This window comes from Neopelma chrysocephalum, unplaced genomic scaffold, assembly GCF_003984885.1.
Source record: "Neopelma chrysocephalum unplaced genomic scaffold, ASM398488v2 Primary Assembly neopelma1_96833, whole genome shotgun sequence".
Classification (NCBI taxonomy): domain Eukaryota; kingdom Metazoa; phylum Chordata; class Aves; order Passeriformes; family Pipridae; genus Neopelma; species Neopelma chrysocephalum.
The window spans coordinates 118987-190917 of NW_020925476.1; the positions used below are offsets into that span (position 1 = coordinate 118987).

At 43.7% G+C, this 71931-nt stretch overlaps 1 protein-coding gene, 1 long non-coding RNA gene and 2 other non-coding genes across 4 annotated transcripts; 3 read left to right on the forward strand and 1 right to left on the reverse strand.

Moving 5' to 3' along the window:
• Window positions 1–17926: 17926 nt before the first annotated feature.
• Window positions 17927–24857, reverse strand: LOC113960671. The gene is made up of 3 exons (XR_003532073.1): window positions 24793–24857; window positions 21263–21268; window positions 17927–17963 (listed from the first exon to the last, which is right to left on the reverse strand). It is a non-coding gene; the product is annotated as an uncharacterized LOC113960671 (long non-coding RNA).
• Window positions 24858–32825: 7968 nt separating this feature from the next.
• Window positions 32826–49028, forward strand: LOC113960667 (AN1-type zinc finger protein 5-like). Its single transcript, XM_027670335.1, has 5 exons — window positions 32826–32979; window positions 33387–33498; window positions 34321–34418; window positions 48477–48602; window positions 48880–49028. The coding sequence occupies exons 1-5, from the start codon at window positions 32829–32831 to the stop codon at window positions 49026–49028; spliced, it is 636 nt and encodes a 211-aa protein (XP_027526136.1). The 5' UTR covers window positions 32826–32828.
• Window positions 49029–58943: 9915 nt separating this feature from the next.
• TRNAM-CAU lies at window positions 58944–59017 on the forward strand. The gene has a single exon. It is a non-coding gene; the product is annotated as a tRNA-Met (tRNA).
• Window positions 59018–70696: 11679 nt separating this feature from the next.
• TRNAE-CUC lies at window positions 70697–70768 on the forward strand. Its single transcript has one exon. It is a non-coding gene; the product is annotated as a tRNA-Glu (tRNA).
• Window positions 70769–71931: the final 1163 nt, after the last annotated feature.

Genomic DNA, 71931 nt, shown 5'->3' on the forward strand with positions numbered 1-71931 from the left:
CTGTACTTCACCTGTACTTCATAGACTTCGGTTTGAGAGGGGAAGGACCCCAGTGTCTTTTCATAAAATGAGACAAAGTGAAAATATCTTGTGGAGAGAGAAAGTGGTTTGTCTCCAAAGAAAGTTATTTTTAAAAAATTGTTCCTTGTTAACTGCATATATGTTCACTTATCTTTTCAGAAGAATGAAGAAATAGATATTCCATTTGGAATTTAGGTATCTATCAGAAAGCTCTCAGTTATGAGCAATAGATTTTTTAATTAAAATATATAATAGCAGCAATATATGTTGCTAATATTATTTCTTCCTTTGCAGATATTTATAAACAACAAGTGGCATGATTCAGTGAGCGGTAAAAAAATTCAAATCTTTAACCCTGCAAACAAAGGGGAAAAATGTCAGATTGAAGAAGGTGATAAGGTAGGGTTTTCTTTCTTGCTTTTAACCTTAGCTTTGAATTTAATTCTGTATCTTAAAAGCAGGAAGACAAACAACATTCTGTGTTGATGTAAAATAGTACCTCAGACGTATCTACTTCTTTATATATACATTCTGCAGACCTACTGCTTAGCTTTTTTTAATAAACCCTAGTGTTATGCATAAAATGGCACAGGAAAACTATACTTAAGACCTTACTCATCCAAGGTTATGAGGAAATAATTTTTGTCATATTTGTTAATTATATTTTTTGTCTGCAATCATTGATTAGTGGCATCTAGTAGCTTTACTGCTTTTTTAGCTAGCTTTTCCTGTCTTTTCCTCACATAGTGATGCAATCTGTTCATAACACATATTACATAAGGTCTTTCACTACAGATAGCATAATAAAGCGGACAAACACTCAGCTCTATTGGTATTTTCCCATGATAGGCAAAATGAGAAAATGTTAAGGGAATTATGACCACCCACATTTACAGCTGTGAATTTCTCAGTACTGTGCTCTTCCACAATTTGGTTTTCCAAAAACTATGTTGGAACATAGTCCTAAAAAGACTCTGAAGCTGAAAGTCACCTATCAAATAGAGATTAATTCCACTAAAACTGATTTCTTTCCTGCATGTTGATGTGACTGATGCCTTAAGCCCCTAATGGTTTTTTATTTTTCTAATATTTGTAAGCCTTGTAAGTTTTATAAGTAGTAGAAGTAGATTTTAAAAGCAGCAGCCCTTGTCCCTCTACCCTGTAGCACCCTTTAGTTTACAAATTCCTTAACCCTCTTACCCCATTCCATGTACCCTATATCAGTCCTACCCCCAAATCCAGTAGAAATGTTTAGTCTCTTGTCAAGGCAAGGCCTGTCCTGTTTGGGGAACGCTTGTATCTTGGCCTAAACCGCAGAACAGAGTCAAGAACTAGGTGACACTGTACCCTTTGTGCTCTGAAGATGGTGATGGTGATGAAGAGAGGGTCTCGAAATGCACCCCAGACTCAATTCTAAGGGGTGGACCAGGGGGTGGACCAGAGCAAAAGTTACGGGGTGGAAACACTTGGGATTGGACAAATATTGTTATAAAATGTAACATCTCAGGCACAACCTGCGCGCGCCGTATAACATCTTTTGCCTTGGCACAATTAAACCCTTTCCTTATCTCACCCCTAATTAACTGCTTCTGAGTTATTTTTCTTAGCACCAGTTGAGCAGGCATCATGATCAATTTAAGCAGAGGACTAAAGAAGTTCTTGACAAACATAAACAAACATTCCTTTTGAATGAATATGCCACTTTGACATGCACAATCTATGTGGCCAGATGGGGCCCACACAAGGGTACTGAGGGAGCTGGTGGATGAGCTCTCCATAGAATAGAATCATCAAGGTTGGAAGAGACCTTTAAGATCATCAAGTCCAACCATCAACCCAGCACTACCATTGTAACCCCTAAACCACTAAACCACATCACCCAGCGCCAGATCCAGACGCCTCTTAAACGCCTCATGGGATGGTGACTCCACCACCTCCCTGGGCAGCCTATTGCAATGCCTGACCACTCCAACAGTGGAGATTTTTCTTATATCTAATCTGAATCTCCCCTGCCTCAGCTTAAGGCCATTTCCTCTGGTTCTCTCACTGTAGGCATGGTAGAAGAGACCAGTCCCCACCTCACTACAGCCTCCTTTCAGGTAGTTGTAGTGATGAGGTCCTCCCTGAGCCTCCTCTTCTCAAGACTAAGCAAACTCTGCTCTCTCAGCCATTTCTCATAGGACATGTTTTCTAAACCTTTCACAAGCCTTGTTGCCCTTTGCTGTGGCAGTAAATCTGCATTATATGAGAAACTGTTGTTTAAACATGTCTCAAAATGGCTTTTTGTATTCTCTTTGCTAACTCATGCTTTCTTCTTCCCAAGACCCCCCATGGCAACTGTTATCTCTGTCTCAGGAATGTCCTGAGAAGATATCAAGAAGTCTTCTCATTGGACCTTTTTAACCCCTTCCTATTGGTTGTTAACCCCTTCCTGCGATTGGGTGTTCCTGTAAGCCCCTTGAGACCTGTAATTGGTTAATCTGTGAATCCTCCAAGACCTATAAATGTAACACCTCCAACAATAAACTCTCTCTCTCTCACCTCCTCTCCACGCCCGGTGTGCTGTCTCTGTGGCTGCCATGGGACCTCATGGTGGGGGGAGGGGGGAGCAGCTCTCCCCTCCAGCGTCCAGGACCTGAAGAAACCCCTGGTGCTGGAGTTCCCCGCTCCCTATCCACCTTAAACCATCGGAAATGGCACCCCACAATGGGAGGAGAGCCAGAAATGGTACCCCAGATGGGAGAGCCAGACTTTGCTGGACACGCTCCAGCACCGCAATGTCCTTTTTAAAGTGAGGGGCACAAAACTGAATACAATATTCAAGATGCAGCCTCACCAATGCCAAGTACAGCAGGATGATCACTTCTCTAGTCCTGCTGGCTACACTATTCTTGATATAGACCAAGATGCCATTGGCCTTCTTGGACACCTGGGCACACTTCTGGCTCATATTGAGCTGGCTGTTCACCAGCACTCCCAAGTCCCTTTCTGCCGAACAGCTCTTGAGCCACTCCTCCCCCAGCCTGTATTGTTGCATGGGGTTGCTGCCACCCAAGTGCAGGACCCGGCACTTTGCCTTATTGAACCTCGTGCAGTTGTCCTTAGCCCACTGATCTAGTCTGTCGAGGTCTCTCTGTAGAGTCTTCCTACCCTCAAGCAGATCAACACTCCCACCCAACTTAGTCATCTGCAAATTTACTGAGGGTGCACTTGATCCCTGTCACTGTTAAAGTCGGAACGGCCAGAGCAACACAGAAATCAGACGTAGTCCAGGTGATCAGGGACAGGCAACTTTATTGCTTTCCAGTGCTTCTTTTTATACTCTTTGCACACCATCATGCCACAACACAATTGGTCAAAGGTCCCCAGCACAAGACACTGTACAAACTTTTATTGGAGACACAGAAGACACTGTGCTTATTGTCATTGGTGACCTGAGGACACTGTGCACACTGTCATTGGTGATATTATGCACATTTTGATTGGTGACCTTTGGTCTGGGTTGCATTACGTTTGTTCCATCCGGCATTACAGTAAATATTTCCTTAGAGTTGTTTACATTCCTCGTCACTAATTGCCAGGCTGCTGACAGGTTCTCTGTCAACCCTGACAGATCCCCACATCCAGATTATCAATAAAGATGTTAAACAGGACCGACCCCAAAACTGAGCCCTGGGGAACACCATTAGCAACCGGCCACCACCTGGATTTAGCTCCATTCACCCCAACTCTCTGGGCCTGGTCATTCATCCAGTTTTTTACCCATCAAAGAGTCCACCCATCCAAGCCGAACTGCTGCATCTGCCCTGACTGATGTGCTTCCACTGTTTGTTCACTCTGTTCGCTGTGCTCCTGGTTGCTCGTGCTCCCTAGAGTCATTTAAATCTCCCATGCTGCTCCCTGCTCTGCCCCCTCCTTGCCTGATTGGCTGTTGTGAACTTTCGGGTACGGACATGGCTCTAGGCTGTTGCGAACTTTCGGGTACGGACATGGCTCTAGGCTGTTGCTCGGGAGTCACTGAACACAGGAACCCCTCTGTACAGCCTGATCTAAAATTCACCCTTAAAACTTACCTCAGTCATCGCTGCTGTCACTGCTGTTGCTTTGCTTACTGACCCCTCCAATCATTTACTAGCAGTCTTGGCTAACTGGGGAGGTCCCAGTTGACTGGAAGTTAGCAAATGTGATGCCCATCTACAAGAAGGACTGGAAGGAGGACCTGGGGAACTGCCAACCTGACCTTGGTGCCATGGAAGGTCATAGAGCAGATCATTCTGAGTGCCATTATGGAGCACGTGCAGGACAACCAGGGGATCAGGCCCAGTCAGCATGGGTTTATGAAAAGCAGGTCGTGCTTGACCAACCTGATCTCCTTATTTAACAAGGTGACCCGCTTAGTGGATGAGGGAAAAACTGTAGATGTTGTCTGCCTAGACTTTAGTAAAGCCTTTGATACTGCTTCCCACAGCATTCTTCTGGAGAAATTGGCTGCTCACGACTGGATAAAAAACTGGCTGGATGGTGAGACCCAGAGAGTGCTGGCCAGTCACAAGTGGGGTTCCCCAGGGCTCAGTATTGGGGCCAATTCTGTGTCCAAACAAGAGGAATGAAACTGGTAAAGGATCTAGAGAATGTCTTATGAAGAGCGGTTGAGGGAGCTGGGATTGTTTAGCCTGGAATAAAGGAGGCTCGGGGAGACCTTATCGTCTTCTACAACTACCTGAAAGGAGGTTGTAGTGATGTGGGTGTTGGTCTCTTCTCCCAAGTAGCAAGTGATAGGAAGAGAGGAAACGGCCTCACATTGTGTCAGGGTAGGTTTAGATTGGATATTAAGAAATATTTTTTCACTGAAAGGGTTATCACGTATTGGAACGGGCTGCCCAGGGAAGTGGTTGAGTCACCATCCCTGGAGGTATTTAAAAGACATGCAGATGTGGCACTTGGGGACATGGTTTAGTGGTGGACTTGATAGCGTTAGGTTTACAGTTGGACCTGATGGCCTTAAAGGTCTTTTCCAACATAAATGAATCTATGATTCTATGCTTCTATGAAAACTGGCAACCAAATAAATATTTGGATGAACTCTGAGAATGTAAGTCTGAGAAGTGAATGTTCTATTTCTAGTTGACAGCTAGAATGATAACTGGGTGTCATGGTTTAACCCCAACCAGCAGCCAAGCCCCACACAGCCACTCGCTCACTCCCCCACCAGTGGGACCAGAGAGAGAATTGGAAGGGTAAAAGCTAGAAAAGTCATGGGTTGAGATAAAGACAATTTAATAGGGAAAGCAAAAGCTGCATATGCAAGCAAAGAAAACAAGGAATGTATTCACTGCTTCCCATGGGCAGGCAGGTGTTCAGCCACCTCCAGGAAAGCAGGACCCCATCACACATAATGATTACTTGAGAAGACAAACGCCATCACTTCAAATGCCCCCTTTCCTCCTTTCCCCCCCCACTTTATATATTGAGCATGATGCCATATGATATGGAATATGCCTTTGGTCACTTTGGGTCACCTGTCCCAGCCATGTCTCCTCCCAACCTCCCATGTACCCCCAGCTTCCTTGCTAGCGTGGCAGTACAAAAAGCAGAAGAGGCCTTGGCTCTGTGTAAGCCTGCCCAGCAATAACAAAAACATCTCTGTTACCAACCCTGTGTTCACCACAAATCCAAAACACAGCCCCATACCAGCCACTGTGAAGAAAATGAACTCTACCCCAGCCAAAACCAGCACACTGGTCTTGAAAATAATATAGGTTTTATAATTAATGCTTTGGTTTGTGCAAATATTTATCTGCTTTTCTACACTTTCCCTTCCAGAGCGAATTCTGCGAGGAGCAAGGAAAGCGTGACAATGACTCGAGCTGGGCTGGTGTCAGTGCCCAATGATCAATTGTGTTGCTTCTCCTGTCCTGAGTACCCATCCTGATGGAATGGAGCTCAAGGTCTGGAGGAGTGGAAGAAGGCCATAAAATGGGATCTGTGAAAGTGTATGAGATAGTCAGATATGGGATTCCAGTATGATGCAAATGGTATGGAATAAGGAGTGGAGATTATATTGGGTCTGGCTGAGATGGTGTTCATTTCCCCATAGAAGCCCTCACAGTGCTGTGCTTTGCATTGGGAGCTAGAAAGGTGTGATAACACACCAGTGTTTTGGCTACTGCTGAGCACAGCATCAGCACTATAACATTCCTTCGTCAGTTGTCGTAGTTTGAGACCCCTAAAATCCAATTCCCGAGTCCAAGCCCCCCTCCCACAATTCACCCCAGTGTGATAGGGGTTTTCCAGACACCACACAAGACTCAATATGGGGGGAAGGGAATTATATTACAATCACTACACAAATAAATATTATAATACATCATATATACAATCCTAACTATCTTTCCTATGATAAAGCAGTATTTACAATGGATCAAATCTCTTCTCCCTCCAATAAAGGTCCAGAAGGGAAGAAGGAAAAGATCCTTTACACTTTCAGAGCAGCAGTGTCTCTCTTCTTCCATGCAGCAGCTGTAACTGGATTGTTGTAGCTGGATCTCTTTCCAATACACACAAGGGGGATCTCCTCTCACCCCTCTCAGCCCTTCGACTCCAAGTGAAGATCTCTCTCTCCCATGGACTGCAATAGCAGGGACAAGCTTGCTTCACCACGTCATATCACGAAGTGCAGGGGTCTTCGTGACAGTCCCTTTCCTCAGGGGATTCAAGTTCCCTTGAGTCAGAACATTAGGGCAGCTTTCAGTTGAAAGTCTTTGCCTCAAGCATTCCATCAGAGCTCCTGTGCTCTGTCTCAGGCTGCCAGCCGGGCAGCAGCAGGGGGGGCCGGGCCACTTCCCCCGCATTCCTTCTGGCCATCCCGGCCCAGCTTCAGGACGTCTCTGAGCTTCTCAGCTCCTCTCTCCAGTACTGCTGCATTCCAAGACTCCCCTCAAGTGGGAGTCCACCACCCCTCCTCTCTAGGAGGTCTCAGAGGGGTTTTGGGGAATTCAATTCAGTTCTTACCCCCAAAACTGTTTTTGTTGAGCTTAGTCTGTCTCTCTCTCTCTGTCTCCATTAGACATCTCTGTGTCTTCTTGCTTGGCTGCATGCCGGCTTTGCTGCTCCTTATCTCCTTCTGGCTCTCTGTCACTGTTCTCGGTCCACTGCTGCTCTGCTGCCACTTTCAGTATCTCCTGCTGCTGCTCACAATGCAGAAACTTACCCCAGTTCTCAGCTACAGAACTCGGCCCAGTTTAACACTGTTCCAAGTTTCTGCAACTCCATCTGGGGGGCTGGGGGGCTGTGGCCCCCCAGCGGGGCTCCTGCCCCTTCTCCTTGTGGCTTCATAACATGGTCACTCTCTTCCAACTACTACCTCATCATCCTTCTTTTCCGGTCTGGTGTGAAATGTTTAAATTTTGCAGGAGCGCTGATTGGGTCAACACCAAGAGAGACACCACCCCCTTGGGGGCTACCATTTTTTTAACTCCAGGGGGAAAAAACACTTTTTTTCCCCACCACATCAATCAAGGGCAAGATCCTGGGAGGGGACACAACCAGGCCAGCTTACCCAAACTAACCAGAGGGATATTCCATACCATATGACATCAGCTCAGATATAAAAGCTAAGGAAAGGAGAAGGAAGAGGGGGCATTTGTGGTTTACAATGGTTTCCTGCTGAGAAACTGTTATGCATACTGAAGCCCTGCTTCCCAGGAAGTGGTTGGACATCACTTGCTAATGGGAAGTAGAAAATAAACCTTGTTATTTTCCACTTCATTCGTGTGCATGCAAACTTTCACTTTTGCTTTAGAAAACTGCCTTGTCTCAACCTACAAGTCATTTTCCATCTTATTCTCTCTCCTCTGTCTGGCTGGGAAGGGGAGTGATAGAGTGGCTTGGTGGGCACCTGATATCCAGCCAAGGTCAACCCACTACAGTCTTTTTTGCACTCGAACATGGGGCAAGACAAAGGCAGTTACATATATATATTGCATGCTATTGTAATAGTAGCTATTGAATAGCAAGCTCCTGTGCAGGACACAGTGTTTGTCAGCTGCACTGCTTATCTCTTTATTTTGCTGAGTTTGGGAACATACTAATATAAATAATGGCTCTGTGTTTGCCCTTACACCGACAGCAGTGTCATGCTGGGGGAGATATCATCTGGGGACAATAGAGGAATACACCCTCCCCTCCCTGCCCAAGATGGATATGAATGGCTTTATAATGGAGTCTCCCGTGGTCTTTGCTCATCCTTATGTAAGCTGTTTAATACTGTTAATATTACTAACTAATACTGTTGGCACGCTATGGAGTTCGTGGAATCTGGTGTTATCCAGGTGTAAGAGAAAACAAACTTTGAGTGAAGATATATTGAAATGTGCCCTGAGGTGTGCAATTCCTGGGTGGCAGGGTGTGTGGAGGGATTTGGGCAGGTTACTAGGGTGGTTGACACCTCCCATTACCTGGGATTTCACACCTGAACAGGTATTCAACTCTGGCAAACTGAAACGTCACCTGATGGAAGGGTGCCTTGCCTACCCCGATCAAAACCAGCAGCTTCTCACCCTATACTGAGGCCTGGTCCGTGCTTATCATAGAATCATAGAATCATAGAATCATAGAATCATAGAATCATAGAATAGGTAGGGTTGGAAGAGACCTCCAAGATCATCAAGTCCAACCCCTGATCCAACTCCAATTACTATATCATGGCACTAAGGGCCACGTCCAATCTCTTTTTAAAAACCTCCAGGGATGGTGAATCCACCACCTCTCTGGGTAGGCCGTTCCAATGCCTGATAACCCTCTCTGTAAAGAATTTCTTCCTAACATCTAACCTAAACCTCCCCTGGCAGAGCTTGAGCCCATGTCCCCTTGTCCTATTGTTGGTTGCCTGGGAGAAGAGACCAACTCCCGCCTGGCTATAACCTCCCTTCAGGTAGTTGAAGAGAGTGATGAGGTCACCTCTAAGCCTTCTCTTCTCCAGACTAAACAACCCCAGCTCCCTCAGCCTCTCCTCATAGGACTTGTGCTCAAGTCCCTTCACCAGCCTCGTTGCTCTTCTTATCGAGCCATAGTTCAGTACTCTCAGAGGACTGTAGTGGAGGCAGGAACCCAAACTGCATTGGAGGACACGATGGCTGAGATAGGCACTCAAACCACAAGAACTACAGTAATTGCCCCAGTAGTGAAAAGGAAAAAAGGGATAAGGCAAGCTACAGGTCCATATCATCAATTAGTAAGGGAGGAAGAAGAAGAAGTCCCTCCTGGACTTCCGCAGGGCAGATTTCGGCCTACTCAGAAGACTGGTTCAGAGGGTACCTTGGGAAACAGCCCTTGAAAACAAAGGGGTCCAGGAGGGATGGACATGCTTCAAGAAGCAAGACTTGAACACACAGGAGCAGGCTGCCTCAGTGTGCCAAAAGGCGAGCCGGTGGGGAAGACGGCCAGCCAGGATGAACAGGCAGATTTTAAAGGAAATTAGGGGAAAAAAGAGAGCTTACCAACTATGGAAAAAAAAGCTGGCTACTCATGAAGAGTTTAGGAATATAGTTAGGTCACGTAGAAAGAAAATTAGTGAGAAAAAGACACACTTTGAACTCAATCTAACCACTTCTGTTAGGGATAACAAGAAGTGCTTCTACAAATACATCAATAGCAAAAGGAAGGGCAAGGAAAACATCCGTTTTTTATTGGACATGGGGGGGAAAGTAGTCACCAAAGATGAGGAAAAGGCTGAGGTTCTTAACACCTTCTTTGCCTCAGCTTTCAACTGTAAGACAGGTTGTCCTCAGGACAACTGGCCTCTGGAGCTGGTAGACAAAGACAGGAAGCCGAATAGCCCCCCTGTAATCCAGGAGGGAACAGTTTGCGACCTGCTGAGCCACTTGGATCCTCACAAGTCTATAGGACCAGATGGGATCCATCCTAGGGATCACCAAGCTGCTCTCCATCATTTACCAACAGTCCTGGTTCACTGGGGAGGTCCCAGATGATTGGAAGTCGGCAAATGTCATGCCCATCCACAAAAAGGACTGCAAGGAGAACCCGGAAAACTACAGGCCTGTCAGCCTGACCTCAGTGCCTGGCAAGGTTATGGAGCAGATCATCCTCAGTGCAATCACACAGCACCTACAGGATGGACAAGGGATCAGACCCAGCCAACACAGGTTTAGGAAGGGCAGGTCCTGTCTGACCAACCTGATCTCCTTTTATGATCAGGTGATCTACCTGGTGGATGAGGGGAAGGCTGTGGATGTGGTCTATCTGGACTTCAGCAAAGCCTTTGACACTGTCTCCCATAGCATTCTCCTGAAAAAGTTGGCAGCTCACAGCTTGGACAGGGGCACTCTCTGCTGGGTTAAGAACTGGCTGGATGGTTGGTCCCAGAGAGTGGTGGTGAAAGGTGCTGAATCCAGTTGGCAGCCGGTCACTAGTGGTGTCCCCCAGGGATCAGTGTTGGGCCTGGTTCTATTTAATATCTTTATTGATGATCTGGATGAGGGGATTGAGTCCATCGTTAGCAAATTTGCAGATGACGCTAAGTTGAGGGGGAGTGTCAATCTGCCGGAAGGCAGGAGGGCTCTTCAGAGGGACCTGGACAAGCTGGAGAGATGGTCTGATTCCAACAGGATGAGGTTCAACAAGGCCAAGTGCCGGGTCCTTCACTTTGGCCACAACAACCCCATGCAGCGCTACAGGCTGGGCACAGAGTGGCTGGAGAGCAGCCAGGCAGAGAGGGACCTGGGAGTTTGGATTGACAGGAAGCTGAACATGAGCCAGCAGTGTGCCCAGGGGGCCAAGAAGGTCAATGGCATCCTGGTCTGTATCAGGAACAGTGTGGCCAGCAGGACCAGGGAAGTGATTCTTCCCCTGTACTCAGTGCTGGTGAGGCCACACCTGGAGTACTGTGTCCATTTCTGGGCCCCTCAGTTCAGGAAGGATATTGAGGTGCTGGAGCAGGTCCAGAGAAGAGCAACTAGGTTGGTGAAGGGACTCGAACACAAGTCTTATGAGGAGAGGCTGAGGGAGCTGGGGTTGTTTAGCCTGCAGAAGAGGAGGCTCAGGGGAGACCTCATCACTCTCTACAACTACCTGAAAGGAGGTTGTAGCCAGGTGGGGATTGGTCTCTTCTCCCAGGCAACTATCAGCAAGACAAGAGGGCATGGTCTTAAGCTGTGCCAGGGGAGGTTTAGGTTAGATATTAGGAAGAAATTTTTTACAGAAAAATTTTTACAGAAAAAATGCCAGTTTTCCAATTGGGCATTGGAATGGGCTGCCCAGGGAGGTGGTGGATTCACCACCCCTGGAGGTTTTTAAGATGAGACTGGATGTGGCACTTAGTGCCATGGTCTAGTAACCACAGCAGTGTTAGATCAAGGGTTGGATTTGATGATCTTGGAGGTCTTTTCCAACCCAGTTGATTTTATGATTCTATGTTTCTACCAATATGCTATAGAGCAAAGCACAAGATTTAGTCACAAAGTAGCATTTAGCACGCATAGAATAAGTTTCTTACCCAGTAAGCATCCCTATGGTGGTGGTGGGGGGGGAGGAGCAGTTTAGCCCATCAACTGTTCCCAGCAGTTTCAGTGCAGTCTTCCTTTAATTTTTCCTTATTTCTAACTTACTTTAATATCATTTCTTTAGGTTTAGGTGGAGCTTGAGTGACTCTAGTCACAAGCACTTAATTGGGTAGTAGTCCTTGGCATCTATCTCCCTTGGTGGACAGATACCGTATGGTCTTTGAACTACAAAGTATCACCATGTTCCTCTCCCTGCAGGATGTTTATGGAGGGAGGCCGTGGTGCATTCACGCTACTCCCCTCTTCCATTCCATCCCCTGTAGCAGGTGCTTATCATTGTTAAGGGAACCTTTGTGGGGCAGGTCGACAGTGTTCCATCTGGGGAGCAGCAGCTGCATTTTACCCTCTAATTCTTAGTCTCCTCTAATTTTTAACCCCATTCCATTATTCCACAGGGAGGGTGCTGGTCGCAGCCCACTGCAGGTCAGGAGAACTCAAAGGGTCTCACTTTGGACTGCTGTTTATAGGGCCACAAGAGAGTTGGCTTTAGTCATAGTAATTTTCCATTCTCTCTGATATGTGAAAGGAGAGAGATAATGCTTACAGAAATGCTACAGGGCCAGTGATAATAAAGCCTGAGAGCGAACAGGAGGTTTGCCTTTCCCCTGAGGCCCAGCGTTGTCTGTAGCACTGTGAGATTTTCGTAAGTTTTTAGTGTTCTGGCCTCTGAAATAAATCTTTTTTAATCCTTTCTACTGCCTTGGCATTTCTGGGGCAAGTACCTGTGTATATTTTACCTTACAATATTATTTTAATTAATAGAATATTAAGTATTAATAATTATATTAAATATTAATCAAAAGGAACACAAACATAGCCAAGTAAAACCCCTATAAGAAGACAGAGCAAAAGCAGTGAGTAAATCATGGCTGCCTTGCCATAAAACAGTACAGAACATAGGAATAAACTTAAGACACAAAAAATGGCAGTTCAGATACACAGTAAAACAAAAAGGAAGCCAGACAGATAAATGCTTGCTCTTAGCATATTCCACATCATAGGATATATTCACAGATAGTAGCTGGTACAGTGTTGTGGTTTGAATTCAGTATGAGAATAATGCTGATAACACACTGATGTTTTGGTTGTTGCTGAGCAGTGCTTACCCTGAGTCAAGGACTTTTCAGTGTCTCATGCTCTGCCAGTAAGCAGGTGCACAAGAAGCTGTGAGGGAGCATGGCCAGGACAGCTGACCCAAACTGGCCAAAGGGATATTCCATACCATAGAACATCATGCCGAGTATATTAACTGGGGGAAATTGGCCAGAAGGGGCCAATTGCTGCTTGGGAACCATCTAGGCATCAGTCAATGGAGTCAAAGGCAGCCCAGTGGTGCCACAATTGATATTGCCAATGCATTTTTCTCAGTCTCTTTGGCAGCAGAGTTCAGGCCAGTTTGTTTTCACTTGGAGGGGCGTCCAGTACACCTGGAATCAACTGCCCCAGGAGTGGAAACAAAGCACTACCATCTGCCATGGACTGATCCAGACTGCACTGAAACAGGGTGAAACTCTGGGACACCTGCAATACATTGATGATATCATTGTGTGGGGCAATACAGCAGAAGTAGTTTTTCAGAAAAGGAAGAAAATAGTCCAAATCCTTCTGAAAGCTGGTTTTGCCATAAAACAGAGGAAGGTAAGGGGGCCTGCACAGGAGATCCAGCTTTTAGGAATAAAATGGCAAGATGGATGTAATCAGATCCCAACAGACGTAATTAACAAAATAACATCAATGTCTCCATCAACTAACAAGAAAGAAACACAAGCCTTTTTAGGCATTGTGGAATTTTTGAGAATGCACATTCCAAATTACAGTCTGATTGTCAGCCCCCACTACCAAGTGACCCAGGATAATAATGATTTCAAATGGGGCCCTGAACAACAACAAGCCTTTCAACAAATTAAACAGGAAATAGTTCATGTTGTAGCTCTCAGGCCAATCCCGACAGGCCAAGATGTAAAAAATGTACTCTACACTACAGCTAAGGAGAATGGCCCGACCTGGAGCCTCTGGTAGAAAGCACAAGGGGAGACTCAAGGTCGACCCCTAGGCTTTTGGAGTCAGGGATACAGAGCATCTGAGGCCTGCTAAGCTCCAACTGAAAAAGAGATACTGGCAGCTTATGAAGGGGTTCAAGCTGCTTCAGAGGTGATTGGTATTGAAGCCCAGCTCCTCCTGGCACCTCAGTTACCCATGTTGGGTTGGATGTTCAAAGGGAGGGACCCCTCTACTCGTCATGCAACTGATGCTACATGGTGGGTCACACTGGTCATGCAACAAGCTCAAATGGGAAACCCCAGTCATCCAGGAATCTTGGAAGTGATCATGGACTGGACAGAAGGCAAAGATTTTGGAAAGTCACCAGAGAAGGATGTGACATGCTGAAGAGGCATGATTGTAAAAAAAAAAAAGTGAGAAGCAAAATGCCTTGTTTACTGATGGGTCCTGCCATATTGTAGGAAAGCATCAGACATGGAAGGCAGATGTATGGAGTCCACTACAACAAGTTATGGAAACTGCTGAAGGAGAATCATAGAATTATATAATCGTTTAGGTTGGAAAAGACCTTGTCTTGGTTTGAGACAATTTGGAGGGGCAGAGACCTCAGACAGAAGTCTCTTTCCTCGGATTCAATACCCCTGTTTTTCTCCAATTGATGCCTCAGAGGTTTTTGATTTTTTAATTTTTATAGATTTTAGAAGTAGATGTGTAGTGAATGTAGATTTTAATGTAGCTGACATTCTCTACCAGCATAATTAAGATGCAATCTTTTACTGTCTCACTGTATTATATCCCTCACCCTGTACCAGTATTTCCAGTAAAAGTAACTACAGCAGCATAATGTTTGCACATACCAAACCCCATCCCATATCAATCCCTCAAAATTCTGTTAGCTGTTTAGTCTTCTTTTCAAGGTAGAATTGCAGAAAAACACCTTAAGGCCTGCACCAGGAGATATAAATATAGGCACAGTGACCTTCAAGCCCAGAACTTTGGAGGAACTCCAAGGACTCAACGTGCTCTGAGGAAAATGAAAATGATGAAGAAGGGGTACCAAACTCCCCCAGACTCAATTCCCAAAGGGGTCTGCTGGGGGGCAGAACGGGGCAGAACCGGAGGGTGGACAAATTGGGATTGGATGGACTTTATTACAAAATCATAGAACCAGTGCACATGCAAGGGTATGTATTCCTGGGGCCTGAGGGCTCATTAAAGCTTCTGCTCTTCTTATCTTATCTCCTATACTAAATTGGCTTGGAGTCTTTTTTTCCACGGTCTTTTAGGCAGCACAATAAAGAGGAGACCAAATACACCCGGATGTAAGTGAAAAAATAACTCTTTACCAAGAAGAATGTTAATAACAATACTGATAAAACTGGGTTACGCTAACCAGTGAGGAGAAACTTCCCAAGCCCCCACCCACTGGACCAAAATGAAATGGTGGCCGGCCTCTCCCTACCTGGAAAAACTTGGCAGGAATGGTTGGAGAGTCAGCACTGGAGTGAGGCTGCAGTGCTGGTACAGGCAGTTGGAGTAGGGCTGCAGACCCCCCAGGCAACTGTAAGGACCCACAAGATACCTGTTGGATCCAGCAATGAGACTTGGTCATTGCAATTTCAATGTTTGTTGTTCAAAGTGGTGGTCACATTCCAGATCCGTTAAGGTGGTGGTAGAAGCCCCATATAGTGAGGGAAGAAGACCCCAGATGTTGAGTGAAGTCTGAGTGTGATCTTTTATTGGGCTCAGGGTAGGTGGGAATGCCTCCCCTTGGGCGGGGAGTTTTTCACTGGATGATGTAATACTAGATCATGGGACATTTCAGGAATCTTTGACACCTTCTAAGATGTTACAGCTGCCTGTTATGTCAGCACAGGTGGATCCATTATGGTCCATCAGCAGAGATGAACATCTTCAGGACATGTGTGTGAATTGTCCTGATGCTTCCCCCAAGGGGAGTTATCACAGATGAGTCATTTGTGTAAGGACAAAGAAACAACTCCCAGCTCATAGCCTGAGGTGGCAGGTGTGCACACCCTCAACACCTGGATTTTTTGAGTCGTCAGCATTCCAGTCTTTCACACTTGTGGATACATTCTTCTCCTAGGATAATAGTACCACCCTTATCTTAAATTCCCCGCCACAGTCTAAATTAGTAGGCATATTTGGGGAAAAGAGAAAAGAAAAGGTGGATACCAGAATCTCTGGGTAACCCAGGACAGACCTCTAAGATCATCGAGTCCAATCATTAACCTAGCACCTGCTGTGTTCACCACTGAACCATGTCCCCCAGTTCCACATCCACGCATTTTTGAACACTTCCAGGGATAGTGATTCCACCACTTCCCTGGGCAGCTTGTTTCAATGCCTGACCACCCTTTCAGTGAAGAAATTCTTCTTTGTATCCAATGTAAACCTCACCTGGCACAACTTGAGGCCATTTCCTCTTGTCCTGTCAGTTGTTACCTGGGAGAGGAGACAGACACTCATCTTGCTACAACCTCCTTTCAGGCAGTTGTAGAGACTAATAAGGTCCTCCTTTTCTCCAGACTAAACAACCCCAGTTCCCTCAGCTGCTCTTCATAAGATTTGTGCTCCAGACTCTTCACTGGCTTTGTTGTCCTTCTCTGGACAAGCTCCAGCACCTCAATATCTTTCTTGTAGTGAGAGGCCCAAAAATGAACGCAGGATTCAAGGTGCAGCCTCACCGGTGCCAAGTACATGCTATCCTGACAGTTCTAACAGTCCCCTTTTCACCCTTTGTAGCATATCCCTATCAGATGGTAAATTGGAATCCCATCCTGGCTCATTAGCTGGCGTAAATAGCTCAGCTTAATATTATCAAAAGAATCAGACTGTGGCCACTTTTGGTCTGCGTCACCAAAGGTAGTCACTTCTGACCAATTTTCCTGACATAGTTCTATAGCTTGGGCTTTTGACAACCCACCTGATCCATCAATAGATTCTCAGTGTTGCAACAATTCATTAATGAGTGATGACTTCATTATACTTTCTCCTCCTCCCATTATTATAAAAAAATCACCTTACCACCAAACAAGATCCACACTACATTACTCCTGCACCCGAGTATCTCGAGGTGAACTCACAGGCCAGGAGGGCAGATTGTTGGGATCCAGGCAGTAGTGAGATGTTGGATTGAGTGAGTTGGCTAAATCCCAACTGGGTTGCCAAACTGTCACAAAAATTTCACAACTGTCCCATGCTGACTGAGGAGAGAGGCTTGGACACAAATATAGAACTGCAAGAGTAATTCTGTATTCATGTACATGAGGTGTCCCATTCAAGTCAGGGCACCCTGAATGCGGTTTTACACGATTCTTAAAGTTTTCAAACATTCAGGTACAACACAATTTGGCCAATCACTACTTAACACACACACACACAACTATTTTGAAAAGCAACTATAATTCTATGTCGTCATCATCCACCTGCTTCTTTCTTGATCTAGGTATCCCTGGAGTTGGTCCTGCTACAGTTACTTGTCTGTGATGCAAGACAATGGGACGGTTTCACAGAGGTGTTTAGAGGGACTAGGATGCTGACATTATCTCAGTAGTCCAGGGATATCCTTTCTTCTTTGTGGATGGTTTTAAGTTTTTGAGAAACAAAAGGTCCTTATCTTCCACATGGGGGCTGTCCTTCTCCTTGCAGCGAGCTGGGGCCCTTTAGTTATGCTGACTAAACAATGTTTATGCAATATACAACGTAAAATATATATCTCTTAAAAAGCTAATACAATTTCATGCTATAAAGACAAATTGGTACAATTGTTAGGAAATACAATTTTCCTAACAAAGCTTCTCCTGTTGCTCTTGACATTTCTTGCAAGTCTCAACTCCAATAGAGTTTTAACTTTCTTGATACCATCCCTACATGCCTGGGCAATGTTTCTCAGTTTCTCCTCTGTAGCTTGTCTCTGCTTTCATCCTCTGCATGCTGCTTTTATGTATTGGAGTTTCATTATTAGTGCCTGTCCTAGTTAGAACAGCTGGGGCCAGTTCATCACTGTGTGGGTGTAACCCAAACTGTGTATTCTACACCCTCCATGTCATTTCCCAGAAACTGTTACCAATAGACCATTTGCAGCAGCTGCCCAGAGCACACCTGACCCCTCAGGCTATAAGCTGGGTGTTAAGAGGCCCGTGAGATAGGAGGATGTTCCTGTTCTCACACCCACGAGTCACAATCACCCATTGTGGAACTCCCCGCCCTGAGGGAGGTACTGGGCATTCCTGCCTGAACCTGAGGGTATATAACCTTGGGGTCTTGGGACTTCTGGTACCACTCGTGGGATCCAGAGGAGTACCAGAACCTCAACCAGACTGTGACTACCACTCTCAACTGGACTGCGACCACCACTCTCAACCGGACTGCGACCACCACTCTCACCAACAGGTTTTTCCTCTCCTTTTGCTTTTGGACTCAGGGGACCATGTGGGGCTCAGCACGGGGGCCAACGAACACCATTCTGTTCATGCCCCAGAGTGCCAGGTTATGCATCTGGGGTTTTGTGGGCTAAAACCAATTGTTCGTCTGTATAATTGTATTTATTGTATTATTTTTATTAAATTGTAACTCTGATTTATAATCTCTTTTGTGTTGGGTTCATTTCTCCTGCCAGTTTACCTTTAAACCAGCACAGTTTTGGCGCCCAACGTGGGCCACAAGAGAGAAGTCAGAATTACAATTTCATTTTAAGCATTTGTGTATTTGGATACAGAAACTCCCTGATCACCATGTTGCTTGATGTATTCACGTGGATGTTGTATCTGAACCTGTTCATATTTCCACAGATGGGGAACTATTTGCCTATTTTGATGCTCTCTTTAGGACCAGAGAGAAGTGATGCCCGCTCTGCTGGTGCTACGAAAAAAAATCTAGGAGCCGTTTAGCTGGGGTGAGATAAGAAAGGGTTTAATTATGCCAAGGCAAAAAGATGTTACACGGCGCGCGCCGGGCTGTGCCCAAGATGTTACATTTATAGCAATATCTGGCCAATCCCAAGTGTGTCCATCCTCTAACTTTTGGCCTGGTCCACCCCCTGGCCCGCCTCTCGGAATTGGGTCTGGGGTGCTTTTTGGGACCCCCTCTTCATCATCTTCATCATCTTCAGCGTACAGAGAGCAGGGTGACCCAGTTCTTTGACTCTGTCCTGCGGTTAGGCCAAGATACAAGCGTTCTCCAAACAAGACAGGCTTGCCTTGACTAAAAGACTAAACATTTTCTACTAGATATGGGGGTATGAAATGGGGTGAAAGGATTAAGGAATGTATAAACTAAGGGATTCTACGGGGAGGAGGGAGAAAGGGGTTTATTTCTAAAATCTACTTCTATTACCTATAAAACTTGTAAGGCTTACAAAATTAGAAAAATGAAAAAACATTAGGGGTTTAAGGCATCAGAAGGATCAAAATTGCTTTATTAATATACTATGTTTATGTCGTCATAACATCAGAAGCAGTGAGTTTCATTGTGAATGTGTATTCAGTCTTGTTTTCCTGTCCTGGTTTGGGTTACTACCTCTGGGGCTGCATTAAAAATCTCACCCAGCCTTTTGGGGGAACAGGAGGGAATGGTTCTTTCCAGCCTTTCACCTTCTTCTCCTCCTTCAGACCTGCTACAACAGTCTTTGAAAATACTGAGTTTCCTTTTGATGTTAAAGACAGCGTAGTGTTGTTGTTAGTGTTGCTTTGTCTGCTCTGTACTGCCTACACCATGCTTAGGGTCAGAACAGGGCCTTCTAGGGAGGTTGTCTGGAGGCCTGCCCTGGGAGTGGATAATGTTGAATGGCACGGGAAGTGTGTGCTGGTTTAAAGGTTAACCAGCAAGGGAAAATGAACTCAATTCAAAGAGAGATTTATAAGTCAGAATAACAATTTATTAAAATAATGCAATAAGTACAATTATACAGACAGACAATTGGTTTTAACCCACAAAACCCAAATGTATAAACCAGCACCCTGGGGTATGAACAAGAGTGGTGTACCTTGGCCCACCCCCGAGTCCAAAGCAAAGGGAGAGGGAATAAACCTGCTGGTGGGAGAGCTGCTGCAGTCTGGTCAGAAGTGGTGATTGCAGTCCAGTCAAGGGTGGTGGTCTCAGTCTGGTTGAACGCGGTGGTCTGCAATCTTCCTCTGGATCCCACGAGAGAGAGTCCAAGGCTCTGAAACTCCCAGTTATATACTCTCCAGTTCAGGCGGGAGTGCTCAGTCCCTCCCTCAGAGTAGGGAATTCCATAAAAGGGTACAGGAACATCTTCCCACCTTGCAGGCCTCTACTGACAGCAGTTTTTGGGAAATGGCATGGAGGCTATAGAATACACAGTTTTGGGTTACACCCATCCAGGGATGAATTGGTCCCAGCCGTTCTAACCAGGACAAAGTGGAAGGACATTGGCCAGTATTTGGAGAAGTTCTCTCCTCCAATGATCTGGAAATTCATCCCTGAACAACTGCAGGATTCTGTTACAGTGATAAGATTAGTGAAGGAAAAATGTTCTGGCAGCTCCAGAGATGGCCAGCCCACAGCAACCTGCTGGGCCCTGGCCACTGCCTACTGGACACTACTTGACATGGTACAGCACTGTCAGGGGGAGAAGAGAAGGAGCAAATCCACAGGCACCATGTCCACCCAAACCACGTCTGAGTCAGAGGGAAAAAGAAATAAATCAACCAGCACCGCATCCACACAAACCATCGAGGAGCCAGAAGGACAACCGAAACCAATAGCAGTCGCCCCTGTCCAGAAAAGGAAATCAAAGACTAAATCAGTTCGCATAGTGAATGATGACGAAGAGGCAGGGCCTTCACATCCTCCAGAGGAGACAGAGCCAGAAATAATCACTTGATCCCTATCCCTGGGTGAGCTATGTGAGTTCCGGAGAGAGTTCACGCGACAGGCGAATGAGTCCATTCTGACCTGACTGCTCTGAATCTGGGACGCTGCAGCTAATGATACAATTCTAGATGGGAATGAAGCAAGGCAACTGGGATCCCTGTCTTGAGATGTAGTCATTGATCAGGGGATTGGAAAGAGGCAGGAAACTCTCAGCCTCTGGCAACGACTGCTGTCCAGTGTGAGGGAGAGATATCTTTGCAAGGAGGACCTCCACGTACAGCAAGGACAGTGAAACATGATTGAACAAGGTATCCGGTGCTTAAGGGAATTAGCCATACTGGAGATAATCTTTTCAGAGGACGAAAGATCCCCTAAAAGTCCAGACGGTGTACAATGCACACCCCAGATGTGGTTAAAGTTTGCATGGCTCGGGCCAGAAATGTATTCCTGCTACTTAGCAACGTTGCAATTGAGAGAGGGAGAGGACAAGGTGGGTGCATTGGTTAGTAAAGTCAGGATTTATGAAGACACTGTCACCGCCCCATTACGAGCCCATGTCTCATCTGTGGAAACCAAACTGGTCGAACATGTCTGAAGCCTGGAAGAGAAGATTGAAGAGGGCCACCAGAAGCTAAGAGAGGAAATTAAGGAAGGGATCTTCCATATCTCGCCAGGACAAACAAGAGTCTCCGCTATCAGGAGCAGGCGTCCCCCAGCTAAGGAGAGAGGGTACACTCCATGTGGCAATCTATGGTTTTACCTCCATGAGCATGGAGAAGATATGAGGAAGTGGGATGGAAAACCCACCTCTTCCTTAGCAGCCCGGGTACGTGAATTGAAAAGAGGAACAAGTACCACAAGGAACTCTTTGAGGATAAATGCTGCTCTGGTCTCTTGTGGGCAAGACTCCAGACGGTACAGGAATGATGATATGTCTGATCCTCTTGAAGGGACCTTCAGGTCATACTTACAAAAAGAGCACAGTGAGTATCATGACCAGGACCAGGGGTGCCCTGCCTCTAGCCAAGTAGAGGAGAGGGACAATCAGGTCTATTGGACTGTGTGGATTTGGTGGCCTGGCACATCAGACCCACAAAGATACAAGGCTTCAGTGGACACTGGTGCACAATGTACTTTGATGCCATCAAGATATGTAGGGGCAGAATCCATCTCTATTTCTGGGGTGACAGGGGGATCCCAACAGCTGACTGTACTGGAAGCTGAAGTGAGCTTGACTGGGAAGGAATGGCATAGACACCCCATCATGTCTGGCCCAGAGGCCCCGTGTATCCTTGGCATAGATTACCTGAGGAGTGGGTATTTCAAAGACCCAAAAGGACTTCATTGGGCTTTTGGCATAGCTACTGTGTAGACAGGGGAAATTAGGCAGTTGAACACCTTGCCTGGTGTCTTGGTTCGAGTTGCCCCCCCCGGGAGCCGGGGGGCCTAGAAGCCTAGATGTGATTGGATCCCGGGACAGTCTCCCCTGAGGAACCAATCACAGCTCTTCTTGTTCGCTCCTGGAAAATTAGATATACACAACAACCGGAAACTGTTGGCAGTCTGTCTGTGTGTGTGAGAGTGTGAGAGAGAGAGAGAAGCCGAGGGGTGGCCAAAGCCCCCTCCCCGAACTCGGGTGGGGACCCTGGGCCCCACAGGCCTGGCTAAGCCAGGGCTGGAGACGGTTTGGAGTGTTGTGAGGGAGAGAGAGACTCACAACCGTTGAGGTAAGAGGGAGAGAGGCAAGCCCCTCATGAGGAGGCCAAGCCCTCTTCTCCCCCCTGCAGCCAGACTGCAGAGCTCGGGACAGCTCATAACTGGACCGAATTCCTGTAGCTGGCTAGGGGGCTTTTTCACCCCCACTGTAGGTGGGGGGTGGATGTAAGGCTTAGTATTTTAAGCTGAGCCAAAGAGGACGGGCTGAAAAGAAAGCTCGGTTGCCAGGAGAAACAGTTGCGACTCGTTGCAATTAGCTGGAAGAACTCCAGGCAGAAACTGGAGACGGGCCAAAGGGGCTCAGGAGTTGCCCCTGCAGTGATTTAAATGGGGGGCAGCTGAAAAACTGATGGAGGAGGAATGAATTCCAGGGCACGTGCACGTGATAAGCTGAGCTGAACTACAGCAGCTACAGAACAGAGGGAGAGAGAGTCACACAGCAGAGATGGCACTGAACCAAGGAGAAAGGACTCAGAGCTATCTTCTTGGACTTCATGATGAAGAGAAGACCCCAGAAAAAAGTTGGAGGGTGGGGGGGGGGGGTGATCAGAGAAACCCTTCTCCCTGATACCCCAAAGAGAGAAAGACTGTGCAACTATCAGCCTGAGGGCTTCTGAACTGATTGTGGGAGAGGCTCGAAGGGGTGGTATAAGTGTGTTAATATTGTGTATATATAGTTGCTTTTAGTTTGTACAGTATTTATTTTGTATAGGAATAAACTGTATATATTTCCCTTCCCCCATACAGAGGTGTGCCTGCCTGAAAATTTCTCTTCGGTGTTGAGGTAAATTGTGGGGAGGTGAGGGAAGCTTGGAGATTGGATTTTTGTGGGGCAAAACCTCCACACCTGGTCTCTCAGAGGACCCTTCTGCTGTGGGACTGCTGAAGGTTGAAGAACAATTGGTACCGATGGCCACAACAACAGTACACCATTGGCAATACCGCACTGACCGAGACTCCGTGACTCCTATACATAAGATGATCCGCGAACTGGAGACCCAGGGGGTGGTCAGCAAGACTCGCTCACCCTTTAATAGCCCTATACGGCCAGTGCATAAGTCCAGCAGAGAGTGGAGGCTGACAGTGGATTACCATGGACTCAATGAAGTCACACCACCCGAGTGCTGCTGTGCCGGATATGCTGGAGCTTCAGTACAAGCTGGAGTCCAAGGCAGCCAAGTGGTATGCCACCACTGACATTGCTAACATCTTTTTCTCCATTCCTTTGGCAGCAGAGTGCAGGCCACAATTTGCCTTCACTTGGAGGGGTGTTCAGTACACCTGGAATCGACTGCACCAGAGGTGGAAACACAGTCCCACCATTTGCCATGGACTGATCCAGACTGCATTGGAAAAGGGTGAGGCTCCAGAACATCTACAGTACATCGATGATATCATTGTATGGGGGAACACAGCGGGGGAAGTCTTTGAGAAAGGAGAGAAGATATTCCAACGGAAGTGATTAACAAAATAGCAGCCATGTCCCCATCAACCAGCAAGAAGGAAACACAGGCTTTCCTAGGTGCTGTGGGCTTTTGGAGGATGCATATCCCTGAGTACAGTCAGATTGTAAGCCCTCTCTACCTTGTGACACGGAAGAAAAATGATTTCCAGTGGGGCCCTGAACAACAATAAGCCTTTGAACAAATTAAACAGGAGATTGCCCATGCAGTAGCCCTTGGGCCAGTCAGGACAGGACAGGACATGAAGAACGTACTCTACACTGCAGCTGGGGAGAATGGCCCTTGCTGGAGCCTCCGGCAGAAAGTGCCTGGGGAGACCCGAGGACGACCGCTGGGATTCTGGAGTCGGGGATACAAAGGATCTGAAGCCAGCTATACCCCAACTGAGAAAGAGATCCTGGCTGCTTATGAAGGAGTTCGAGCTGCCTCAGAAGTGATCCTGGCACCCCGACTACCAGTGCTGGGCTGGACGTTCAAAGGAAAAGCTCCTTCTACACATCACGTCACCGATGCCACATGGAGTAAGTGGATCGCTCTGATCACACAGCAAACCCGGACAGGGAATCCTAATCGCCCTGGGATTCTGGAAATTATCACCAGTTGGCCCAAAGGTGAGAGTTTCGGACTATCCTCTGAAGAAGAGGAGCAGGTGACATGGGCTGAGGAGGGCCCACCATATAACCAGCTATCAGAAGACGAAAAGCAATATGCTCTCTTCACGAATGGCTCCTGTCGCATTGTAGGGACAAACCTGTGTTGGAGTTTCATTATTAGTGCCTGTCCTAGTTAGAACAGTTGGGACCAGTTCATCACTGTGTGGGTGTAACCCAAACTGTGTATTCTACACCCTCCATGTCATTTCCCAGAAACTGTTACCAATAGACCATTTGCAGCAGCTGCCCAGAGCACACCTGACCCCTCAGGCTATAAGCTGGGTGTAAAGAGGCCTGTGAGATAGGAGGATGTTCCTGTCCTCACACCCACGAGTCACAATCACCCATTGTGGAACTCCCCGCCCTGAGGGAGGTACTGGGCATTCCTGCCTGAACCTGAGGGTATATAATCTTGGGGTCTTGGGACTTCTGGTACCACTCGTGGGATCCAGAGGAGTACCAGAACCTCAACGAGACTGCGACCACCACTCTCAACTGGACTGCGACCACCACTCTCAACCGGACTGCGACCACCACTCTCAACCGGACTGTGACCATCACTCTCACCAACAGGTTTTTCCTCTCCTTTTGCTTTTGGACTCAGGGGGACCACGTGGGGCTCAGCACAGGGAGGGGGCCCCAATGAACAGCATTCTGTTCATGCCCCAGAGTGCTGGGTTATACATCTGGGGTTTTGTGGGCTAAAACCAATTGTTCGTCTGTATAATTGTATTTATTGTATTATTTTTATTAAATTGTAACTCTGATTTATAATCTCTTTTGAGTTGGGTTCATTTCTCCTGCCAGTTTACCTTTAAACCAGCACAGTGCCCTATACTTTTGCAGAGCTTGCTGTCTTTCAGCACAGTATAATTACATTTACCTGAAAATTTTATCTGTCTGATAGAGGCTGTTGGGTCTCAGGAGACATCCCTCTGACAAATAAGGAAAGAGATCAGCTCTAGAAGGCATGTCAGACAAAAAGGTTTTTTCTAATGATTTCAGTAAAGCCATACCTTCCAATTCTAGCTGTTTTTTTCAGATTAAATGGTTTAAAGAGGCCCAGAAATATATGCCCAAATATGTTGTAGTCTCAGAAAATCAATAAAATATGGTAGAAACTGCATTTAAGCAAAGTTGAATTATCCAGACCATTTATCTAAAGCAACTTTGAATTTTACAGATCTTCTATTCCTAAGATACATGTACTAATGTAAGCATGGTATGTTTATCTTCAATTTCCTAGAAATACTACCTTACAAACATTTTAATTGCCTTTAATTTACTTTGACAAAGTAATCACTCTCCTCTACCTACTGACAGTGGTTTGAAGCTATAAGCTACCCTGTGCTGCTCTCACAGTGAGGAAGAAGTCTGAAATAACAAGCTTTATTCTTTCCTTTGATTTCTTTTTCCTGTTCCCATGCTCTACAGGCTTACACACCCTTCAAACTCCTTCTCTCCACAGTGATGTAATCTTTTTGTCACTCTAGGTCAGTGTTACATCCTCTGAACATGTAATTTTATCAACATCCAATAGGCACAAAGTCTGATCTAAAGTTTGGCCATGCAAAAATATATAAATACTTAATCATGAGGTTCAGTGACCCACAAATTTGCAAATCTGAATGCAGATCAAGGTTTGGATTTCAAGTTTACCCTATGTTTATAGGTGGTCACAACCAATAAAATCTGTGAGAAAAACAACAAACCTTCAGGTAGACCATAGAACAAAGAGATTTTATCCCATATACAACAAATCCCTTCCTGTCCCAATTGTCTGGAAAACATGTTTCAATATGATATCTTTATATACTGTAGAGATTCCTTTGCTTTTAGCAAATACTGTTTATAAACATTCAAAATTTTAGAATTTTAAATCAATAAAACTCTCAAGAAATTCTTTATACTACAGTCTCACAGAAAAAAAACTCCACCATCAAGCACAGAATTACCCTATTTCTTTTAAAACTGAGTTATCACTGCAGATAATTCATTATCAGATAACCTTTTTTTTTTTTAAAGTAGACAAGTAGCCAACTAGTGCCTAATAGTTGTTTAGATATAAAAGTGTAAGTAGACAATAGAAAATGAATCCAGAAGACAGATAAAACAGGAGTGCAAGGTTAAAAAATACTAATGGCTGCTTGTGATGGATGTGAGTGAACAGTACTTTGGTTCAGGCATCACCAACAGCTCGGCCTCAGGGAAATCATCCTTAATGTGCAGACCTTGAGAATTGTGCTAGGTCATATCTTCTCAGGAACTAAGGAGTCTATCAGGAGCTAACAACACCAGCCTGAGCTGGGACTAGACAAAACTAAAACTGCTCCAACTGCACTCCTGCACATACACCAAAAGGGGGTTTGCCTACAAGTCAATCACTTTATACTATAAATATCTGTAGCCCCCTTAAACCCATTGAGCTCTCCTGTATGGCAGCAGGCTGTATGGCAATAATCTCCCCCTTGAGCAGGGATGCCTGTTAAGATTACTCCTCGCAGTTGAGAGACCCCTTACCCAGCATCTGATATCTATAATGGGGTAAGCAACATTTTACATTAGGCCTAAAAGCATACTGTATGCTAGCAACATTTATATATCCAGCTGTAGTTTACTTTTTAAAAGTGTAGTAAGTACTAGTGTTTGACTGCTATCAAAATCATCATCTAACCACTGTCTAAATTATTGTTTAAATCATTATTATTTAAATAGTTGTCAAATCATTCTCAAATTACCATTCAATTATTGCTTAATCATAATTTGATTTTTATTTAATTTTTATTCAATCATTAATTAACTATCATTTGATCTTCGTTTAATCATTAATAAAACCCTTTTAGTTAACCCCACAACGATGACTTCTCTTGATAATTCACCTATGACACCACTACAGGTTCAAGTTTAAATGGAAACGTTAATTAAAGGCGGAGGCGTCTGTTATTAGGGCAAGCGGAGGGGGAAAGGCTTTGTTTTCTCTGCGCGCAGCTCCATCTTACTTCCGTGGGCGGGGTGAAGCCGTGCGAGACGGTTGTCACTGCTCCTTCCGTTTCCCCACCACTGGGAGAGCAGATGACGTGCGGGGTCTCTGTCCATTCCTGTATAGTCCCTAGTCTCGGGGAGGGGGAGGTTCGTGACTCCGCAGGCAAATGCGGCGGTACTGTGAGCCGCCTCGCAAATATCTCGTCCTTTCTTTCCCCTCCCGTGGGAGCGCGCTGGCGTGTAGGCCTCAGCAACAGCCAGGAGGAGGCGGAGCTGACGCGAGCGGACCGGCGGGTTCAGGTCCCTCCTTCCTCCACCCTTCTTCCTCAATTCTTTCTTTTTCTTGCGCCTTCCTTTAGTCTTTCTCCTGTGCGTCGCGTGTTTCATTCCGCGCCGCTGCCGCAGAAAGGAAGCGGTGGTGGCACCACCAGCTTCGTGCCCCACGTCCTCTTGCCCTTCGCTCTCCTAGAAACAGTCTGAAGCCATCTGCAGCGTCTCGGACATCCGCCGTGGGGTTTCTCGCTCCACCCCCTGCCTGGAGCAGGTACACGGACACTGAAGGGTGACAGGGGGAGGATGTGGACTTGATTTCTGAGAGCTGTTAGCGCGGTGGCGGTGTGACCAGAGGAGCGGCGCGGGGGGTGCTTGGGCCTCCCCGAGGCGTTTTTGCTGCCTTTCGCGAGGCAAGAAGTGGCAGGGCGTCTATCGTTTTACCTGGCGGACTCTTTCCCTCTGACGTGACGGGTGCTGCGGTGGGAGGCCGCTGGCCAGGATGGCGTACATCTTACTCCCTCCTCAGTGGGGCAGACAGGGAGCGAGACAATAAGGCTTCCTTGGTCCTCGCTGAGAGAGGAGCTGGTTTTTTGTTTGTTTTACCTCCTTAGGCCGGCAACTTCCACGTCTTTTGTGTTTTGGTGTCCTGGGGGAGGGCGTGGGTCTGTGGAGGCAATGGCGACTAAAACGTACCACGCTTTGAGCACTTGGTGGTGCCTCCCTTTTTGTCTGGATTACTGAGCTGCATTTAATTGTCACTGGGAAATGCCTGGGTTTGATCCGCATTTATTTCTTCTTTTTGCTTCACCTAGAACACTGTTAGAGAGGCGTATACCTGGAATATCTTTGTTGTTTTTGTTTGGTTTGGGTTTGGTTTTTTTATGGTCCATTTTCTAGACAGGGATATTCAGATTAATAATTATTTATTTAACCAGCCAGTTTAGCCCCATCACTGACTCAATTCTAAAGTTTTATTATTGATTTAAAATTAGTATTTGTATTCCCTTTATTATATTAAGTAATTAATTTAATCGAGTACCTAAAGGGGGCCTCTGAGAAGGCTGGAGAGGGACTTTTTACAAGGGCATGGAGTGATAGGACAAGGAGGAATGGCTTTTAACTGAAAGAGGGTATGTTTAGATTAGATATTAGGAAGGAATTCTTGACTGTGAGGGTGGTGCGACACTGGAACAAGTTGCCCAGATAAGTTGTGGATGCCTCATCCCTGGAAGTGTTCAAGGCCAGGTTGGATGGGGCCCTGAGTAACCTGGTCTAGTGGGAGGTGTCCCTGGCCATGGCAGGGGGGTTGGAACTTAGGTGATCTTTAAGGTCCTTTCCAACCCAAACCATTCTATGAGTCTATGAAATATTAGGGTAACTTGAAGTGCTTTAATTATGCACTTTACATAGTTCCTAAGTTGTAGTTTCTTGAAAGTGCACTTGGTGTGCATGAAAGCTTAATTATATTTTCCACTCAAATAATCTAAATATCTGCTGTTATTAGAGTTGACTATGCCTCAGTTGTAATTTGGGACTAAAAAGATGTTTTAGTTATGAGACTGTTAACTTTAATAATAACAAAGTATTTATGTTCCACTTTTAGTTTGCCTGGGTAAACTTGCCAATAACTGTGAAGGTCAGTGGTGTAAATTACTGTTTGAGTTAACACGCTGAATAAAATAGTTCCTTTTTATATTGGGAGGTCAGGGTTAAACATGGACATCTCTGAGGGTTAAGACTTGCTCTTTTTGGGCCTAGGAGAGTTCATTATATTTTTTGCAAAGGTTTGGTTATAATCACTCAACTAAAAGGTTGGGGAATGTATTTGTAAGGTTGTGAGAGCGTAATAATGTTAGGTCTCTGATCATAGCCAGTTTTTTGTTCTTGCTGTGAAATAGAGATGAAAATGTCTGAGATAATGCAGCATCATGAGGCAGTTTTCTTGATTGAATTTAAGTATCTGCACTCCTTTTTCCTCTAGAAAAGAAGCTGTAGTCATGTTAATTGAATTTCATATTTTTCTCTTACAGTGGGTGCATGCTTGGCTGCTTCAGTTCTGTGGGTTGTTGGAGTTGGCAGCCTTCAGAGATATAAATAGGAGCTGATTTCTGAGGCCCCTGTTGACAAGGTTTTGTGTCTGAGCCTTTAGATTAGTCTGTCACACTGCAGCCTTGTGACAGGCAAAAGCTAATGTGCTCAACCATGTGACCCAAGTTTCTGAGAAAAGTTTGGGAAAGCAGATACATAGTGGTATTAGCTTGTTTTTCAGAGTAGTAGAACTGAATTTGTAAGGCCTTAGGTACTTAGTGATCTTGGTAGAAAAGTTTGTAGGGAAGAATTGGAGAAGTCTGTAATCTGTCTTTTCTGAAAACCTCACTTTCACTGTTGATTCAAAATATTAAATGGCATATTTTAGTGTCCTGGTTATTAGATTAAATTCTGGAAAGTGTATTATAACCTAGTCAGGAGTGAAAAAACAGAATTTCTTAAGCATTGGATAACAACTTGATCTTTTACTTAGCAGCATGTATTTCAAGTAGTGAAGGACTGTACTGACAAAGAGCTATAAAGACTCTTGTTTGTAATATGTTAATACCAGCATTAATACCTAAAGCTAAACTTAGTAAGTGGTGAAACATGCTAATTTGAAAGTGGAGCAAGTTAATTGAGATTGATGGTGATAGTGTATGTGTTAGCACTTTTGATAGTGCTTTGACTGTACCTGCACATAATAAGGGCAGAAGTACAGTCTTTATTTGTGTTATAATAACATAGAACTACAATAAAGATGAGTAATTTTTTTAAGTCTTAGTTTTTCTGTTGTATCCACTGATTGGTGTATGGCTGTAAAACTGCAATTTCTTAAGAGATATATCAGAATAAGTCTGAGTTTGTAGTACTGAAACAAAGGTATAAACTGTTGAAGACCTGTGCCCACCAGCAGGCAAGCAGATTGATTTTACTCTTTTCTCCAGCTGTTAATTTACTTTGATCCTAGAAGTTCAGATTAACTAGACAAATGCTGCTGTCAATTACAGTTCTCATACTGTTGAGATATATGGTTACAGCTTGTAGTGTGGCTTTAAGTTATAAAAAGTATTTCTTTATACACTAGAGTTAATTAACATTTGGTATGCTTGAGTTTTCATGAGCAGCAGGAGAGAAACATCCTATTTTGTGGCTGCCCTTAAAGAGGAAGGCAGTAATCTGGAGTTTTCACTAAAATGTTTCCAAATGCTATAGGCAGTACTTTCACTACATATAAATTTTTGGAGGACAAGTGTGTCCTCAATTTGTAGTAGATTACTTGATTACTGTATTGTACTTTTATTGACATTGGGAACTAAGGATTTGGTTACTATATCAGTTTTTCTACTAGCCTTGTTTTGCAGTGGTCAACTACCAGTGAAGGTGAAGTATTTTTTTTTATTCCTAACTTTTGCAGTTGATGGCAGAGATAAGGGTTAGAATTACCTACCTTTGGGAGATGCAGAAGTCTGCCTTTATCTTAAAGACAAAAGATTTAACTGGCTCTTTGGAAATGCATGGGGTGTGTAAATTAATGTGTTCAACAGTTTAAAATAGTTTTACTTTTCATGGAAGAGTAAGATCTGGTCTAAGCTTATTTCAGAAATGCTTTTGGATCATCTGTTTTGAGGGCCTATTGTATGTATGTTGTTGCTAGTTAATATTTAGTATTGGGCTTTGTATGCAATTTAAGCAAAGTTAAAGGACTTGTTATAGAAACATCCTCTACAGATATAAAATACAGTCTTAAAATGACTGTTGCCCATCCTTCAGTGATTTTTCGTTCTGTTTAACAAATGTTGTGAAAGTACAAACTGCTAATAATGGGATTAGCATCGGAATGATGCAAGATCACCATTACTGAAAAAGTGGAGCAGTCGTTTTGGAGTCTACAAAGATAAACTATGCTAATTACCAGAACTGTTTAGTAGATCCAAACTTGGTCTTGCTTGTTCTACCCATCTAGCTGTGGTTTGGTGGGTTTTTTTCTATGCTGTAAGTGCTCAGAGGTTAATAAATTTTTTGTTGGCCAATTAATTCAAGTTGGTCATAACCTGTGCACACAGTTTGGTGTCTGATAATTATATTGCTTATCAGTATTACTGTGTGTATTGTGTTTGTATGGCCAGGTTTTGGTAGCAGGGTGGGCTACGGGGTGGCTTCTGTGAGAAGCTGCTAGAAGCTTCCCTGTGTCAGAGCCAATGCCAGTCACCTTCAAGATGGACCTGCCGCTGACCAAAGCTGAGCCCATCACAATGGTGATAGCACCTCTGTGATAACATTTAAGAAGGGGGGAGAAACTGCTGCGCAACAGCAGCTTAAAGAGAGGAGTGAGAATATGTAAGAGAAACAACTCTGCAGACACCAAGATTGGGGAGGGAGGTGTTGCAGGTGCTGGAGCGGGGGCTGTAACCCCGAGGGAAGCCCATGCTGGTGCAGGTTTGCTGGCAGGACTTGTGACCCTGTGAAGGAGCCATGCTGGAGCAGTCTGTTCCTGAAGGACTATACCCCATGGAAAGAAAAGGTGGAAGGGACCTACACTGAAGCAGTTTGTGAAGAACTGCAGCATGTGGAAAAGGACCCATGTTGGAGACATTCATGGAAGACTGTCTCCTATGGGAGGGACCCCACACTGGAGCAGGGAATGTGAGGAGGAGGGAACAGCAATGATGTTTAATGAACTGACCACAAACCCCATTCCCTGTGCCACTGGGGGGTGGAGGGGTGGGGGAATAGAAAAATCGTGAGTGGAGTTTAGCCCAGGAAGAAGGGAGGGGTGGGGGGGGAAGGTGTTTTAAGATTTGTTTTTTTCTCATCCTACTCTGATTTGATTGGTAATAAATTGAATTAATTTTTCCCAAGTTGAGTCTGTTTTGTTCGTGATGGTAATTGGTGAATGATCTCCCCTGTCCTTATCTTGACCCACAAGCCTTTAATTGTCCTTTTCTCCACCTGTCCAGTTGAGGAGGGGGAGTGATAGAGCAGCTTGGTAAACACCTGGCATCCAGCCAAGGTTTACTCACTAAACTATGATAATGTTTTTTACCTCTCTTAGATGTTCCTGACAATGTTACTTATCAATACAATTGAAGTATTGAATTATATATTAACATCCATATAGCCATCTTTAAAAATGCTGATATCACTTTTTGTGGGCAAGGTAAGCAGACCTACTTTAATTCTATAACCCTGTAATTGATTTTGGTGAAATGCCAGTTCTTAATGCAGTTCTTGGTTTTATTTACAGCATTGAAATGGCTCAAGAGACAAACCAGACCCCAGGGCCCATGCTGTGTAGTACAGGATGTGGATTTTATGGAAATCCTAGAACAAATGGCATGTGTTCTGTTTGCTACAAAGAACATCTTCAGCGACAGCAGAATAGTGGTAGAATCAGCCCAATGGGTAAAGGTTTGAGATATTTTTTTTGTGTGTGTGTCTTGAAAATATTATGTATAGGTGATGAGAGGAATCACAGAATGTATTTCAGGAGATCTTCTGATCACTGCATACTAAAACTACGAATATCAAAGGGGATACTTTAAATCACAATAAAAATACTTTTTTGTGTGATGTATTATGGCCCACTTGGTGTTGAACCTTAATTTGGATTTCTACTTACCTGCTGCTACAATTGTCTTCTTATATAATCCTTGTGTTTTGGTCATTAACAATATAGTCCATCTTTAATTAAGAAGATGCAGTAGAATGAGGAATGATTGGAAATGGTTCATAACTGTATTTGGAACTACTTGACTAACTTGTATTCTATACTTTGCTTATAATTAACTTCTCAAATTTCTGTTCTATAGGGGCAACTAGTGGTTCAAACAGTCCTACATCAGACTCTGCATCTGTACAGAGAGCAGATGGTAGCTTAAGCCAATGTGAAGGTACTGCTAGTAGCACATCTGGAAAATCAAGGTAAGACTATAGAATCATTTAGGTTGGAAAAGACCATTAATATCATTGAGTCCAACCACAAACCTAACACTGCCAAGTCCACAACCAAACCCTGTCCCTAAGTGCCATGTCTACACAGTCTTCTGTCCCTTCCAGGGACGGTGACTCAACCGCTGCCCTGGGCGGCCTGTTCCAATGCTTGAAAACCCTTTTGGTGAAGAAATTTTTCCTGATATCTAATCTAAACCTCCCCTGGCACAACTTGAGGCCATTTCCTCTTGTCCTATCAATTCTTACTTGGGAGAAGAGACTGACCCCCACCTCACTACAACCTCCTTTCAGGTAGCTGTAGAGAGCAATAAGGCTCCCCCCAAGCCTCCTTTTTTCCAAGTGAAACAACCTCAGTTCCCTCAGCTGCTCCTCATAAGACTTGATTTCTAGACTCTTCACCAGATAGAGGTAATTATTTTGAGGTTTGAATGAACTGTGAGTATATAGCAAGTTAAGGTAACATTGCAGTAAAATTGCCCTATTACAGAGAATTTCTGCAGAGGAAAAAGTGACAGTGCACCTTACAGTGCTTTATGAATCTTTATAAATGAGAACTAAATAATGTTTGGTGTTGGACTACTGCATTTACAAGGACATTTCTGGTTTATTTGGGGAAATATTTGCTACAGTTTGCCTAGTTTCTTCTAGGGAAGAGAGATCAAAGTACAGGTCAGGAACATGGGAACATGTATCAATAATAACTGATCGGGTAGTTTGATGGATTTTGACAGTTTAAGCTCTTATTATGTACTCCAAACTAATGTAATCACCCATTTCACTGTATGTAAACAGAAATGTGCTTGTTGCCGCTTTGCCTGTAATGCAGCAAATGACAGAAATGAGCATTTCAAGAGAGGAGAAAGTATCACCAAAAACAGAGATTGAGCCAGGTATGTTTGCAGAGTAACACTGGATACGACTGACTTAACAGAGACTGACAAACTTTCTTTTAAGTAGGCATATTTCTCTGTGGTGGTTGTCTTGAGGAACTGTTAATTATGAATGCTTCTTGAGTATTAATACCCTCAGGATCAAGAATTACTAGTGCCAGAATATAGTTTTCAGACGTGTTCAATTTTAGTACATAACTTTTGACACTTGAGGAGCATTTTGGCTATCAAACCTTCATTTTTAAAAGTAAGACACTTAAATTGTATCTGGGCTCAAGATGTTCAATTTTGAAGTCAGTGTTGATTTCTTTATACAGTCTAGCAGTACAGTTTCTGCTGACTTGTGGCAATCAAAATGGTTTATTGCATTTGAAGAACAGAGTTCTTAAATTCTATTCTACAGAAGGATGAGAGCGGGGCAGAAGGCAATAAGGGAATACTTGATTTAAAATACTAATGAAGACTGCTAAAGGTTCTTGGACTTATCGAGTAATCAGTAGATATAACCGAAATGCTGTTCTGTGGATATAGAATACTTATGACACTAATCGCTTAGTAAGAATGTTCAATTTTAAAAAGTGAGTGTATTCATGTTTATTATATAGCAGTTTATTCAAATGGGTATCTTAATGTACTTGTTTGATATCTATAGGTATTGATACTTGTTAATTTTAATAATTCTGAAACAGTCTTAAAACATTAAAAGCTGGTTTTTAATAGGAAAATCTGTTTGCTACAACTGAAGATAAAGTTACTTGTTTTGTGTTGAAAATTCCTGAAGGTACCACTCAACACTGTATAGATGCGTATTTATCAATAAGACTGCTGTTACAGCTGATAGTTAATTGCTCAGTGTTTGTACATAGCTTTTACTATTTTAATTAAGTCATGTTAGGTTAAAATTGTGGCATGAACTAAATTACAATTGCTTTTACTATATTCTTTTTTGGTTATTTATGGACTGAGGAGATTTTTACATGTTTCAGCTTCTTGTAACTTGTGCTATCTGAAGAGAGTTATTGTATGTAACTTAGAAATTTATACTTTGTTACAATATTTATAAACCCATATTGTCTTGTTATGAATTGCTACCTGAAAAAGTGATAGGCAGGAAAGAAAAACATAGCAGTGGTCAAGTAATATCTGAATTTTCTCTAATTAAAACTGCCAATAGGGATTTGTCATTTTGCCAACTCTAAAGGGCAGTCTTCTATTTCTGTTGACTAAATATCCATTTTCTCATAAGGCAACTAAATGGTAGTGTCACGCAGCACTCTTGATTAGAATAGGGGGAGAAAATCCCTAAAAGCAACTCAAGATAATATTCTCACTGGTTGAAACCAGTCAAAGCTTTGTTAAAGCTTGTGTAGAGATCATTGGGAAAACTACTATGGAATTTAAATGTTTGGAAAAAAACCTTCTATAACAAAATTGTCTTCCTTAGTATGTATCCTTAAATTTGTGAAACAGTCTTCAGCTGATCTAAAAGCTGAAGTTCATCAAGTTGGGGGCAGATTTTAGACAGCACAGAATAGTGTCTTTGTATACTATTTTTAAATTACAAAGGTTTTATCAGACATTTAAGATATAGCAAACACGTGGTGTATTTACTAGTACATTGATCCTGTAAGTGTCTTGCAGTCAAAAAAAGCTGGCCTCAACTTTTTATAAATCCCTATTCTGTTTGGGTTAGTTCCATTTTTTCCCTTCTCTTTTTCTGCAGCATCCAATATGTGTTGGTCTCTCTTGAGGAGGAGCTGAAACAATAGTAGAGTAGATAATTAATGTCACTTCATAAAACAAAGCTAATATTTTCTATGAGATGTAATTCTCCAAGATAATGCCTATCATGATGTTGCTAATGAAAGTACTTTAGTTTTATCTGTAGTCTCACCCTGGCAGTTGAATTTCATAACTGTCTATCAGATGGTAGGTCTGGAACAAACAATGTAGCCTTGAAGCAAAGTAGGTTTTGTGGTTTTTTTTCTTAAGCATTATGAAGGCTCATTTTATTCTGCAAGTCAAAATTCTAAATAGTTAGGTCTGCACAATTGTCTTTAATTCTGTGGACTGAAAGTATACACTCTTGCTGTTTGGATTTTAAGCATCTGATTCCAAAGGGTTCTGAAGTTGACAAAAATGAAGCTTAACAGGCTTGTATTTTCTTTTGTTTTTCCCAGATTGAGGTTGTAACCTGGATTCTCATTCAGAACAAATCAGGCCTGAAGGCAATGAATCATATCTTAGCATTTGAAGGAAGAAAGGCATGACAGATGTAACTGGCCTAGTTGGTTGTAATTTAGATGTCTAACATGCTATATTTTGTTATAACTTGTAATTTCTTACTTCAACTTTCTTGCTTGTTGTAGTTTTGTAATTGAATTGTGGCATGTGTTCAGTTGCTTCTCTGATGAACTGTATAGAAGTCAATGAAATATAAATACCTTTATATCAAAACTCCAATTCATAATTGAACATTAGTTATATCATGCATTTTATAGGCTTTTGATCTGCTTCTGCACTTAATTAAGGATTTAATTTTAGTTCAGTGTTGACCAAAGGTAGAATATACCTGAAATATTCTAGAGTTATTGTTCGTATTTGTGGGGGTTTTTTCCTTGCTAACTTATAGGAATTAAATGCAAAAAACCTTATCTAATTCCTTTATTTCCCTTGTGTTGATTATTGCATCAGAGCAATACCATTACCAAGTTGGTGAGGCATAGTAGAGGCCTTGAAGAAATCTGTTTTGTTTAAACAGATTTTTGAGTGGTAATAAAAGATCCATACAAGAGAGCTGACTTACATATTGAGCACTAAAACCAAACTGTTGTTGTGAAAACAAGTATGTTTAAATAATCATATTGTATCAAGTCATAGTGTATTTCTAGCATTTTTGGGCTTTTGTGGGTCACTACCTTTCTGAATGAATCTCCTCTCAGGGCTGTTAGTGTTCCAGATTTAATTAGTCTAGCATGCATATCAAAATCTTTATTTTTCTGAACCCAGTAATAGCTTTGTTTTACAGAGCAATGTGGTAAGGTATCACTGAAGCCACAGATGTGCAGTAGTGCTGCCTATGAAGAAGGTGAACTGGAACTTGAAATGTATATGGTCTTGTGTAAAATAAATGTTAAAAAATCTTCCACAAACATTGTTAACTTACAGTCTTATTCCATCCATGTTGTAGGTTACCCTTTCCATTCCTGAAAGTTGCCATATAATGAAATTAATGAGATGATGGTTAACTCACTTGTCTTTCGACTCTGTACCAAGCCAATATGATAAGTTATTTTAGTGTCCAACACCACAGCTGTCCTACATGCAGGTTGAGACCCTGTGTTATGGGTTACCTTCACTTGTGTTACAGATAAAACCAGTAGCTATGAAATACACAGTGTGTTGCAGATAATATTCTGAGTGATATGCTGAATATTTTATGAGATATTGAATGTTCAAGATCATAAATTATATTGCTCGCCTCTTGTTTTAATATCTGATTCTGATTTGTTTTTGAACATGGCTATAGTATTTAAATGTAGACAGTTCCTTTGTGGCTGTCAATAAAATCATCAGATATATCAACTTTGTCTTGTGTTCAAAATTATCTTCCCATTTCCCATCTCTGCTGTAGCTTGAGTAGAAGCCCCCAATTGAAACAATTCTGAAATGAAGCTAATAATCTCTTTGAAGTCTTGAAGCTGTCTATCTTGAAAAATAAGATTGAGGACCAAACTGCTGGTCTTGTGCTTGTTGCCAATACCATGCTATTGTATCTTTTTGAGAGATGTGCAACAGGCATTAAGCCTCAATGGCAGTCAGTCTAAACCATATTTCAGTGTGTTACTTAAACAGGGGTATCTGTTAATTGATGTAAGAGTAAAAATATTCAGTGTGTCTGTTGAGCATGTGAGAAATTAATTATATGCTGCAGAATAGTTTTATCCCTGTTCTTTGGCATCAAATTGAATATACAGTTTATTCTTCAGCTTTTTATCATGGACACCTAGATCAGCATAGCAGTTGCAGTTTCTGAATAATAAAATATTTATTCTCAAGCTTGATAAAGCATAATAAATACTGTCAGTCTCATTTTCATTGACTCAAACTTTATATACAAGTCAGTTATGTTAATGTGCAGCACAAGAATTTGGTAATTTGTAGTATAGTCTTCAGTTCTGGTGCTGCAGAAGTGCAGTGTGTTTTTCTGATGACTTTTGGCTGCTCTTTATTACCTTTATCCCTTCTTCTATTTTATTTTTACCAGCTCTTCCATGGTAGGGGTTGGGGATTACATTCATGTAAAAGTAGTTAGAATGCTTAAAACTTTTTTTTAATGCTCTCAAGCATTTCACTCTTCACTGAAATGCTTACTGCTTCCTATTACTGTGGAAGTCAATGCATTTTGTTAAACTGATAGGGTTCTATTTTAGCTAATTTGTTTGGATATAGGGGAAGCTTCTAAAACCTTGTTATTACTTTGGTAGCCCTTTCTGAATTTAATTTATTTTCAATTAAAAAAATGAAACATGATGCTAAGAAACAAAGATAAAACTAAAAATGCCTTCCTTTCACCCTTTTCTTCTCAGACCCAGCTTCACTTCCAGACTCTGCTACCTCCTCCCTCTATATTCTGAGTGATGCAGGAGGAATGGAGGGTTGCAGTCAGTTCACAACTGTTCTCTGCTATTCCTTCCTCTTTGCATTTTTTACCTGCTCCAGTATGGATCCCTCACATAGAATACAGTCCTTTATGAATTGTTCCAGCTGTATTGGTTTGTGTAAGGAAAATCACTGTCAGTTTTGAAAGTAGTTACAGAACCACAGAATGGGTCAGATTGGAAGGGACCATACTTGGCCATCTGGTTCAACCTCCCTGTTCATGTAGGGTCATCCTAGAGCACATTGCACAGGATTATGTCCAGACTGTTCTTGAATATCTCCAGTGAGGGAGATTCCAAAACCTCTCTGGGCAATCTGTTCCAGTGCTTGGTCACCTGCACAGTAAAGAAGTTCTTCCTCATGTTCACATGGAACTTCCTGTGCATCAGTTCTTGCCTGTTGGCCAGAACTGGATACAACACTCCAGATGTGGCCTCACCAGGACTGAGTAGAGGGCCAGGATCACCTCCCTCGACCTGCTGGCAATGCTTTTCCTAATGCACCTCAGGACACCGTTGGCCTTCTTGGCCACAAGGGCACACTGCTGACTCATGGACAGCTTGTTGTTCACCAGGACCCCTAGATCCTTTTCTGCAGATCTGCTTTCCAGCAGGTCACACCCAGCCTGTACTGGTGCATGGGATTATTTTTGCCCAGGTACAGGACCCTGCATTTGCCCTTGTTGAATTTCAGAAGGTTCTTCTCTATGCATCTCTCCAACCTGTTGAGGTCCTTCTGCAGGGCTGCACAGCACTCTGGGGTATCAGCCACTTCTCACAGCTTTGTCATCAGCAAACTTGCTGTGGAGGCACTCTACCCCTTCATCCAAGTCATTGATGAACAAGTTAAACAATACTGGGCCCAGTACTGAACCTTGGGGAATACCACTAGGAGAATAGGCCTCCAATTAGACCCTGTGCCACTGATCACTAATCTCTGGGATCTGCTGTTCAGCCAATTCTCAATCCACCTCACCATCCACTCATCCAGTCCATGCTTCCTGAGTTTGCCTATGAGAATCTTGTGAGAGACAGCATTGAAAGCCTTGCTGAAGTCTAGATAGACAATTGTCCACTGCTCTCCCCTCATCCATCCAGGTAGTTGTCTCATCATAGAAGGCAATCAGATTGGTCAAGCATGATTTACCTTTATTGAATCCATGCTGACTACTCCTGATTACCTTCTTGTCCTCTGGATAGAGATTGCCTTCAGAATGAGGTGCTCCATCCCCTTTCCAGAGATTGAGGTGAGGCTGACTGGCCCATAGTTCCTTGGGTCCTTCTTGCCCTTTTTGAAGACTAGGGTGACATTTGCTGTCTTCCAGTCCTCAGGCACCTCTCCTGATCACCAAGACCTTTCAAAGACTATTGTGAACAGCCTCGCTATGGTGTCCACCAGCTCCCTCAGCACTCATGGATGCATCCCATCAGGGCCCATGCACTTGTGGATATCAAGTTTGTTTAGATGTTCTCTGACCCAATCCTCCTTGACCAAGGGAAGGTCTTCTTTCTGACATTCCTTTACCCTGGTCTCCTGGGTCAGAGATCCCTGAGAGCTGGTCTTATCAGTGAAAACTGATGCAAAGAAGGCATTCAGTACCTTTTCCTTCTCTATGTCCTCTGTTACCAGGGTCCCTCCTCCATTTAGTATCAGGCCCACATTATCCTTTGTTTTCCTTTTGTTATTGATGTACTTGAAGCAGCCCTTCTTGTTCTTGACATCCTTGGCCAGATTTAATTCCAGATGGGCCTTGGCCTTCCTTGTCTCATTTCTACTTACTCTGACAACCTCTCTCTATTCATTCTGAGTGACCTGACCCTGCTTCCACCTCCTGTGTGTTTCCTGCTTGTACTTGAGTAATGACAGTTCTTTATTCATCCATGCAGGTTTCTTGCCCCCTTTGCCCAATTTCTTGCTCACTGGGATGGATCATTCTTGAGCCTGTTAGTACAGTGTTTATTACTTTTTCAGAAGTCTCGGAGTCACTGTGGGTTTAATACTTTGGGGTCAGAGTAGCATTATTCCTCCTATTTGTAGGGCATTTCTTTGTGTAGATTGAACAGCTGTCATGCTGTGTCTTGGGGCTTACTTCTAATCATCAGTAATCTTGCTGTTCTTCCTCTGTCTGCTTTGAAGATGCATCTTACTTTCAGACTGAGAGAAGTAAATGTTCCCAAATATACAGTGCAACACTTGTATTTGTGGGGGGTTTGTTTGTCTTTTTATTTTTCAGGCACTTCTTGGATAAGGTCAGTTCCTTATCCTAGCAGACTTATGATAATAGAATTGTAGAATTGTTTGGGTTGGAAGGGACCTTAAAGATCATCTAGTTCCAACCCTCCTGCCACGGGCAGAGACACTTTCCACTAGACCAGGTTGCTCAAAGCCCTGTCCAGCCTGGCCTTGAACACTTCCAGGAATGGGGCATCCACAGCTTCTCTGGCCAACCTGTTCCACTGTCTCACCACCCTCACAGTAAAGAATTTCTTCCTAATATTTACTAATCTAAACCTGCCTTCTGTCAGTTTAAGGTCATTATCCCATGTCGTATCACTACATGCCCTTGTAAAAAGTCCCTCTCTAGCCTTCCTTTAGGCCCTATTTAGGTACTGGAAGGCTGCTATAAGGTCTTCCCATAGCCTTCTCTTCTCCAGGCTAAACAGTCCCAACTCTCTCAGCCTGTCTTCATAGGAGAGGTGCTCCAGCCCTCTAATCCTCTCAGTGGCCCTCCTCTGGGCTTCTTCCAGCAGGTCCATGTCTTTCTTATGCTTGGGGCCCCAGAACTGGATGCAGTTCTCCAGGTGCTGTCTCATGTGGGTGGAGTAGAGGGGGGGAATCACCTCCCTTGACCTGCTGATCATGTTTCTTTTGATGCAGCCCAGGATACGGCTGACTTTCTGGGATGCAAGTGCATTTTGCTGGATCATGTCAATCGTCTCATCCACCAACACCCTCAAGTCCTTCTCCCCAGGACTGCTCTCAATCTGTTCTCTGACCAGCCTGTGTTTATGCTTAGGATTACCTTGAGCCAGGTGCAGGACCTTGCACTTGGCCTTATTGAACTTCATGAGGTTTAAATGGGCCCGCCTCTCAAGCCTGTCCAGGTCCTTTCCCTTCAGCGCTTTGACAGCAACACATAACTTGATTTCATTGGCGAACTTACTCAATCCCACTGTCTGTGTTGCTGACACAAATGTTAAACAGCTCTGGTCCTGATAGGGACCCCTGAGGAATGCCAGTTGGCACTGGTCTCTGCTTGGACATTTATCTTTTGACTGCGACCATCCAGCCAATTGCCTATCCACCAAGTGATCAGTCTGTCAAATCTGTGTCTCTCCGCTTTAGAGACAAGGATGTTGTGCGGGGTGGTACCAAATGCTTTTCATGAGTCTAGGTAAATGATTTCTGTCACTTTTCCCATATTTTCCAATCCTGTAACTTTGTCATAGAAGACCACCAAATTTGTCAGGCACAATTTGCCTCTAGTGAAGCTATGTTGGCTGTTGACGATCACCTCCTTATTTCCCATATACCTAGGCATAGCTTCCAGGAGGATCTGCTTCACGATCATGCAAGGCACTGAGGTGAAACTGATCTGTCTGTAGTTTCCTGGGTCTTCCTTATTTCTGTTTTTAAAAATGGAGGTTATGTTTCCCCTTTTTCAGTTAGTGGGAACTTTACTGGACTGCCATGACTTCTCAAATATGATGGATAGTGGTTTAGTCACTTCATCCACTAGTTCCCTCAGGACCTGTGGATGCATCTCATTAGGTCCCATGGACTTGTGCACCTGCAGTTTCCTTAGATGGTTTCAAACCTGATCTTCTCCTACAGTGGATGGTTATTTGTTCTCTCAGTCCCTGCCTTTGCCATCTGGGTTTTCATCCACCAGTACCCCGAAGTCCTCTACATGGCTGCTCTCAATCCCTGTATCCCCCAGCCTGTATTGATATTGGGGGTTGTCCTGACCCAGATGCAGGACCTTGCACTTTGCCTTGTTGAACCTCATGAGATTCACATGGGCCCCCTTCTTGAGCTTGTCCTGGTCCCTCTGAATGGCATCCCTTGTGCCTGTTTTGTTGTTCCTGATGATAGTGCATTTTACAATGCCTGTGGTTAACTTATTGTTGTATTACTTATTAATAAAATTTTAAAATTATGTCAACTTCTGGAAACTTCTTTTTGCTCCCAAGTTCTTCAACCTTGTAGCAGGAGAGCTGGTCTCATAAAATTGAAGTGAAACAAACCTCATCTGGTAACCTGAGCTGGTGGTTGGCAAGAGAAATAACCATGGTGCTGAACAGAGGGCTACATGCCAACAGGACCTCTGTTAAGACAATAAAACATATTCTGGTGATAAAAGACTTTGCTCCATATGAATAGGGTTATTGGTACTGAGGAGGTAGGTCTGCAGGTGACAGTAACAACCATTTTCCTACCATCATTTCAACTTTTATCTAGTGATTTATTCCATGGCAGTCATATGGCAATCACTTTGACTACTTTGCCTGATGATTAACACAGTATGATTTCTGGCATAAAATTTATTTCATGTATATTAGGGGGAGCATTTTGTGACAAGCAGTTGGCAGGATAGTATCTGATGAATTTTCCTACTAATGTTATGTCAGAACAACTGCAACTTATATTTCATTTGAGACACAGTTTGATGAAAAATGGGGGTTTGTTTTTACGTGTGAGCTTTAGTTAAAGGATGTTGTCCCTGTTCTAGCTGTTAATCAGAAGCAACTTTGAAGACTTCATTATTAAAACTCATTATTAGATCTAACTCTGCTGGCATAAAAGTGGGTGGATGCCTCCTTTTTGCAGGTGTTATCTGTGTAGAGTAATAAATTGAACACTTTAATTCTGATTTAGGGGAACCTATGCCATCTCCTTGTCTTGGGACCTTTTAGTTGCCCATTTCTGCACGTTACCAGCTTTTCTGTTTTGGAATGTGTTTTAATTGTGGGGGAAGGATCCTGTTAGGCAGCTCTTTTGGGAAATGGACCTTTGCACTTAGGATTATCATTGCTTTCTGGTTCCCATGTTGCTGGTTGTGACAGTGAATGCTCATCAGTTTATTTATATTGAGGAGGAAATACATTTGTAGTAGTTGGTAACATTTTCCCTTAGATTGATGCTGAAAAACCTTGGAATTATTAACTGCTCAGAGACTTTTGTATCTTTAAGCAGCAAGGTATTTGTTTATTCAATGTTGGGAACAAGCCAGCTCGCGCTGGACAAACTTGTTCGAAAGTATCACACAAAATCAGGGTTTTTATACAGTTTTCATACATGATTTTTATACATATTCATATGATTGCAACATCTATCTATACATATTGATGATAGGCAGAGTCTAGGCGGAGCTTAGGATGGTGCCTCCTTTGGGGATACATCCGGCCTTCGGCCTTAAGTCGAGGGTCTTTTTCTCATCTTTCTCGCTCTGACCTCTCTACCTTTCTATTGTTCTTGCCCCGATTAATGAAGCTTGGAGAAAGCCTTGGCTCTAGGCCTGTTTCTCCTATTCAAATGTCTACCTTATCCTAATTTATTACCCCTAGGCTTATTGTATACTGCTTCTAGTATTCTACGTTTTTGGTCCAGTGAACAGAACAGAACGAGTCTTAGCAGCACAGGCAGAGTAGATGTTAGGGGGGGCTTTCTCACCAGGCCCAGATATCTCAGTTAACTCTTTTAGGCCTGACCCTCATTTCAGATGGATTTGTTTTTAATCTTTGTTTTGTGACACAAAATTATCTACTACACTATCTCTTTGTCTTGATGGCTCAGTGAGCTCAAATCTGGTCACTGCTGCACTTGCACCACTTCTTGTGAGGTTTGACCTCCACTGGTTCAGGTGGTTCCTGCTATAAATATGTCCTATAACATGCAACTCAAATACCAGGTTACAACAGTTTAAAGGCATATCCATTACAATCTCTACTCTTGGTCTCTTTGTACCAGGCCATAGGGTTTAACATCGCAATGACCTCCTCCCCTTGTGTGGTGGGTTGGCCTTGGCTGGACACCAGGTGCCCACCCAGCCGCTCTATGACTCCCCTTCCCAGCCAGACAGGGGAGAGAGTAAGGTGGAAAAAACAACTCATGGATTGGGATAAGGCAGTTTATTTAAAGCAAAAGCAAAGTGGAAGCTTGCGCGTGCAAAAGCGAAGCAAAGTGAAAGATAACATGGTTTATTCTCTACTTCCCCTGAGCAGCGATGGTCGGCCACTCCCAAGAAGCAGGGCTTCAACACGCATAACGGTTTCTCAGCAGGCAGCCATTGGAGACAATGAATGCCTGCCTTCCTGCTCCTTGCCTCAGCTTTTATATCTGAGCCAACATCATATGGTCTGGAATATCCCTTTGGTTAATTTGGGTCAGGTGGCCTACTTGTGTCCCCTCCCAGGATCTTGCCCTCGATTGAGGAAGGAATGTTACAGTGCTGATGCTGTGCTCAGCAGTAGCCAAAACACTGGTCTGTTATCAACACCCTTCTAGCTCCCAATGCAAAGCACAGCACTGTGAGGGCTACTATGGGGAAATGAACTCCAGCTCAGCCAGACCCAATACACCTTGCATCTGCTTTGGATTTATTCACAGACTGCAGTCCCTTAGGAATGTGCCTGGTCCAAGTGGAGCCTTATCTATGAGCCACAGTCTCTTTAGGGTATACCTGCTGCAGCACAGACTTATCCACAGCCACAGTTGCTTTGAGGTGCACCTGTTCCCGCATGGCCTTTTCCACAGCCACAGTCCCTTCAGAGATGTACCTGCTACAGTGTGGCCTTACCTACAGCAACAGTCCCTTCAGGAGTTTACCTGCTTTGTTGTAGACTTATCCACAGCCACAGATGCTTCAAGGTGTACCTTCTCCAGTGTGGACTTCTTGGGCCACAATCCCTTCTGAGGCATACCTGCTGTGGCACAGATGTAACCATGGCCACAGATGCTTCAGTGTCCTGCTCCCATGTGGACTTATCCACAGGTCACAGTCCCTTTGACTTGAGCTCATACAGAATTCCAACCTGTCCAGTACAGCAGCGATGCCTTGGCCATCTGCCAGCCAATGTGCATGCATGGTCATTGCTGTTATCAAAATTTTCTCAGACACAGCAGAGTAAGATGATAAGCAGCCACTAACGAGCACTACACTTCAATTTACAGTCAGGTAAGTGAGCCCATGGCAAGCTCAGGAGCCTGCTGATAACTAGCTAAACAGCACTAACAGCTAAAAATTTGACCTAGCATGTTCCAGTCAAATCTGTCGTTATCTCAAACCCTTCAAGCCCTTCATTGGGCACCAAAAATGCTTGTTGTGGTTTAACCCTGGTAGGCAGCTAAGCATGCACAGCTACTCGCTTGCTCACTCCCCCAGAGTGGGATGGGAGAGAGAATTGGAAGATTCCCTTTTTCCATCTACCATAGCTTACAACTAGCATTTCATTTTAAACATACTGTTAATATAACAAATCAAAAAGGAGCTTGACCATGCTGCTTGATTTGGGAGATGTTTAGTCAATTTCTTAATGCCTGTCACCTAAGGTCTGTGATACCCAACAGGCTTACACTGTTGTATCAGTGCTTCTAACCTGATTTTTTTTGTCACAGGCTCTCAACTAGTCTATCTGATACTGAACACTACTTTCCTTGGGGTTTAAAGACAAGTTCAAAGGGCTATACCTGTTCATCTTGAAAATATTAATTGTCAAGACAAAGGAATTGTTTAATTAAAAAGCAGCCGTGGAAATTACTCTTAAAATTATTAATAGCAGTTATGATTGCAGTGCCATACCTTTGCTTTTTATTAATAGCATGCTTAAATATGGAAAAAACATTATATATCCAAGACTGGATAGTATTGTTGTCCTCAGAATTAGCAAAATAGTGTCGATGCTGAACTCTTCACACTTTCTAGAAAAATCTGTAGAATATTCAAAAATAAAGTCAGTAAAGAGCCTGAGTTGTTCCTTAGGACTTACAGTTATCATATTGCATAAGAAAGTACTGTTTTCCTGTATAAGACTTTTTGGGTATGAGCACTGGAAGTTCCTTGTTACCTCTGGAAGTTTGTCACTACTGAATCTTGTTCACAATCTGAAATATGAACTACTGACTGGAGGCTCTCCTTGTTAACTTCTACAGTGAATTGTGAAATTGGGCTCGGATCTGTGAGGCTTTGTGTTAGTAGTAATAGGCATATGAACATAATACAAGCAAAATCTTATAAGAGCAGGTGTTAATAGTAAAGGTAATAAAAAGTTAACTATAAGGAGTTCATGATGTTTGGAAAAAATCCACTTTCAGCATGGAATGCTTACTGATCCAAAATGATCTCAACTAAGAAATCCTATTTGTATGCATGAAGTTGGTTACAAGGGAGTCCTTTAAACCTATATTCTCGATTGTTAATTATGGAGTGTATTTTATAGCTTGCTCATTATCTTTTAAGACAATAGATGTAATCATACAACTGAGTGTCCAGGAAAACTGAACAGGGACAGACTCCTTGGGTTGTATGTGTTAAAGTTTGTATACAAACACATCTCCCTTGACTTTCTCTGCACTAATTTGAATATTAAAAGGATTTTAAAAACAACTGATACAAAAATTAATTTTTCAAAGAAAACTAACAGATCCACAGAAGTTCACAGAAGGACCCATTTTTATTCTGCATAAACTTGAGTAAAAAGTGACAAATTTGACCAAAAGTGTTCATGACAAAGGCAATTGAAAAATAAGCCATTTCAGCTCGAACTGCTTGATCATTAAGGCTGAATATAGTACAAAGATACTGATATTCAATGTAAATATGTATTTTTTTCTTTAAATTAGTGAAAAAAAGTGTCTGAAACAAGGGCTCTTTTGAACTGTGTGGTTTGTAGTAGTATGCTTGATGTATCACAGAATCTAGTTTGGTGTTGTACTGTTTAAGGTTTTAGATCATCTGACTTGGCAACTCTAGTGGCAGAGTAACTTGGTACTATGACAAAAAAGCATTACTGTAAATGTTACTTGTTTCTAAAATATGTTTCTACCAACTTTTCCACAAGTATCCCCTCTGTTCAACAACTTTGGCAATGTTGTTATTGTTTTGGATTAATTTAAACTGGGTCATATTACTTTTAATATTGTGTGTACATGACCTATATGGGTGTATACAGGTGATAACACTAGCTATCCTGTATTTTCTAGATGATGGAACAGTGGGGAAAACTTGATCATTTTCTGTAGAGATAAAAGGAAAGTTAATAGAATACCTATTCTACTTAGTACTTCAGACAATAAACTTCAGAGTCTTAGTAGAGGGGAATTTACTGTTGATAAATACAAACATGCTAGTGAAGTCAAGAAAAGGAAGAAAATAACCTTTATTTCTTGCTTTAACAGTTGTTACTCAACCAAGCCCATCAGTTTCTCAACCTAGTACTTCACAGAGTGAAGAGAAAGCTTCTGAACTGCCTAAACCAAAGAGGAACAGATGTTTCACATGCAGAAAGAAGGTTGGCCTTACGGGTATGATAGCACTATGTCAATATTGAATAGATTTATATGATTAGTTGCCTCTTACTAGATTAAATATGTTGAAATCTGTAGGCATTAAACTTTTTCTTGCTGTTTCAAAATCCATAATGTTAGATCCCTTAATAAAGCTGATATTTGAAAATATTAATTTCACTTAATCTGTTACAGTAGATGCAAATACCCCCTTTGTAATGGCTAAGCCCTTAATTTATAGCTTTCATAAGTCTGAAGCTTCCTAGTGATGTTGCTTTTCCTTTACTTTACACAGGGTTTGATTGCCGATGTGGAAACTTATTTTGTGGACTTCACCGTTATTCTGACAAGCATAACTGTCCATATGATTACAAAACAGAAGCTGCAGCAAAAATCAGGAAAGAGAATCCAGTTGTGGTAGCTGAAAAAATCCAGAGAATATAAACTAGCCTACTTGTGAAAAGACTGACTTTTATTTGTTTTATTTTAATATACCCTAGGAAGGCATTAAAGAACAGATGCATGGCCATTTTCTTTTGTTCTCCAAGTTTTAATTTTAGCCTTGTCTGCCTTAACGATATTTCAGAATGTTTGAGTGTTTGTTACAGGCAGAATTGGATAGATACAGCCCTTGAAAACGCATATGCTCTTCTCAGAATATGATTGGAAGGTCAGAACCTGCACAGGAAGACACATGCAAAGAAGACAGGCTCTAGTTCACGTGTGCCAAACAGATGTATGCTTCGTGTTTGCAGCAGATCTGCCTTTTGAGCTGTTCGAGGTGTATATCACTATCCAAAGACTGTGCCTGTTTGGGAGGATTTGCCAGAAAGGCTGACGGTCTACTTCTATCCATTTAAAATCTTATTCTACTTTTAGTTTCCACACATCATTGTTTTCCAGCAGAATATAAGACATGTAGAGGGCTCTACCACCCAGTAAGATGAGTGTTGGTGTCATATTTAATAAAAAGTCATTTAGCAATTGCAATGAGAAAAATGGGGGGAAAAAAGAGATATGTGTAAGAAGAAATCTATTTTGGAACAGATAACATTAACTTTAGAATCTTGAAAATGAAAATAATTTCCCAAAGGAAATGTCCTGTTAGAGACTTAAGAACTGGCCTGCAACACTTGTCTGCTTTTCCTTGCATAGCTAATAACATTGCGTAGCACAATATCATACCAGGATTAACTTACAAAACAAAAGCTACGTGTGGGATTTTTAGACATACCACAGCAACTCTATCAAGTGACACATGCATCTGTGTAAGTTGCAGAAGTATTTGAGCAGTTTATTATTCATGTACTTCTTAAATTCAGTGTATTCTGGGTTCAAAATAATATTGGGAACTTTTTTCAATTAAAAGAAAAGTTTTAAATGTAACAATTGTTGGCTATGGAAATCATACCCAACATGACTCCTGTAGTCTTAAGTGGGAACTGGAACCACTCTTGGAGGGCTGGTTTGTCATTTTTAATTGTATTTGGGTGTAGGACTGTAGTGTTCTTGGGTGTATTGCATGGGCTTCATTATCTACAGCTTTGTATAATAACTAGAAAGGTCAGTAGCATTTACTGATGCTTGTCTGGTAATATCGCTTCTGTGTTATAATGGAAGGGGTTTTTGTGATGTATGAAACTTGTGGGGTTTTTTTATATAATCAAGTATAGTGTAGATGAGTGTTGTAATGCCTCTTCTCATGTGTAAATAGTTGTGTATGTGCACAAGATGCTACTTATGATTTTTATTGCAGTGTTCAATCTTAGTTTTTTAGTTCACTATTAAAAGCATCAAGCTTTTGCTTTAACTTTGTTCTTTCAATTTAGTTATCAGATATGCAAACATGTAAAGATAGTTCATATTTAGGTATTGCACATAATCATATTATCCAGCATCTATGCTCTGTTGTATTATGTAAATAATAAAAATCATGTACAGAAGGAAATGCTTTTTGTGGTAGTTCATTGGTTTATTGGTGTAACTTAAAAGTGGCCCTGTGGAGGTTGGGGTACAAAGCTAGTATTAGGTTTGTATAGATTTTTTTTTTAAACCTTTCTAACCTCCTCCTATTTCTTATTTTGACATACCGATGTTTTTAAGATGACTTGTTGAGGTCAGAGAAGCATGAACAGCTGGAATACAGGTAACTACTTGATGACCAGACAAAGATGTCAGCAAACAACAATGTGCTTAAAAGGGAATGAAGGAAATATTAACAGTGAACTTTAAATGTTTGTGTTCTTTTGTGGGTATTGGGTTGTTTTTTTCTTCTTTTAGTTACAGAAGTTATTTCCATTTGATCTGTTCTAATACATCCAGTATATTGACTACATTGTTTTGTTAAAATCTTCCTCAGAAGGCCTGGACAGAGTTGTCAGGGTCTGTATCCAAATATGAATGTCACATATGCCAGACGTACCTTTCCCAAGGAGAAACAAAAGTACACAACACATGTTGACTTGAAAGAAGCTATCTTCACTGCTAAATAATACATAATAATAGTTAATATCAGAAATGTATAATGTGCATCCCATCAGTCAGCTAGTACTTTCACTCAAGAGATAAGTTATTACTGTTGCCACTATATATGCTTCTGATAAGAGAACAAGGGCATGTTCTGGGCCTTCATGTGCCAGGATGAATTTTATATTTTTATTTGTGGAACTGTTTTATAGCATCAAAATTATAATTTTTCCACCTTTTTGTATTAAAGTAAAATCAACTCAGTTGCATCATAAAAAGCTTGTTCAGTTTGCAGGTGGGGTTTTTTGTTTGTTTGTTTGATACTGGTACTTAATGATTCTGATGGTCTCCCTCGCATTCATTTACTTTTTTAATCTGGACAAAGGCTTGTTTAATTTTTGGGCTGGAAGTCAGCTTAAAGAAGACTGAAGTTCTCTATCAACCTGCACCTCAGGAAGTCTTCCATCATCCCCATATCACCATTGGCCAATCAGAGCTCATTCAGTCCAGCAGTTTAATTACCTAGGTAGCCTCATCTCCTCAGATGGTAAGATTGACGGAGAGATAGACAACAGGTTAGCGAAGGCGTATAGTGCCTTCGGAAAACTTCATAAAAGTTTGGCGAAATAAACACCTGAAGAAAAGTACAAAGATCAGTCTGTACAGAGCCATTGTGCTGTCTACTCTTTTATATGGATCCGAATCATGGGTCATCTGCCGCCACCACCTGCGACTCTTAGAACGCTTCCATCAACGCTGCCTCCATACAATACTAAACATCCACTGGTCAGATTATGTGACCAATACATCTGTTCTAGAACAAGCAGCAGTCACAAGTATTGAGGCCATGTGGCTGAGAACACAGCTGCATTGGGCCGGGCACGTCTCAAGGATAAAGGACCACTACCTCCCTAAGATCGTGCTTTATGGTGAACTTGCCACTGGCTACTACAAGAGAGGAGCCCCGAAGAGGAGATACAAGGACTCCCTGAAACATCATCTCAGCCTTGGCCATATTGATCAACATAACTGGTCTACTCTGGCCTCCAATCGAGAGGTCTGGAGACACACTATCTGTGACCAGAGCAAAGAGATTTCTCTGAACAATTTTTCCTGCTTTCTGTAGACCTTGCTTGACATGACTTTAGAAGTTGTAAGCTGTAATGTTTATACTTATAGACTGTGTGAAAATATGTAATGTTTATACTTGTTAGCTGTGTGTCTAATTATAAGGTTTGAGAACATAGTATGTTTATAGCAAGAAAGCCTTGAGAATGTACAGATAAAGGTACACCTGCAGATTTCGGAAAGGCCCTAATTATGAAGGCCTCTACATGCCAAGTATGATTTCAGGCCGCATGGACAGAACATCAAGTCCAATGAACTGGAGACATGAGACACATGCACAGACTGAACTATCCAATCACCTTGTTGTAAGCATGTGCTCAAAACAAACTAAACTGTATAAAAGTTGACTTCTTTAAATTATAAATTGGACGTATTGCCGATCAAATTGATCTGTGAGCTTTATGTTTATGCCCCTCCACCGATAACTATCTTTTCTGCTGCTGGTGCTTTTGAGAAAGCACGCCGGATCAGTCTTGAGGAGAAAAGACAACGCAGAAAGAATCGTGTCTTGCAGAATATACCACCTAAGGAGTCTTTCTGCTGTGCCTTTTGCAACCGGACGTGCCTATCTCGTATTGGCCTTTTCAGCCACCAGCGCGGTTGTAACAAACATGGGTAGAACCCTCCCCAAATCTTCGTTCGCGAAGCCTAGCCATGATCATGATGATGATGATGATGATGACTAGTACTTAATGATTCTGATGGTCTCCCTTGCATTCATTTCCTTTTTTAATCTGGACAAAAACTTGTTTAATTTAACTCAGTAGATCTGAGGAGGAAAGTATGGAATGAGAAATCTCTCATTGTTCAATAAAATCATTAACTGTATCGTGTAAATTGTTGACAGGTGGGATGTGAGCCTGTATTCAAAACTAAGCTTTTGTCATAGGTTTACTTCTTCTAAAAAAAACAAGGGGGAATTCTTTTTTTTTCTTTCCCCTGCATCGTGTTAAAAGAGAGATTTTGAACGGGGGTGGGTGGTTTGCCTTGGGTGATTCACCCACACAGAAGAACTAACCAGCAGATTCACTTTCCAAGCTGATGGCCCTCTGAAGACCGTGGGGAGGGGTGATGAGTTTTTTTTTCTCTCCTCAGAAATGGGAGGCACTTCACTTTTGTCCTAACTCAGGCAAGGTGTGTGTTGGAGGGGTCTGAGGTTCACTTTGTTTTAGGCCTGGTCACCTGGGTGCTTCTGGCCCTGGTTTGCCTCTGCTTTCCTGCGCCCTGTTCTGTCCCCATCCCAGACCTGCTCGGACTTCATCAGAGAGGCTTGACCCACCTGCAGAGGAACCTTTTGGGGAGGAGGTCACCTTTTCTCTCCTCTGCTCCCGTGTTGGCAGCGGCTTGTGCCCATCGACAAAAGGGGGGAATTCCTGGCCACAGCCAGCTGCAGACAGCGTGAGTTAAGTGGGAAGAGCCCCCTTTTTCCCCTTTTCCCCTTCCCCTTCTCGGTGGTGGTGGGGAAAATCTCCATTTTCAGCTTCTCCCGAGCACCGGGGTCCCCCCGCGGCGACTGCCAGAGCCCAACAGCGCCCCCTGCCGGCCACCACAGAGCAACTGCAGGCTCTGCTCCTCCAGAGATCCAACAGCGCCCCCTGCTGATCGAGGTTAGAATTGCGCCAAAAAGCAAAAAGTACTGAACTGTTCCCCTTTAGAAGGGGATTTTTGGGTACAGGATTATTGTTTAGTTGTTTTTGTGTTCTTTTGTTGTTCTACCAATATATCCTTTAATAAAGGGCTGTTATTTTTTCTTTCGCCATACTTCCTCAATTGGAGCCTCTTAATTTCAGATTTACAATTGCTTAGAGGGAGGAGTTTGGTCTTCCTCATAACTCATTCTCCTTAGCAAAACACTTCAGTCTCATTAAACTGAGACAGCTTTATTCTGTTGTTGCCTAGAAATCGGGAGCCAAAAAAAAGACTCACCAGGCGAATTTAGTAGAGATAAGATAATAGAGCAGGTCTTTAATGAAGGCCCTCTGGCCACAGGAGTACAAACAAGGCACATGCCTCCGTGTCCAGGGGTTCCACAATTTATAGTCCGATCCAAGAACCACTCACCCCCAGATATGCCCCCCAGGCACGTGTCATAGGTTTGAAAAGAGATGTTGGAATTTTTTCCCAATGCCCCCTCCCAATCTGTTTCTTCCGGGATGGGGGGGGGGAAAACGGCGCAAAGCCGCACGCACTGGACAGTGTGGGAGCAGGGGGAGGGGGAGCGCTCTCGGGAAACACGATTGCCGCAGGGACAGCTGGGGGAGTCGGGGAGTCTTTTTGTTCGGAGGCTTTTGGGTTTGGTCCGCAGAGCGGACAGAGCGGGGAGCCCGGTTTCAGCTGCCTCCTTTTCTTTTCCTGAGAGGAAGTTTTTTTCCCCTCACGGGACACCTCGCGGAGGACGACTGAGAGAGAGAGACCGACCCATCTCAGAGCGAGGTATTTGGTTTTTGGGACTGCCTGTGGGAGAAAGGACTCCTTCATTGCTGGCTGTGACGCCATCGGCTGTTGACTGCTGCGGACGCACGTGGCTACGAGCAACTGTTGAACTGCCGGGAGAGTCCTGCCTTCCCCCCTCCTTCCCCCCCCTGCCCTGGGTTGCCGCGGGTTTCTTCCCCCCACCTGGGGAATTGGGACTTTGTTTTGTTTCTTCTGAAAGTTTTTGATTGTACCATTTGTTGTTTATTCAGATTTTGTTACTAAAAAGCTCGGTTTTTCTTCCTTATCCACACTTTCACCTGAAGTTTCTTAATTTCTACATTGTAATCTTGTTAAACTAAGACAGCACGCCTCCCCGGAAACTGAGTCGGGGGTCCCAAGACCCCTTTCTTCCTCATCTTCCTCTTCTTCACGGCACGTACTATCTTTGGAGCTTCTCCAAGGTTCCGGGCTTGAAGGTTGCTTTGACTATGATGGTATCTTGTGGTTCAGGCCTGGGGTGCAAATGTTCTTAAACAGAAGGTGTTTACTACAGTTCTACCTTGAAAAGGAGCCTAAACAAGCCTATAGAATTTGGAAAATTCGATATGAAATGGGAGAATAAACTTTGGTCAGTGTTAACTAATATTCTAAAGTGTGAGAGCCTATACACAGCTACATTAAAATCTACAAAAAGCTAAAAATCCTAAAAATTCAAAGGCATCATAGGATCTATAATCATTCAAGAGCACTAATTCCATTGAGGCTTATTAAACTTTCAAAGAGGGGAAAGGCTGGTAAATAAGAGTGGGTATTGACAAATTCTGATAAATGAATATTGGTGCAGAACACTTTGAATTTTGGTTGTTTGGTCCTTAAATCTAAATTGACAAATGGTTATGACAAGGTAACCCACCTAGTTGATCAAGGGAAGCCAGGTGATGCAATCTTTATGGATTTTAGCAAAGCTTTCGATACTGTCTCTCACAGGATCCTTCTGGACAAACTGTCCAGAACACAGCTGGATAAACATGTCATGTGATGGATGAGCAACTGGCTCACGGGCCGAGTACAGAGGGTAATAGTGAATGGGGTAACATCAGACTGGCAACCTGTCACTAGTGGGGTTCTGCAGGGCTCCATCTTAGACCCAGTGTTCTTCAACACCTTCAGAAATGACTTGGATGCAGAACTCGAAGGGATACTAAGTAAGTTTGCCGATGATACTAAACTGGGAGGAGCTGTTGACTCCCTCGAGGGCAGAGAGGCCCTGCAGAAAGACCTCGACAAATGAACAGGCTGGGCAGTCACCAACCATATGAAGTTTATCAAGGGCAAGTGCTGGATTCTGCACCTGGGATGGGGCAACTCTGGATATATGTACAGACCGCTGAATGAGAGGATGGAGAACAGTGCCGCAGAAAGGGACCTGTGGGTCCTGGCTGATGGCAAGTTGAATATGAATCTGCAGTGTGCCCTGGCAGCCAAGGAGGGCCAACTTTGTCCTGGGGTGCATCAGGCACAGCATCACCAGCTAGTCGAGGGAGGTGACTGTCCTGCTCTGCTCTGTGCTGGTGCAGCCTCACCTCGAGTACTCTGTGCAGTTTTGGGCACCACAATATAGAAAAGATATAAAGCTATTAGAGAGCATCCAAAGGAGAGTCATGAGGATGGTGAAGACTCTGGAGGGAAAGCCATACAAGGAAAGGCTGAGGTCACTTGGCTTGTTCAGCCTGGAGGAGACTGAGGGGAGACCTCATAGTGGTCTATAGCTTCCTCATGAGGGGAAGCAGAGGGGCAGACACCCATCTCTGTGGTGATCAGTTACAGGACCTGAGGGAATGGCATGAAGCTGTGTCAGGGAGGTTTAGGTTAGATATCAGGAAAAGGTTCTTCACCCAGAAAGTGATTGGGCACTGGAACAGGCTCCCCAGGGAAGTGGTCACAGAACCAAGCCTGCCAGAGTTCAAGAAGCATTTGGACACTTAACATTATACTAGTCCTTATTAAACATTTGGCTGTTAAAATGATATGTGTTTAACTTGTACATAAATATGATGTTATAGGAAGAATCTGCCTGTGTTCCTGACAAGTTTACCAAATGAGGGGAACTTTTTAGTTAGGGTATGAGAAAGAACATATAAACAAATGGGTAAACAAAAGTAGCTAGGTGACTAAGAACTACTTATCCTTGTCTCTTAAATCTCTAGCTAGGGTTATGGCTGCACAATAGTGGGTTCCATAGGATTCTGTGCAAACTTAAACCTGAAATTTGGAGAAAGAACAACAAGCTTCATGTGGTGTTTTTAACCAGTTGCTAGTAAGGTTAATGAACTGTCAGATGATTAGGTTGGTTGTGGTGTATAATGATGCAATGAAATTCAAAAGTCCTGACTACATTCCAAGACCTTGCTGGTATTTGACCCTTGGAAAATGTGTTTTTGATAATCATATATTCTAAACCTAAATACTGAAGCTTCACAGGCAATTTATTTCAGCTCTAATTTTTTTTTAATTCACAATGATTCAGAAGCAGGTTTGGCACTTCAGACTGATATACAAAGCATATTTTACTCTGTAGGATAATAGATGAGCTTCCTTCTTGATTGTTATTGTTTATCCCCTTCTTGAATATATAAATAATTGGTTCACTTAATAAATGCCATGAGGTTTTCAATGTGTGGTATAGTTAGTGTTCTTGTATTCATAAATCAGGCAAAAGAGAATGAAGATAGAGTTTTAGTATGAAGTATGTGTGGCAAATACATGGCAAACTTGTGGTTGTAAAGTTTTCTCTTTGATTTCATTATTTCCTTTTGCATTAAGTTAATGCAACTTTTTTTTATATGCTTTGCTGTACAGGAAATGCAAAGGAAGAGATTTAAACTTCAGGCATTGTCTTTAGCTTTTTTTGTTTGAATTCAGACCTAAAAGCAGTGGAGGTCTAAAAAACAAAGCTAACACGATTCCAGTATGGGTTATAACTGGAATCTTTTATTGAACGTGAGAACACATTTTAAGGGCCTCGGGGGCTGGACATGTTAATGAGGGGGAGAAGCTATGTTAATTAGGGAGTTACACAAGTTTTTACTGCAGTTTCCAAATAGTTAATTTTTCTTCAAGCAGGATTACAGGGGTTCAGACATGGTCTTAACAATCATCTCAAAAAGTCCTTTTTTAATTCTGCTGGCACCAGCTAAATCCCAGGGTTGTACATCAACGAGTCTTAGGACAAGGGTCCAACTTCTTTAGATCACGACATGTTTGTCAGTCCTTGTTTTCCAAGGTTTATGATTCAAATTGACCAAGATTCTTTTTGCTGAGAACTGGGTTTGGGCTGCTACAAAAAGCTACATCTGCTTTTTATTTTTCTTCTTTCCATAATGGAAAAAAACCACGACAAAGTAGATGGAAAATTTTCCATGGCATGCTGTTACTTCTTACAACCAGACAAATGGCAGGTGTGGGGTCTTGTATTGCTGAAGAAGGCCCTGTAAGAATATTGGGAAGGTGGAAGTTTGCTCCATGAATGAATAACTTATCCTAAGTATTTCAGCAAGGTGTCTCTCTCTTCCTCACCATAGATGCCTCAATAAAAGGGTTAATTTTGATGTATTTACAGATATGAAGTGCCTTTTTCAAGTGTGTTTCATGTATGGAACAGGATCTCCCCAACAGCAGAAATATCCTCAGAGAAGGTACCAATTTACAGTAGTACCCCTACATGAAACACAAGCAGTAGAGCTATGTAGGATAGAGCTGTCTCCCTTAAAGCATGATGAAGTTGGTCTAGTGTTTGGGGTTTTGTTGTTTAGTCCTTTAGAAAAAAGGACTGTGGTGGGTTACCCAGCATAAGATAATACTGTGCCCAGAACACAGAGACCAATTAGCAGCAAGGGATAAATATGCAGTAACCTCAATTTTAAAAATGTTGGGGACCCTCAAAGCCCCTAATGACCATGTAATGGGGGACATGTAGGAGGCATGCGTTTCACTCCAGATTATAAACCATAAGCTGCCCAGAGTGGTTACATTTTATTTAAGACTTTTAAAAAGCCTTGTGGTTTGTTATAACCTTGAATTTGTGTCCGGAGAAAGAGTCACACACTCTTCTCTAAGAGAAATTCTTTTAATTTAGTCAGAAAAAATCAAATATTTTGGCAAAAGGTTTTACAGGAGTAAAAATACAACCAAGAAAAAATATTTTACTAAAACAGCACAAAAACTCATTCCACAGAAAAAAACCCACCCATCACAAACAATCAATATACCAGTTTTAGTAAAACACAATTCATTAGTTTTAAGTTATTCACAAGAGAAGGAAAAGAGTAAAAGAAGAAAACAGATTAAAAGAGCCGGTTAGCTCAGTTGGTTAGAGCTTGGTGCTCATAATGCCAAGGTCGCGGGTTCGATGCCCGTACAGACCACCAAATAAGAATGTGTGTATCAGTTTGGCCTGGCACTCCCGCCAAGTCCAGGCTGTCTCCTCCCCCCTCCCGCTCTTCCCAAGTGAGGGAAAAAAACGAACCACAGGAAAAAAAACCTTAAGAGGCTCGAACAAACGGAATTTTATCAAATATATATAAATTACATATATTTACAATTTGAATATATTATACACACGATAGGGAGCTCCTGAGGGGGAAAAAGGGAAAAGGGAAGGGGAAACAGAATAAAAGAACTAAAAACAAATATCCTCCAAATATACCTATTAATAGAGAACTAGCGGATAAGTATAAAAACAAATTAATACTTCCCTGAACGGGACAGCAGAACTGTGCGAGACAGCAGCCAACTCAGAACCTCTGTAGCTTTGTCTCCAGAAACCCAGTGGTTGCCTTCGCATCTTGCCAGGTACCTTTTGCCAGAGGCTCCAGGAGGGACCTTTATCTCCAGCTGCAGAATAGAGTACATTCTTTACATCTGGCCCTGTCCTGACTGGTCCAAGAGCCATAGCATGTGCAATCTCTTGCTTGATCTGCCTGAAAGCTTGCTGTTGTTCAGGACCCCACTGGAAGTTGTTCTTTTTACAGGTCACAAAGTAAAGAGGGCTCACAATCTGGCTGTACTCTGGGATGTGCATCCTCCAGAAGCCTATGGTTCCCAGAAAAGCTTGGGTCTCTTCCTTGTTTGTCGGTGGAGCCATTGCTACAATCTTGTTGATTACGTCTGTTGGTATCTGGCACCATCCATCTTGCCATTTCACCCCTAGGAACTGGATCTCTCTGGCAGGTCCCTTGACCTTATTCTTCTTGATGGCGAAACCGGCCTCTAGGAGAATCTGGATGATCGTCTGTCCTTTCTTGAAAACTTCTTCCGCTGTGTCCCCCCATACAATGATGTCATCGATGTACTGGATATGTTCTGGGGCCTTACCCTTCTCTAATGTGGCCTGGATCAGTCCATGGCAAATGGTGGGACTGTGCTTCCACCCCTGGGGCAGTCAATTCCAGGTATACTGAATGCCCCTCCACGTGAAAGCAAACTGTGACCTGCACTCTGCCGCTAAGGGAATGGAGAAAAACGCATTGGCAATGTCGATGGTGGCGTACCACTTCGCTGTCTTGGACTCCAACTCATACTGGAGCTCCAAGATATCTGGCACGTCAGCACTCAACGGTGGCGTGACTTCATTTAAGCCACAATAGTCCACAGTCAGTCTCCATCCTCCATCGGACTTACGTACAGGCCAGATGGGGCTGTTGAAGGGTGAATGGGTTCCGCTGACCACCCCTTGGCTCTCCAACTTCCAGATCATCTTATGGATGGGGATCACAGCATATCGGTTCGTCTGATACTGTCATCTGTGTACGATTGTCATGGCTATTGGCACTTCTCGATCTTTGATTTGCAGTAGTCCTACAACGGAAGGATCTTCTGAGAGGCCAGGAAGGGCAGACAATTGCTTGGACTCCTCTTCAATCACCGTGGCTATACCAAAAGCCCACTGGTACCCCTTTGGGTCCTTGAAGTATCCTCTTCTTAGGTAGTCCATGCCGAGAATGCAAGGGGCTTCTGGCCCTGTCACAATGGAATACTTTTCCCATTGTTCTCCTGTCAAGCTTATGTCTACCACTGACAACTCTTGAGACCCTCCTGTCACTCCAGAAATAGAAATGGTCTCAGTACTCTTACGCTCCGAAGGCATTAAAGTACACTGGGCTCCAGTATCTATCGAGGTCTGGTATCTCTGAGGATCCAATGTGCCAGGCCATCGAACCCACACAGCCCAGTAAACCCGATTATCTTCTTGGTCCCTTTCCTTCTCCTGGCAGAAGGCAGGGCCCCTCTACTGGTCTTGATCAGAGGATTCGTCGTCGGACTTTGACTTTGGTTTTTTGGAGGCCTTTTTGTCGTCGTCGAAGCGGACCTCCATTTTCTTGTGTTTCAGCAATCACAGTTTCTTTTCTAAGAAGTCTGTATCTACCACGTAGACAACTTTCTTGTCAGTGTCCTTTTGTTTCAACTCCCTTACTCTAGCTTCAAGCTTGGAAGTGGGTTCACCATCCCACTTCTTCATGTTTTCTCCCTTGCTATGTAGGTATGCCCATAGTTGGTTACGTGACCAACGCTTAGGGTTTTCTTTCCTTTGACGTGTAAATGATGGAGATCGTGAGCGAGACCGTGACCAGGATCAAGGTCTAGGTCGAGGTCGTCTTTGTCGATCCCGCTGTGATCGTTCCATTGGCCTTTCTCTGTAATCTCTATAACGCCTGTCATCTTTGTCTCTAGGATCGTCCTCATATCTGGAGTATTCATAATCTCTCTCCATTCTTTCCCTATCATAGGTGGGTCAGTATAGGGGATCGGAGGAGTCTTCCAGATTTTCCGCTATGCTCCTTATCCAAGAACACATGGTATCCACGCTTGGTTCATCCATCTTTGGATGATATGCAGTTATCAAGCAGTAGGTATATGGTTTAGGGGCACCTTTAATTACCTTTTTCCACATGGGCTGCGTGCAGGGAACACTCTCGGGAACTTGGATGTCATAATAGTCTGGATCAAAATAGATGATCTCCAGCATGACCAATTCCCACAGGTACTGGATGCCTTCTTCCACAGTGTTCCACTTTCTTGGAGAACTCGTCAGAGACTCCTTGAATGGGTATCTTGCCCTCACAGCGTGGAGGATTCGGAGCCAAAGACTGGACACCATTCTCTCCCTTCCCATTTCTTGTTCTATCACACGGTTTCGGGCAATGGATCCCAATTGTTGTGCTTCATGACCTTCAATCACGTGACTATTAGCCCCATTGTCCCAGCGTCGCACCAGCCAGGGGAGGATTTGTTCACCAGGCAAGTGAATGTAATCTCTCCATAAATCTCGAAGCTCTCTTGTGGTCAGTGATTGTGTAATTTTGCTTTCTCGCATTATTTCCTGTCCATCTCTCCCATGTAGAATCTTTTCCACTTCCCTCTTTACTCTTCCGCTCTTAAGTGGAACCGCTCCCATCTCCTCTCTGTATCTCTCACATGGAGGTGGGGACTGGGCATGCTGTGGGGATGAGCTTCTATGTCGTTCACGCCGCGGGTATGAACTTCTATGTCGTTCATGCCGTGGGGATGGACTTTTACGTCGTTTGCCATACCCAGCGGGTGGAGGTAGCTAGTAGTCTTTTGGGTGCCGAGATAAGGGCCTCATCCAATCATCCATGCCTCCAAGAGAAGGTTGGATCTGGAGGGGTAGGGATAATTCTCCCTCAGGTTGAGGGGAACACTTTGACCCCTTCTTTACATCTTTTGAAACACTGAATGTATAGTCAGGATATAAATCATAGAGTGACAATATACCACAGGTCGTTTGTCCTGTTGCCTTTTTTTCTCTTGATACTGCTCTACTTTCCTTTGGACGCGCCTCTAGTTCTTTTGGGCGCGCCCCTTCTCTTGCAACCGTTTCTTCCTCTCTGGCAGCTGTTTCTTCTCTTGCAGTTGCTCCTTCCTCTGTCACAACCGCTTCTTCCTCTCTCGCAGTTGCTCCTTCGTCCGTTGCTGCCGGTCCTTCATCTGCTACTTCCTCTGTGGACGGGATAGGTCCTTCTGCTCCTTCTTCTTCTCCTCTTTCTTCTTCTTCTTCTTCTGTGCGTTCCAGTCGCGGAGATGGGTCTGTAAGTTCCATGATCTCCCTTATCCATGTCTTCTTTATAGGGGCAACAATGACTTTCCGGTTGTTAGCTTGAGTCCCAGTTCTAGTGGACTTAGTAGAAACGGCATTGACTTTAAGTTGTGTTTGGACCCCAACTTCTGTGGACCTAATAGGGACATCACTGGTTTCAGGTGGTGTGGTTTGTGTTTCTGTCTAGACCTGAACTTTCTGAGAGTGATCTATGGCTGCTCAATAAGCACTAGCCAGGCCCCAGTACAAAGCAAAGAATTGCATGTTTGGGTCGTCATATGAAAGACACCCCTCCCTTAAACAATGTGTCATCTCATCAGGGTCGAACACTTGTTCTGGCGTAAAGTCCCAAGTAATGGGAGGTGCCACACATCCTACCAGTTTACCAAAATCCACCCATGCTCCTTGCCATCCAGAGACTGGCCTTTCCAAGACCCTTCCCAAAGCTCCAGCAATCCCTTTCGAGGTTCAGCCTTTCTTACAACAAGGGGACCAATGCAGCACCACCTTTCCAATTTTAAGTAATATTTTCACTGCCTTCACCACTAGTATCATTGCCACTAAACAATTTAGGTATGGGTTAGAGTTGATCTTAGGAGTCTTTGCTATCAAACCTTGAATGCCACCATTAAGGAAACTGGCTAGTAGGCTGTGGATGTCGAAATTAAGGAAAGGAAGCAATTCGTTCCATCCATCCTCTAGGTCTGGATGTCTTCCCATAGGCTAGCCTAAAAAAGGTATATTGCATATATTTACAATTTGAATATATTGTACACAGGATAGGGAGCTCCCGAGGGGGAAAAAGGGAAAAGGGAAGGGGAAACAGAATAAAAAAACTAAAAACAAATATCCTCCAAATATACCCGTTAATAGAGAACTAGCCGATAAGTATAAAAACAAATTAAATACTTCCCTGAACGGGACAGCAGAACTGTGCGAGGCAGCAGCCAACTCCCCCATGCCTCCCGGAGAGACCGGAGATAATGGCAGGTCTGAGTAGCAGGCCCTGGCCTATACAAGCAAAGTCCGTCTACAGAAAGACCTGTTGCCTTCAGCCACCAGAAGAGAGAAGAGAGCGAAGGCCTCTGTATCAGGGGTTAATTTATGCTGATACTTTTGGTCTGTGTTTGGCCCCAACCACCTGCAGTAGTTTATACTCTCCCTGCCAAGTTCACTGATAAAACAGTGAATTCGTCCTTGGAGGGAGAACTTCTGTATAAACTGTTTTAATTGGTGTTCCGTGATTGTCTAATTGTCCGCCAAGGGCATTTGAAGGAGAAAGTGATGAGGAGGGGAGGAAGGCTCGACCCCCGACTCAATTAGAAAAGACCCCCAAAGCATACTGCACGTGCATTAGGGGATTTCCAAAGTTCTCGCATGCGCAGAAGAGATGCACTTACATAACCAAGAGGGTGGGATTGGGAACCTCTGGCAGGGCAGTGCTGGCCACACCTCCCTGGGCAGAGGTGCTCAATGGATTGTATAAAAGCAGACAAGTTTTCCGTGTGGGCTGGCTTGCTCTACACGAAGGATCAAGTTGCTTTTAGCGAGGACACCTGCTGAAGTGGGAGTCTGCCAACCCTCCGGAAAACGCAGCTGCTGCAGAGGATTTTATAGTATCTGGAGTGGGTAAGATCACCCCATGAATGGCACCTAAGTGAGTAGGGTGTCGTATTTCCTCTTTGGTTTTCTCTTTCTCCCGGATGCCCATTTAGTTCAGCCACTTCTTTGTAATAAATAGCTGTTTTATTGAACTTGCAACGGTGTCATGGTTTTCAGGCTTTAGTACGTTCGAACCCCTCCCTAATACAGCCTCTTATCCGCGCCTTTTATATGTTGTGTTACGGAAAGGGATGATATGGAATACTTCCTTAGATTTCTGACCCCGTTGCTAAGGAAGGCCTAAAAAAATCCAAAAAACCAACCCACTACAGAAAGAGAGAAGAAAGAAAGAAGGAGAGAGAGGAAAGGAAAAAATGGTTACCAACAAGATTGAATGATTCATGTGGTGCAAGCAGCAGGAGAAAAGAGAGAGTCAGTACTCACATGGAGTCTCGTGTATTTATACAGTTTGGTTTTCCCTCCCAGGCAGGATATCCAGTCAGTGCCTTTCAGACCAGAGTGAGGTGTGCTGTAGCCAGTCACAGGCTCCAGGGGCGTGGTGTGGGCAGGCTACCAGGCAGGTCTACCTTGACTAACAGCCTGGTTGCACGGCCTTCAGCCCTGCCATGTGCTTTGCATGGGCTCAGCCATGTTGGCTACAGGCCTTCCAGCTCTGCCATGTGCTCTCAAGGACCCGGACCTCTTAGCTGCAAGCTATGTGCTCTCAGCAGGCTTTATGTGATAAGGCAGACCTTACCATGTACCTGCAGGTCTAGGTCCAGTCCTTACACACACACACACACACAGACACACTCACAGTGAGTTGGTTCTGACCCATATCAATAATTCAGTGAGATTCGGATCCAGTATCTCACAGCATGTTGGGAAGTCTGTAACCCAGCATATCTCAGCCAACAGAGAAATGGGGAGAGACCTGCGTTTCAGGCAGAAGGGATAAAAGACGCTGTGACCTCCATTAAGTTGAGAGACCTCATTGGGGATTGCCCAATGAACTCTCCCTTTTATTCAAAAAAAAGTTTTAGTTAGCTCCTCTGTCTCTTGGCTATTTTTGACGCTCTTAATATCAGAATTATTTTTCAGAATGAATGGTGGCTCATTCTGGGATTGACTCCACCCTCTGAGGGCAGTAGCTGGTGAAAAAAGCTGAAGGTGCCACACCAACAGTTTTGGTGATCACCTCCTTTCATTAGTGGCCAAAATTGGACAGCTGATTGAGTTCCTGATGTAATAAATTAGTAGTAGTAAAGTAATTTACTCATCAAATTGTATTGCATGTTATATTCCTATATATATGTTATTGTAATCAATGTTCTGTTAAGGCTGGGAGACTGTAAGTTGCAGAATGGTTAATTAATCTGTCAACATTTGTAGCAGTTAGAGCCATGTTAGAAATCTAAAAATCCAATTTTCAGGCTTCTCCACCCCCTCCCACAATTATCCCAACACTACTGAAGAGAAACTTTCAGGCCAGAGGCTTCTATAGGGGAAGGGGAAGTATATACATTTATTTACACAAATAAATACTATACAAGCTAAAGACAACTATATATATTACATCTCTATCAATCGGTCCTTTCAAGCCCCTCCTTTAAGTTTAGTCCAGGAAAGAGCCTTTTCAAGGCTGGAAAGTAACCAGTCCCGCTGTGGGAGTGTTCTGGGCCTGAATGCTCCCCCCTCACCAAGTTCCAGTTGTTTTGTTGTAGTGTCTCCTCCTCATGAAGTCCGAGAAGATAGCTTTGAGTCCTTGCTCTCCTGCCGCTGTGTGATCTCTCTCTCTCTCTCATACCTCGATTCATAGGCTGCTGCAGTGTGGTTCTGCTTATCAAGTGTCCACGTCCTGGCATGTGGATTTCTCCTCGGGTTTTCGGTTGTCCTGCGTGGCAGAGACATCCTCCGGGCCCCTTTCTCTCTCTCTCTCTGGGGGGTCCGTCTCCAATTTCGCTTGGGACTCTTCTCCCGAGCACCGGGCCTACTTCCACGGCCTGTCCACTTGGCTCAGCTTCAATGCTGAGCCTCTCCTCCACTTTCCAGCGGAGGGACAGAAAAGCCCCCCTCCACAGCTTAGCTGTAGAAAAGGAGGGGGAAGAGGGCTTGGCTGCAAAACCCTGCCTCTCTTCTCTTACCTCAAGTCAGGTTCAGGTGGCTGTGAGTCTCTTCCCTCACTGCACACACTCAAAATGCTGCCTCTAACTCTGCTCTGGCCTAGACAGAGCTGGGGGGGGGGGGCCACAGGGCTCCCCTCTCCCCCCCGGAGGGGGAAGAAGGAGCCCAGCCACCCCCTGGCCTTCCACACCTACACGCAGCAGACACCAACAACCCAAGTGCCAACACAGAACTTGCCAACCACTTCCGGTGCTGTGAATATATGATTTTTGAGCAGAAGCGAACAACATGAGTGATGATTGGCTCTTCAGGGAACACTGCCCTGGCACCCAATCACCTCTGAACCTCCCTCTCTCGAGGGGGGGCCAATCTCAAACCATGACAACATTATAAGCTGATAGTCCTACAGCTTGCAGTTCTTAAGCTGACAAGACGAATTATTGTGCCTTGCTGAATAAGTATCTTGTATCTTGTTTTTCTAAAAGTATATTATCTAAAAGTGTACGCATAAAGTAACGAAGGGAAGGACAAGGATCAAAGGGTCAAGTACGAGAATGATAAAGAAAATCCAGGATGAACATCTGGAGATACCTACACACTAGGCCTCAAGGACGAAGGACTAATTAAAACTATAGATAGGAAAAGCACCTGGCAACTGAAGCGGGCCTGCAAAAGAACCAACCAGACTCAGACCTGCGAACTCGGATCCAATAGAGGGATAACAAGTGACTGTGGGAAGGGAATTGATAAGGGTATAAAAGGTACTGGTTTGCCCACTGCATTCGCTTGCCATGAGTGGAGCAGGGGTCTCCCCGGCCACCCAGCGCGCTGTTTTGCTTATTTGCATTTTATATAACTCTTTAATAAATTTTTGCTGCTATATTTCAGCCTAGTTTCATTTACTTATAACACCAAGACCATCCAGAGACAGATGAGAGGGGAAGAATAGGGTGAAGGAACGTTTGTTTTGATTTGGAAAGGAGTCCTCAGGGAAAGGACTGAGACTTCTCACCAGTGAGTAATAATGAGAGCTGGGGGAAGTAAAAGGAGGGGGCCTAGGGAGGGCAAAAAGCCAAGTAAGGGATCTGGCAAAAAGGGTGACGACCCTTGTATACCCCTCGACAGTCCCTTGGGTAAAATGCTGGAATTTTGGGGCAGTATAAATCCACCAAAAGGTGCGACTAAGGATTTAATGGTAAAATATTGCTATTTTTGCTGGTTCAAAGTACTCACTACCTTGTGGGTTTAGGTGGCCGCATTTTGGGTCTCATGAAGAGAATCTTATGTGTGTCTTTTTGAATGACAGTGGCAAGGAAGCAACTGAGAGGAGTTGTGGCGATATGTGGTTAAGGCAGACTTCTATGTAATTATATCCTATGAGGGAAAAAGAAAATTGTGGAGAAGGTGAGAGGGAGAGGGAAAAAGATTTAAAGTGGGATGTGTTGCAGGTGTTGCTTCCACCTTATCTAGGAGACAGACAATCAGAACCACAAAATAGTTCAGAGGAAGGGGAACGGAGGTGGGGTCGGTTTCCCACCCAAGAGGAATGCTTGTGAACTGGGGGGGGGGGGTCAGTTTCCCCTCAGAGAGAAGGGTTTGCTGATGCTGCAGGAGGGGGAGGGAGGAATAAATTCAATCCTGCCTCCCTCAAGGACAAGTGTAGGAACACAGTATGCTGCTAGAGAAAGTTTTGCAAATGCCACTGAGGCAGGTCCTGTTAGGGGGCCAAGGAGGAAGTGTTGGGTTTGTAATAGTACCACTAACAACTCAAGATATAAGAGGATTGAAGAAAGAGCTTCCATCTTATTTAGAGGATCCCATAGGGGTAGGGGAGAGAATAGATGAATATTTAGGGAACGCAGATCACACTTGGAAAGATTGGGATTTCTAGCTAGGAATTCTCCTCGGATTACAGGAAAAGCAAATGATATTACAAAAGGCACGGCAAATTTGGGAAGATGAACATCCACAAGCTGCAGGTGGAGTAGGATAGAATGGTTTGGTTGTGGATGATGCTATTCCACAGACCCAAATTGGGACCTGAATAACCAAGTCCAGTTGGGTCATCTAAGAGATTATTGGGCATATTTAATAAGAGCATGTCATAGGTTTACTTGTTCTAAAAAACCAAGCAGGGAATTTTTTTTTCCCCTGCCTCGCTGTAAAAGAAAGATGTTGAATGAGGGAGGGGGAAGGGGTTTTGCCTAGGGTAATTGACCTACACAAAAGAACTAACTAGCAGGCCTACATTCCAAGCTGATGGTCCTCATAAAAAACTGTGGGGAGGGGTGATGAGTTTTTTCTTCTCTCCTCGGAAATGGGACACTTCACTTTTGCCTTAACTCAGGCAAGGTGTGTGTTTGAGGGGTCCGAGGTTCACTGTGTTTTCAACCTGGTCATCTGGCTGTTTTCTGGCCCCGGCTTGCATCTGTTTTCCTGCACCCTCTTCTGCCCTCAGCCCGGACCTGCTCAGACTTCATCAGAGAGGTTTGAACCACCTGCAGAGGAATTTTTTGGGGAGGAAGTTGCCCTCTCCCTCCTCCACTCCTGTGTTGGCAGCGGCATGTGTTCATTGACAAAAAGGGGGAACTCCCAGCCACAGTCAGCCGCAGACAGCGTGAGTTTCATGGGAAAAGCCCCCTTTTTCCCCTTCTCAGTGTGGGGGGAAAGATCTCCATTTTTGGTTTTCTCCCGCACGCCGAGACCCCCATGCAGCGATCATCAGAGACCAACAGCGCCCCCTGCTGACTACTATAGAGCAACTGCAGGCTCTGCTCTTCCAGTGATCCAACAGCGCCCCCTGCTGACCGTGGTAAGAATTGCGCCAAAAAGCAAAAAGTACTGAACTGTTTCCCTTTTTGAAGGGTATTTTTTGGTACAGGATTATTGTTTGGTTGTTTTTGTGTTCTTTTGTTGTTCTGCCAATACACATATATCCTTTAATAAAGGGCTGTTATTTTTTCCTTTCTCCGTACTTCCTCAATTGGAGCCTCTTAATTTTGGATTTACAATTGCTTAGAGGGAGGAGTTTGGTCTTCCTCATAACTCATTCTCCTTAGCAAAACACTTCAGTCTCATTAAACTGAGACAGATCAATAAAAACAGCAGTACCATGAATGAATAATGTGTTTGAAGCTATGTCTCTACAACAAGAGAAAGATGAGAGTCCCACCCAGTGGTGGGGCTTAGGGATGCCTTGAGAAAGCAGATAGGGTTAGACCCCAACAGCCCTGCATTTAAAATTTTATTGAAGGTACAATTTTTCACTCAATCATGGCCTGATATAAGACGAAGGGTTCAAAAGGAGAAAGAATAGCAGAATAAATCTTTAGAAGATCTAATAAGAAAAGCACAACAAGTTTATGTAGAAAGGGACGAGGAGAAAGCAAGAAAGGCTAACGTAATGGCCCAGATCCTTCAACCTAAACGAGGGGGGATGAGAGGAGAAAGGGGAGCAAGAGGGAGAGACTGGACCCCCAGATCCTTTCATAATACCCCTCCCTTTCCTAACCAAGCTCAAGTACAACCTAAGTTAGGGAGGAACCAATGTGTGATCTGTAATAAAGAGGGACATTGGAAAAGAGAATGTCCACAGAATCAGAGAGACCCTGAAGAGGAGGAGATCCGCCTTTTAATGGAAATGGATTGTTAGGGGTATAAGGGGTCCACCATCATGGAACCCTTGATAAATTGCCTAGTGGGCCCTGATTGAGAGGAAGTGCAGTTCTTAGTGGATACTGGGGCTTCGAGCTCTACATTGAATTTTATGCCTAAAGGAAGTTGGTTATCAAAAGGAATTTTTACTATTCAAGGGATAAGTGGGAAGGGTGAGAAAGTTCATATACTGGAACCTATACTAGTAGACACAGGAAATAAATTTGAAATGCATGATTTTTTGTTAGTTCCAAATTGGGATTGTAATCTGCTGAGGAGGGATTTGATGGCAAAAGTGGGTATGCAAATTAATATTGTAAAGGATAAAATCGAAGCGAATACAGTCATTACACTCCATAAGCTATCCTCAGGGGCTTATGAAAAAGTAAACCCCAATGTGTGGGCAGTACCTGGGAAATACGGAAAATTAAATATAGAACCAATACAGATTACTTTATGGCATCCGGGTCAGATTGTATCCAAGAAGTAGTACCCTACTTCAAAGGAAAGAGAAGAAGGGTTAAAAGCTATAATCCAATCTTTATTACAAGCTGGCCTGTTAGAACCATGTATGTCTCCTTATAACACCCCAATTTTACCAGTAAGGGGTCCCCTGGTGGTCTAGTGGTTAGGATGCGGCGCTCTCACCGCCGAGGCCCGGGTTCGATCCCCGGTCAGGGAATTCCCCCGGGCAGATGGAGCTCATCAAACCCTGTAAGGGCATCCATCTAAGAGAAGGTCACTCTAAACAAACCTACGTCCTGAGGACCTCACTGCCATTGTCCAAGCTCGCTTGGCCCTGGCAGATGAACCTTAGGATTAAAGGGTGGGCTCAGTTCAGCGCACGCTGTGTCTCACCTAAAAAATCCATTGCGCAGGCTTGAAAGGTAAAAGACCTTTCCCAAATCTTTGTTCACGAAGACTGGCCATACATACATTTACCAGTAAGGAAACCAGATGGAACTTACCAAATGGTCCAAGATTTAAGACTAATCAATGAAATAGTTAAGCCTGGACACCCTACAGTTCCTGATTCTCATAGTTTTCTGAATCATATTCCCTCTTCTCACTGTTATTATTCTGTGTTAGATTCGAGGGATGCATTTTGGAGTTGTCCAATTACTGACAATAGTAAGTCATATTTTACCTTTGTGTGGGAACAAGAAGAAGGAGGGAAAGTAATTAGATGAGGGGATTGAGTCCATCATCAGCAAATTTGCAGATGACACCAAGTTGGGAGGGAGTGTCGACCTGCCGGAAGGCAGGAGGGCTCTGCAGAGGGATCTGGATAGACTGGAGAGATGGGCAAACTCCAATGGAATGAAGTTCAACAAGGCCAAGTGCCGGGTCCTGCACTTTGGCCACAACAACCCCCTGCAGCGCTACAGGCTGGGGACAGAGTGGTTGGAGAGCAGCCAGGCAGAAAGGGACTTGGGGGTGCTGATCGACAGCAGGCTGAACATGAGCCAGCAGTGTGCTCAGGTGGCCAAGAAGGCCAATGGCATCCTGGCCTGCATCAGGAACAGTGTGGCCAGCAGGACCAGGGAAGTGATCCTTCCCCTGTACTCTGCATTGGTGAGGCCACACCTTGAGTATTGTGTTCAGCTCTGGGCCCCTCAGTTCAGGAAGGACATTGAGGTGCTGGAGCGGGTCCAGAGAAGAGCAACGAGGCTGGTGAAGGGACTTGAGCACAAGTCCTATGAGGAGAGGCTGAGGGAGCTGGGGTTGTTTAGTCTGGAGAAGAGAAGGCTTAGAGGCGACCTCATCACTCTCTTCAACTACCTGAAGGGAGGTTATAGCCAGGCGGGGGTTGGTCTCTTCTCCCAGGCAACCAACAATAGGACA

Bases quoted from the DNA above. Each gene is read 5' to 3' on its own strand.
- LOC113960667 (XM_027670335.1), top strand. From the start codon at position 32,829: ATGGCTCAAGAGACAAACCAGACCCCAGGGCCCATGCTGTGTAGTACA. The intron at 33,499-34,320 runs GTAAGACTATAG...GTATGTAAACAG, and splicing joins AGCACATCTGGAAAATCAAG to AAATGTGCTTGTTGCCGCTT. The intron at 34,419-48,476 runs GTATGTTTGCAG...TTGCTTTAACAG, and splicing joins AAAAACAGAGATTGAGCCAG to TTGTTACTCAACCAAGCCCA.